At 43.4% G+C, this 63896-nt stretch overlaps 4 protein-coding genes across 7 annotated transcripts in view; 1 reads left to right on the top strand and 3 right to left on the bottom strand.

Annotated features, from left to right (window-relative positions):
- LOC306934950 (tensin-1-like) overlaps positions 1 to 6819 on the bottom strand; it is a gene marked incomplete at its 3' end in the record, with an annotated part of 183677 nt that extends 176858 nt beyond the window's left edge. Inside the window, exon 1 of the mRNA XM_079517772.1 lies at positions 6694 to 6819. Within this exon, the coding sequence (XP_079373898.1) occupies positions 6694 to 6708 (15 nt within the window). The 5' untranslated portion in view covers positions 6709 to 6819. The remainder of the gene's footprint in view (positions 1 to 6693) is intronic.
- A 17933-nt stretch (positions 6820 to 24752) lies between these two features.
- cyp27a1.1 (cytochrome P450, family 27, subfamily A, polypeptide 1.1) lies at positions 24753 to 37794 on the bottom strand. The gene is made up of 10 exons (XM_079518235.1): positions 37356 to 37794; positions 35726 to 35907; positions 33130 to 33329; positions 32714 to 32773; positions 31991 to 32128; positions 30641 to 30804; positions 29842 to 30008; positions 28651 to 28732; positions 27826 to 28026; positions 24753 to 25719 (listed from the first exon to the last, which is right to left on the bottom strand). Exons 1-10 carry the CDS (start codon positions 37620 to 37622, stop codon positions 25588 to 25590), a joined length of 1593 nt encoding a protein of 530 aa, XP_079374361.1. The 5' UTR covers positions 37623 to 37794; the 3' UTR covers positions 24753 to 25587.
- A 1363-nt stretch (positions 37795 to 39157) lies between these two features.
- Positions 39158 to 48954, bottom strand: bcs1l (BC1 (ubiquinol-cytochrome c reductase) synthesis-like). 4 transcript variants are annotated; one of them, XM_079519177.1, is made up of 8 exons: positions 48837 to 48954; positions 47302 to 47658; positions 46148 to 46287; positions 45559 to 45753; positions 44074 to 44137; positions 43031 to 43203; positions 41992 to 42109; positions 39158 to 39531 (listed from the first exon to the last, which is right to left on the bottom strand). In XM_079519177.1, the coding sequence occupies exons 2-8, from the start codon at positions 47619 to 47621 to the stop codon at positions 39279 to 39281; spliced, it is 1263 nt and encodes a 420-aa protein (XP_079375303.1). In that variant the 5' UTR covers positions 47622 to 47658; positions 48837 to 48954; the 3' UTR covers positions 39158 to 39278. The 4 variants fall into 4 exon arrangements, with proteins under 4 accessions (XP_079375303.1, XP_079375301.1, XP_079375302.1 ...); XM_079519175.1 differs by lacking the exon at positions 48837 to 48954 and adding an exon at positions 48243 to 48321; XM_079519176.1 differs by lacking the exon at positions 48837 to 48954 and adding an exon at positions 48248 to 48316.
- Positions 48326 to 59719, top strand: znf142 (zinc finger protein 142; the record flags this gene model as incomplete). The annotated part of the gene is made up of 8 exons (XM_079517773.1): positions 48326 to 48457; positions 50415 to 50651; positions 51211 to 52038; positions 52627 to 52804; positions 53150 to 56078; positions 57316 to 57421; positions 58545 to 58855; positions 59441 to 59719. Exons 2-8 carry the CDS (start codon positions 50423 to 50425, stop codon positions 59717 to 59719), a joined length of 4860 nt encoding a protein of 1619 aa, XP_079373899.1. The 5' UTR covers positions 48326 to 48457; positions 50415 to 50422.
- Between the last annotated feature and the right edge of the window lie 4177 nt (positions 59720 to 63896).

Genomic DNA, 63896 nt, shown 5'->3' on the forward strand with positions numbered 1-63896 from the left:
GGCAATCAAGTCCTGCCCCTCCCACGCCACTACTGTTCCCTGGGGGGCCATTTTTGGGATAGAGTGCTTGGCAAATGGAAGCGTGTGGCACGAGGCCACAGGGAATTAAACGAAACGCTGGTTTGGATTCATCTAACTGACGGAATCGACACTGTTCTATCTTAAATCAGCAGATGGAGGCACTGCTGCACAGACGCCAGCATCAAATCTTGGACCACTTTCAGTTTCAAGCTTGCCAGTCCAGAGCATTTTGCGGGATTAGTATAAGAATGGGTGGGGTGCTTAATGTGGCAACCTTCAAAGTAAATGTGTTTTGTTTGTTTTTTAATTTTTTAATCCGGATGCACTAAGAACAGCCAAGCTCCCTGGGCATCAGTTCCAATCCCTGTGACTGCATGCCAAGTGATATCACAATCTTTACCAATGATACTGTTCTCTACTCTGGTGAGAAATGATAAATAGCAGCACAAAATGGACACCATTCAGCTGTGAAATGTTAAAATCCAAATTGTGATATCCCGTACAGAAACAATTTAATAAATAAAAAACATTGAGACACGTATACTTAACCACTGTTTTGTAATTTGCTATACGTGTTGCGTGAAATATAAAAATGCAATTTTCGCCTAATAATGACATGTCCAACATAGGAACACCAGGTTAAAAGGTGGTTGAAAAAAACCCAAAGAGGGGCCCAGACGTTTCCGCTGAAGGGCTATACACCGTGTCGGAAGAATGAAGCCTTTCTTGGTTGCCTTTTATTCCGCTAAGTTTTGTATTGAAAGGGGTGGGGGGGGGTGGGGACATTGGCTTGGTTGCGGGGAAGAGTCTGAAACAAAGGTGGAGGAATAAGGGAAAACAAGGACAAACCCATTCTGGTAGAATAGTAGAAAATCATTCTTCTAGACTCGAGTCTAGACAACTTGACATGAGTCTATTCAGCAGACCAGAGAGCTGGTGTGTATACCTCACATGAGGTACAAAATGATGCACATTCATTCACAATTTGCATTATTTCAATTTGCAATTAAAGTAAGTGTCTACTACACGATGGCTCGCAAGGTTGTAGATCTGCATTTTTTGCGTGTGATGAAGTACGGCATTCATTTATGAAGAGGGGAAAAAATTGAAATACAGAGATACAAGGTTTCTGCCCAACGCGACGATATGTTGCTCATTAAACATGGTTAATCAGCCAGCAGCTAGATGTTGACCTCTGAAGCGAAAGGTACTCCATTCTGTAGGCCTACTATATTCTGTCTTCTTCCAACAAGGGGAGTTCCCAGAGCCTGGGTGACAGACAGGGGCCTCTGTGGGACTAATAAAGCAGCAGTCCATAAGAAGCTAAACAAATATTCTCTGAAGACTTTATCCTCCTGAACCGGGGCAGTAAATACCAAATTCCAAAGGGCAGGTCCTGCGGCGAAACCATTTAGTCCTTAATTAACATCTACAGAATGACCGGACACACGCACTGCAGATGCGTGTGCATAGTCTGCATTCACGCACGCACGCACGCACGCGCACGCACACACACACGCACACACACACACACACCAAGAGGCCAAAGTGCGCACACTGACCATTTTCACCTTCAGAGAAGCAATCATCTGTTGGCTTTAAACACCAAAGGCCTCCTCATCTGAGTAATCATCATCTCCCTCATAAAAGCTCAGACAGGCCAGTGAGAGGGCCAGTGTGGACACTCAGGTGATGAAAAGGTACCGAGTTCTAGCTCATATACAGCTAAGTCATTGCTACTGGCTTTGTAGTCTGAACAAACATTATTATTATTAATCCTAATCTCCTTCTGCACAAGCGTGTCCCAAGTTTGATGAGTTTTTCATTAAAAAAAAACTTTGTGAATTCCTAGAGTCACACAAAAGTAGCAGATCTGCAAGCTCGAAACGTGTCACGAAGTGAGGCGCTTTGAGCTTGCAGATCTGCTACTTTCGCCATTTTAGAATTTGAATCCTGTAAGGATTTTAATAGTTGACATTTAATAAGGATCATTGCAGACAGACAGACAGACAGACAGACAGACAGACAGACAGACAGACAGACAGACAGACAGACAGACAGACAGACAGACAGACAGACAGACAGACAGACATTTTATTAATCTTTTCCATTTCATGGAGGAGACTCGAGCACGTGGGCATTCTCTTAGTGAATGTTGCAGGCAGTTATCTAACAGCCATTGTTCACTAATTTGAAGATCAGTTCAGAAAATAAACAAACCCAAAGACAAGAACAAAGGGTTGCGTTCAGTTTTTTCCACAGACAGGCTGGCCTGTGTCAAAACAACAGACACCGGGGTCACCTCCGCTGATGAGTGGACAGCCCCTTGTAAAGCATCATAAAAGTTATTATGTTCTGTGCGACCCGTGAAGTCATTAGCTGTCCGGGTGTCCTCCACAGTGACAGGCAGGCAGAGGACAAAGACAGTGACAGAGACGGATCTGGACAGAGTATTGTGCAAAAGGAGAGAAAGTGAGAGGGTCCGTGATCTTTCAAGTTCATCAAACTAAATACAAGGCAGTCGACACACACACACACACACACACACACACACACACAAACACTACCCTGATTTTGAACCCAGCGGGGCTCATGCATGCGTGGGAAACCAAACATCTACTGTTCATCCAAAGGGGAATCTAAACCACATTTAAATACTACAGTGAAGTCAGTTCACGGAAGTTGTTTTAGGCTATGTGGGGATTATCTAACGAGGTACCATTTGAGTGGGAAAAACCTTACTAAATAAATTATACTAAATTGTTTATAGGGTCAATATAAGTAAAATAATATAGCCTTTCCATATGGGAGTATCATTTTATATTTTTCCAAAAAGAACACAAACAGCATATTACAAGTTATGAATCTTGAACCTAAGGTAACTATTACAATTGTAAATGTTATTTGCTGTAGTTGTACATAAGGCAAACCTGAGTACACGTTGCATTGGTCATTGCACGCAGTAACACGCCGTCTGCCCAGAGATTTTTCAGGAGCACACGCACGCACATGCATCGATTAAGAACAAACCTTAAGTTCACACCTCAACAATGTTTACAAGGCTGCCGAGTGCCGAGTGTCACACCAGTGTGCATTAACGTAGGAATGAGCCTAGGAATGGTCCTTTGTGACCTGTAGTGTGTTAAGCGACGTGTGCGTGAAGTTATCGCCCCTCCAGAGATAAATTCACCAATGCAACACTGAATATATGACAATAAGTTGGCGTGGGGTTAACTACAACAGTGACACATTCTCCTCCATTATCTAAATTTTAAAATTGGAAAAATGGGCCTGGTTAATTGGAGATCTCAGGTTAATTGGAGATCTCAGGTTAATTGGAGATCTCAGGTTAATTGGAGATCTCAGGTTATCCTACCTAAGATTGGAACACGGTTCTCTTGCACACATTCTGAACGTTTTTATCAATCTAAGGCCCTCATTTATCAATCGAGTGGAAATTCTGCCCCAAATTCGAGTGTAGGATTCGTAGTACACCCACGTCGGGTCGGCATTTACAAAGTGATCGCAGACAGCTGTTCCTTCCTAATTTCATTCCTAGCAGTGATAAATGTGACGGCTGAAATCAATCTGGCACGCCCTATAAAATCTAGCCGCGCCCTCGGTTTTGCGACATGAACAACTGCAATACGACCTGGAAACCATGGTTACAGGGGGAAAAAAGTTTCTGCTGCCCCCTCCCATACACACACACACACACACACACAGACGCACGCACGCACACGCAACTTGTTGTATCTTAAATAAATAAACCTGCATTAATTAAATAAAGCTGTAGGACTACCCTGTCTGTTTCTCCTCTCGCTTCGCATCCCTTGCTGCCCACCTCACCCCCCGCACGCACGCACGCACATATCGCAATTTGCAAGCAACTGTCACTGTGTTGTTAGTTGTATATTCAATTATTAAAGTCTTTATTCATTTAATATACAACAAGATATATTAGTGAACGAAAACCTGAACCTGTGAACCATGAATTATATAACAAATAGGCGCGCACACACGCTGCTGTTTTGCAAGGTGTATCTCCTGTCCTGTCTGTCTCTCTATCACTGTGGTCCGTCCGTGACACCGTGACCAATTGACCATGCACGTTCAGTCTATTTAAATTGCCTCGCTGTCAACTGTCAATTATATGAATATTGCAGCCAAAACCGTAGCCTTATGTGACACTGGACAGTGGTGGTGGTATGGTGGGCTGCAGGCTGGCTTAGCCTATACTATCTCCGATGCGTTCCCACTTGCGCTGGCACGACACATTTGGCATTCGAGCGACGCGTCAGGTTTATTAAACGAGGAGGAGATTGCACATATATGTAACTCCAGAAAGACATCGGCCTGCTGTAGATTAGGCTACAGTAGGCTACCCATGTTGGGACTCTCCGCGCTGCAGCACTGCACTATAGGCTGCTCTCCAACGTCCCGTCATGGAAATATTTCAGCACAGACAGCCCAAATCCTCGCATGTATGCGCTCATCATGCAAAACACTGTTTAAATGGCTTACGCATCTAACTTGCAACATTGTTTTTAAATGCGCGATTTTAATTGCTTGCTTGTAAAGTTGGAAATCTCCTACTAATTTCATATGACACAAAGACACATTGTTGATGTATTCCTTTCCTTTTCTTTTTCTTTTTTTACATTTAGCCCATATAGGCCTACATACCTATACAGTTTTATATAAACATTTTAGGAGTGAATACATATGTTTCGATGCCTGTGACAGCCTCTCAGCTGGTCAAACAATGCTGCTCCGCTGTTCTACGACAAAAAACAGGTGAGGACAAAGCGTACGACAGCTCCCGACCAGACGTGAGTTTTGTCTTGGCACAAGATCATTTTCATGCTTTGGCGCAAATCGTAAATGCCGAAAATTGCGGTAATTTCGGCGTACACCCATATTTTGGCGTACGCACGGTTGATAAATGAGGGCCTATGAGAGTAAGACTGCTTGCACAAGGGGAGAAATCGAATGTTGACCTTCAGGCAGCACCTGTCAGCCAGTAGTTGTCCTACAGTACCAGACCACGGGAGGGAGACCAGATATACAAATACTGCAGATGTCATGCTCCGATTATAATATTCACTAGTTATAGCAACACCACATCTTCCCAATGTCTTGGAAACACAATATCTATACCCGTTCCCACATGTGTTGACAACGGTCTTCCGTATATGGAACCCGACCAAGTATTTAAAATGCACATAGGAAAATCTGATGTTCTCAAAGGTTTTGTTACCTGGGGGGGGGGGGGGGGCTGTCCTGTCTGTCTCTCTATCACTGTGGTCCGTCCGTGACACCGTGACCAATTGACCATGCACGTTCAGTCTATTTAAATTGCCTCGCTGTCAACTGTCAATTATATGAATATTGCAGCCAAAACCGTAGCCTTATGTGACACTGGACAGTGGTGGTGGTATAGTGGGCTGCAGGCTGGCTTAGCCTATACTATCTCCGATGCGTTCCCACTTGCGCTGGCACGACACATTTGGCATTCGAGCGACGCGTCGGGTTTATTAAACGAGGAGGAGATTGCACATATATGTAACTCCAGAAAGACATCGGCCTGCTGTAGATTAGGCTACAGTAGGCTACCCATGGTGGGACTCTCCGCGCTGCAGCACTGCACTATAGGCTACTCTCCAACGTCCCGTCATGGAAATATTTCAGCACAGACAGCCCAAATCCTCGCATGTATGCGCTCATCATGCAAAACACTGTTTAAATGGCTTACGCATCTAACTTGCAACATTGTTTTTAAATGCGCGATTTTAATTGCTTGCTTGTAAAGTTGGAAATCTCCTACTAATTTCATATGACACAAAGACACATTGTTGATGTATTCCTTTCCTTTTCTTTTTCTTTTTTTACATTTAGCCCATATAGGCCTACATACCTATACAGTTTTATATAAACATTTTAGGAGTGAATACATATGTTTCGATGCCTGTGACAGCCTCTCAGCTGGTCAAACAATGCTGCTCCGCTGTTCTACGACAAAAAACAGGTGAGGACAAAGCGTACGACAGCTCCCGACCAGACGTGAGTTTTGTCTTGGCACAAGATCATTTTCATGCTTTGGCGCAAATCGTAAATGCCGAAAATTGCGGTAATTTCGGCGTACACCCATATTTTGGCGTACGCACGGTTGATAAATGAGGGCCTATGAGAGTAAGACTGCTTGCACAAGGGGAGAAATCGAATGTTGACCTTCAGGCAGCACCTGTCAGCCAGTAGTTGTCCTACAGTACCAGACCACGGGAGGGAGACCAGATATACAAATACTGCAGATGTCATGCTCCGATTATAATATTCACTAGTTATAGCAACACCACATCTTCCCAATGTCTTGGAAACACAATATCTATACCCGTTCCCACATGTGTTGACAACGGTCTTCCGTATATGGAACCCGACCAAGTATTTAAAATGCACATAGGAAAATCTGATGTTCTCAAAGGTTTTGTTACCTGGGGGGGGGGGGGGGGGGGCTTGAAATTAAAATGCATGAGAACCACTTCCCTACATTCACGATAAACTGACAGTTCAAAATGCATTTTGCCATTTCCTCACAGCGCACGATCACATCCGAGGCAGAACTTTAGCACTGGCCACACAATTGAAACAAGGATTTGTCACAGTCGCACTCACCATCCAGAAGGACATGGCAGAGCTGGCTTTAAGGACACCCAGGACAAGAACTCCTCACAGGATTCAGGACCGTCTGGAATATTAAACAGCCTTCGTCTGGACTTACGGACACTGTGTCATGGTCCCTGGAAGTCGGACACACTGAGCAGCCAGAGGCAAGCTGGACGGCCCTTATCCCGACACGTTTCCTGGGGAGTGTCGTTAGGCAGGGGAGAGGAAACCAGCACGCACGCACGCACACACGCACACCATTTTACACTTGCACTGTCGTACACACACAGACACACACACATACACGCTACATGTGAACACACACACACATGCGCACAATGGAAAAGGTCTGTGTCAGGGCATCACAACATGGAGAGCGGGAACACCAGAAGCTGTTCTTTGCTTGTGGTCAGTGGTCAGTGTTTTGAGCCGACATCTGACTTCCTGTTCATCCAGTGGAAGAACATCTGACTTCCTGTTCAGTGGAAGAACAGAGATACTCTTCCAGCCGGGGTGTTGTGTATTTATTTAATCTTCCAGCCGGGGGTGTTGTCTATTTATTTAATCCGGGGATTCATATTTTAAACCAGTGCTTCTCAAACTTTTTTGTGTCAAGGACTAGGGCTGCCTCGATTACAAATTGAAGTTGGCGATTAAATGTCACACAAATAATTGTGATTAACGATATAATTGCATTTTTGGCATTGAACATGCCAAAATTTAATTTCAGATTGCCTTTAAGGCTTTGTAATCAGAAATTGCACAGGGCAGATATGACAAGTAACTCAAATATACAAAGAAATTACTGACATATTTAATAATTTTATTTTTTTTAAATAGCGGAAATAGCAGATCTACATTAAAAAAAAGCAAAAATAGCTGCTGGTTGTGACTGTCCGAGTATTGTAAACATAAGTAAAACTACTAGACACAAAGTACATAGTGTTCATTCTTTCTGAAGCCAGCCCAAATCCCCCTCACCTGCATCAAAGTCTACCTTGTGTGTTCAGGTTTTAACATGGGGGGTTTTGCTTTCTGGGCGATTGTTTATCACTCGTCAAATAAGCCGTGGGCCTCCATGAGTGCTGCTGAAAAGGGAGTGCTCACTAATGTTCATGATAAAATACCACTTTTTTGTCCTACTCAGTCTGTGTCGCGATTTTGACCACCGAAACGGTGGTCAAATTATAACGTAAAACTGGAGGCCTTAAAAGAGCTTACCGGTACACATAATTAATTTAGACAGACCTTCATGCCAAGAATTTGAATCTGACTTTTGAAATGCTAGAAATGACATAGGCAAAGAATATAAAAATGCATATTCTTTGTAAATTTTTGTTTGAGGGGCGCTAGCCCCCTATATTCAGCTATTAGTGTAGATTTTCGTCTTACACAAACATTAAATTCCCATTGACAATGAATGGAGAATTTACGTCATATGTATCTGAGCAAATATACATTTTACGTTATGATGATGTACGATGATAGGATCGCCCCTCACTTCACACAGGTGTGATTGTATCAGTCAATATACTGCATTGTTTCTTCAAGCCCTGCTTGAAGCCGAGTAAAGCTCTCTCTTCGCAACACTGTTGGCTAATAGGCTGTAAACAAACCAGCATGGCCCTGCAGAGCCCCGGGGGACCCCTCCTCACGCAACAGGTCTCCAAGTCTCTCCTGCCCTGAGCCCTCTTGAGTCACAAACTCCCTCCAACACACACACACCCGCCAGGCCATGGTCAAAACACTGCATCATGTCTTGGAGGCTTTCCAAGAAACACAACAGCAGTAGAGCTAGCTTTTGGTTGTTACGACCGAAGGTCACAGTTAACTATGGAATCGAGCATTTCCCGCCAGTTAGTGTGTCGGCAGGTGCCCAGGTCTCGTGACATCATGTGACATCATCAGGGATGGAGATGTGGAGACCCTTATGTCATAGTAAATGCGACCTGCTGTCGCAGTTAAACCCATATATGGAGATCCCTGATTGTCAGCACTATTGGCCAGCAATTCTACATCTGACCTCAAACCTCAAACCCTTAGATCTCCATATATGGATATTGCAGAACCTGTTCTGACATTCCATATGTTGATCCTTCCCCATCCATCCTTCCTCTTCGATGTCTCCCTTTTGACTTATACCTGTCTATTCAAATTTCAAACTCTAGACGGGCTAGCCCCAAAGTTATTAGTGCAGCCACGCCCGGCAGCCGGCGAAAACAAGAGTTCTCAACAGGCCCACCTATCCATTCAAATTCTAGACGGGCCTGCCCCAAAGTTATTAGTGCAGCCACGCCCGAACATTAAGGCCCGGCCCTACCTGGGCCCTCATCAAACCCTGTACACGCAAGAGAATGTCCCCGCTACCACCCTTAGATCTCCATATACTGTATGGAGCTGACCTGATCTGACATTCCTTGATATGTTGATCTGACCTCATCAAACCCTGTACACTCAAGACATGCTCCTAACATGGCCAGTACAGAATTAATTCCATGTTGATCTGACCCCCCATGCCAAAACGCCAGCGGTCGCCTAGCAGTCTGCCGTCAACGAGGCGGATGCGTGCACGTGTACACAAGGAATTGGAGATACAGGTGATTAAAAGAAACAGAGTGACCGCGGGTACACGAGAAATTCAAGATGGCGCGCTCCAGTGTTATTGACAACACCAGCTAGCAACCCAATGCTAATGTGAGTAGCATTACGACGTGATCGATCAAAAGCACTATAAAAGACCAATTGCCGTAGATCTACATTATTGGCGCAAAGTGTGGTATTTATTAATTGCAGCAGATCTACGGTATTGGCAAGAAGCGTGTTAAGTGTGCTTAATTACACTGGTCACAATGAATGTTATTACATGAGTTCATCCTGTGTCCTTGGCCAGAACATAGCCGTCAAGATGCAAACAACAAAGCAAAGGACGCCATTTGTACATGATGGCAACACAATGTCACTTTTGTGCGGAAACGTGAGACTCAGTTGTGTGTGTGTGTGTGTGTGTGTGTGTGTGTGTGTGTGTGTTTGTGTGTGTGTGTGTGTGGTGGATGGTTTAACCCCGGTCTGTCAGCTTCAGACAAGACACATCCACTGACTGCAGTACCGCATTGCTTCCCCACACCGACTGTAACCCATGGCGATCACAGGCCTGTCCAATGGCTGAGCATTATGCAAATGTGAATCACGCTCGACTGGGCGCAAGACACTGCGTGTCCATCGAGCGGCCTCACATTTCACATGAACTTTATTGGTGCCAGTGGGCCTTTTGTCTACTTTAATTGAATTAACTTCTGAGAAATGGACCTTGTTGCAGAGAGAGAGAGAGAGATGGGACATTACCCACCCATCACTTAGCCACGGGAGATTTTAATTGTGTTGACATTGGAATCACTTTTAAACCTTGGTGTAGAAAAGAGAGGGGCTGTCGCCGCTTCTCCCTCACAAAACTTTTATAACTCGGAAGCACATTCCTTTTGTGAAATGTTTTGCATGGCAGCCTAACAAAGAATTAACAGCCGCAATTTATAACGCAATATAATAAACATAATTTAAAATGTAAAAACATGAAGTGCATTTAGATGCACTGCAAAGGTCAAGTGTGTCTCTAGCCTACTCTTTTTGCATTACGGGAAAACATTCCAAGACATTAATTGGAAATTGTTGAGGACTAATTAGCATCTTCGCTTTCACTGGCAGAGAGGCATATTACATGTTTCAATGTAACCGATATCAATGGCAATATCCCCATCTACTGGCTAAAAGGCACATGGGCATGAACCCTGTGAAACCATTTAAATTGTTATGTAGATATAGCAACAAACAGACAAGCACACTACTGCAAAAACAACTTTTCTTCTGTGTCCCACTACTTTGAAGTGCGTCATGTATTTCACTAAACTGTCTCTGAGAAGCCAACATATAGTCGTTGTTTTGACTACATGAGATATGGCAACTTGAAAGAGTAGGAATCTCAATTCACTGTTTTTTTCAATATCTGACTTCCATTTCTTTCATGTCTGCTGCTTGTCCTGAATCCCCTGACCTGCCTAGACATCGAGCAAACAAAAGTCACATACTTGTCCCAAGCAGATAAAAGTGATGTGGAAAATGTTTGGCCAGGCTCCGAGGGAGAGAACCAGTTTCCTTTGTCTCATCATGTTTGAGTTTAGTTGTAAATGTTCCATTGGGATAAAATATGAAAACTATTGAGACTATAACATATAGAGGTGAGTGGTAAATGTGTAAATGTTACACTGCCACAACTGAGGCAGTGTAAAAACGTCTCAGTAAATACTGTAGAAAATACAGTAATGTGACTTTCACATACCTGTGAAAGTCACATAGTAGTAACTCTATGGCATTAGACTAATGCCATAGAGTTACTACTAATACTGTAGCACATTTGCTACTATGCCATATGGCAAAGAAAAACCACATACAGAATTTCTTATCAGCTAAACCAGGAAATACTTTTGGCATTTAAAACCTAGTGCACTTCACATTGATAAATAAACACTGTTACAATATATTACAAATATTACAACCCTATCTAAGAGTGCTAAGTTAATCGAAAAACAATAAGTACATACATTTTTGGATGTCTCTCTTCTGATACTCAAGATTACGTTGTGAGTTGCTTTTAATACCACTCAGTATTCACAGTGTGCTATTGAAGTATGCTTATCAACTACTCATGTCATGCTTATCAACAATGCAGAAATATATTGGACACAGCAATCTAAAAAGACTTACCCTTTTCCATTAGCTTAATTCATGATAAGGAAAATGGACAATTGAGGCGACTTCTCGTATCTTTTAAATTGTATTTTACATAATATGATGTAGGCTGTTTAAAAGTACCACTTTAATAATCAAACATGTTACATCCCAACTTGCATCCCAATTTGAAAGCATATTACATTACTTACACACACAACACCCATATTAAAGTGACAAATTTCCCAAATTTAAGCTTATATATTATACAAAACAAGTTACAGTACAGTGCAAAGAAACATTTGTCGGAACACAGCTATGACGGGAGTCCTTGCGGAAAAAGTAGAATGATGTTGAGGTATTTAGGCTATTTCCAGACCCCAGACCATGAAGGCTTGCCAATGCAGATAGACACACAGAAGCCATACAAGTGGCAGATTAAGTTCTGTGAACCACTGTGTGTCTCTTGTGTAACAGAATAAAGGGTGATTAAAGGGGAACGCAGCTCGAATAAACAATTGAGCCCCCAACAATTGTTGGGCGCCGCGAATAATGTCATAAACTTCCAAGTGTGTGTGTGGGGGGGAGGGGCTGATCCAGAAACAGTTGGTAGCCACTGTTATGTGCACTGTATTCCTGTGGTCATGTCAACTGTTATGAACAAGAGCTATAACCATCGATATAGAACAAAGGGGAGATCCGGGCACACTAGATGCTAGCCCAGATGAAGACCGTATAGGTCGAAACATGTCGGTTCAATAAAGTTTTCCTCCTTTTAACATTAAGTGTGCCCGGATCTCCCCTTTGTTCTATATCGATGTGTTATCCCGATTGATCCCAGGAGCACCTTTTTACTATTTTTACATTTTTTATACCTGCACACCTCCTGAGCACCTGGTTGCTTCCTTGCAAGAGCTAGCCTATAACCACTTGAAGGATGATAGGGTAGCATACCTATTCTGGGGCGAACAGTCTGAGAAAATAGCCGATCTACAAGCTCACACCGTGTTGTGATGCGCCATGTTGTGAGCTTGTAGATTAGCTAGAAATGGAGGGCGCCAACTTAATACAGAGCCCTGGGGGACTCCAGTCAAGTATAGTTTAAGTGGCATCAGATCAGGTATGGCTGCAGCTTCATACACAATGTATTGGTTAATATGCAAGGTGCCAGGCCAGGGAGATAATCTATGGGGTATTCCATGAGAAAAGGTAACATGTCATAGTTAAAAACTGACAAGACAAACCCTAAACAAAGAACGTTTAAGTTGGTATGAACTTTCTCCCTGGAGAAACATTCCAATGGGGCCGCCACAAACTCACATAGACACATGCACAGTCACTGAGAAACTATGGGGGCACTAAATATCTCCTTAATCCACAATATTGTTAAGACTATAACGAATGATCATATCACATTTCAGGTTCAGGACAACAGACAAAGTCATACAGCTTTGAGGCTCATATGGGCTATCTCATGTTTCTATACAAGTATACAGTATACAGCATGTAGGCTTGTGGGAAGAATAAAAAATAAAATAAAATAACGTATACAGTAGGAACTCAATTTGTGAATTCCTACTTTTCAGCGGTGTTCCCCTTTAAAAACACAGCCTGGGGATGGGGGTGGGGGTGTTACATAAATATATCGAGCCTGTATGTACGCTATACATGTCCGGCATGCCAATGATCCATGTGTAGGATTACAGGCGTGTGCAACACATGCGCAGCATCATGTCTAAGAGTGTGACTTGATTAGGGATTCCATCGTCTGGTGCGATGGGGTACACTTGTCCTCATCAACGGGGATTAGTGTGGGAACGTGACACATGTGCCGTATTTTATGAGGGCCTATCAAGTTTCGACTGCCGTCACACTAAAAATAACGACTTGACCAGCTTTCTCCGTTGCACACTCCTTTCCTTTTGTCTTTTGAGGATGTCAGGCATGCACACAGATGCCCACAGATCACACTTGCAAAGGGGGAAAAAAGTGTATTAAAATATTATGCAGTGAATGACTCAAGCCGTTAAGGTGCCAACATTTAACTCCAACGTTCTGGGTTCGATTCCAACCTCAGGGCCTGTGTTGCTGATCATCCCATTAATCAGCCCTCATTTTCCTGCCTCTCGCCACGGTTCCGTTTCAATTAAGCAAAAGTACAAGGTGGTTCACTTCAAACCTGGTCTTTTGACACTCACAGTAAGTCCATAGTGTCCACTTCACTGTTCACTACAAAAGTTACTCGTTTTACAAGTAAACAAACTCTTTATAATATTAAGGGGCTTTGACTGAAACAATTTTATTGGACTTAACACCTTTGTGACGAAAACAAAATTCCATTACACCCTTTCCATATATCCCTCAGTCCACTGAAATGCCACATTCCAGTGCAAATACCTATGAAATTCCTCTACAATGGAATGTGTAAGTGTGCAAACCTATCCTTTCAAAAAACAGAGAGGGCGAGCTCGCTACAATGATTTGCCTCGGCTTGTTACAAGCACTGGTGCATAATAGAGAGAGAGAGAGAGAGAGAGAGAGAGAGAGAGAGAGAGAGAGAGAAAATCTGGGGTCTTTCTTCCTGTGTGTATTCAGAGTAAATGCAGCATGTCAAAGGGGGGGATTTATTACCTCCCCAAAGAAAAACATTCTCCCGATGATGAAAACATGATTGGTGGACCTGGGTAGCCCGGCCCTAACGTCTGCTCCCACTGTCACAGTAATTACCCCCGGAGCCCCGTGGCATCCGACCTTGGGTAGAAAAGTCCCCGGGAAAACAGACCACCGCCACAAATATCGACAAAAGGCACTTTTGGATTCGCGCGGGATGTGACCTGGGAGAGCCGAGCTCTCTGTCCATCACTCGGATGTGTTTTGAATGGCTACAAAGGCCCCCAGAGTGAGACTTCGTGGGATTTGGACGTTGCCAAGAGCGAATGCCGCGTTGCCTTGCCAAGTATTAGAAAGAAGACAAGAAAATCCCCCACACACAGTAGAGAAATATCAACAAACTGCAGCATAAAGGCCACATTCATGGGATTCACAAAGACATTGTAGGTTGATGGTATAGGGCTAAATGGGATGTATTATGCTGCCATTATTGGTCTTGCTATGCCACAAGGTCCGAGTAGGCGTCTGTTTTATCTTCCAAGAAAAGGGGCACACAACCATGACTTTAGGGTGAGAAATACAGTTGCCCAGGCAGGCCCTTAATCTATCATTTCCACCGTCATTCTATCCACTGTGCATTGCCAAGTGAATTAAAACCACTTTAAGAAGCTCAACGAACGCCTTTTGTATCCCATTATCTCCCAGTTCCAGAGCCTTTGTGAGCAGCTTTACGCATCACAGAATCGGCGACGTCTTGAAAGGCCATTTGTAAAAGAAATATCCGCTCATCGGATTCACAAATCCTTTGACCGTGAACCGTTCAAAGTAATGGCAGTAGCCTTCGAAATGGCTAAAGGACTCGGGCACAAGCCTATTCAACGTTTAGTTGCAGATTAACACTGAAAATATCTCCTTCACAATGTAGTACACTTTAAAACTCCTGTAGGATGACAACACTGGGAAAGTTGCAAGATAATGTAAAGACATCTTAATGTATGACAGACTGGGAACATTTCACTCCACATTCACACCTACCGATTACAGTATGCACACACTGCATTTTCCCACAAATGCAAGAGTTCATCGGGTGATTACCGTAGGCTCTTAAGCCACAAGGTTACTCAGCTAAATAAATTTAAATGGGTCTCTGAGGTCTTACAGGACTCCTACTCAAAACAGTTGCTGGATCATTTTTCAGAGTCAAAGTCATGCACGAATGGCTAAGAAAACAACCTATTTCCTGTAGAAATGGGGGATCACCTATTGACTTTTCACAAGTGAAATCTAATTCGCAGAAGTCTTTTGTGTCGTGACGTCCCGTCAAAGTGCTCAGGTGTTCCTCCATTGTTAGCTTAATCTTGCAGACATAACACTAGGCTATATTTTCTTTTTCCCTAAATTCAAAAAGAGCCAATGGCTGCTTCACCCTTGATCGTTGGTTGTACTGTATATCAAATGCCTGGCTCTAGTGCCGTGTTGCTTCAAGTCAAGTGCGTCACGCTGAAATCCATTCAAACATGGAAACATCTACAGAGGTTTAGCAAACGGTTGCACGGTTCACAGGAGTCTTGGCCGTTAATCCAGTGGCTCAGCATCAACAGGAAGAAAATGTGAGTGAGCATCGGCAGGCATTGTGATGAAGGAATTGTCGGGATCTTCTTTTCAAGGAAAACGTGAAGATTTGTTCTTGGGTTTCTGTTTTCCAGAAAGGCGTGACGCAAGTTTCACCTTACTTTTACAAGGGGTCAAGGGGTAGTTGGACTGGCAGTAGGTTGGCTGGCAGTTTGATTGGGTATTTGACATTTTCCTTTTCAGGTTATCTACAGCATTTCATAACTGTGATTCATGAGAGTTTCTATGGAAGATCATTTCATTTCACCCACAGGTTTACAACTGTACACTTGTTGTGATGTGACAAACTTGAAATTTAGGTTTAAGTATAGACTATACTGACTGTTCTGAATGAGGACAGCAATTGAAAAATAACCAACATAAGTATAATAAATGAATTAAAGGTGTTAGAGCTTTATTCATGAGGTCTGTCTCTCGATCCTTTTCTAAAGCACAAACTAAACATATACTAAAATCACAAATGCAGCAATCTCTAAACATGCAACTCAAAATAAAATGCGGAAACGTCGTCCGAGCACACAATTCCTGCATGCGTGGGTACTAAAAGGTAAAATGACTGGGGTTAACTTCGCTGAGGCATCTCAGCCCGCTCCTGGGTCAAGCACACACCGGGCACCTTTCCACAGAGGGGGGAACACACAGAGAGGGTCTTGTTCCAAGGCCCATGTGCAGGTCAGCGCTGGCAGGTAAGAGTGAAATGATAGGCCTCCCCGGAGACACAGCACAGAGGACACACTGTTTCCCCCAACAGCTAAAGCATCCACTGGAATGCAATATGTAGCGGCAGGCAGGTAACTTGCAGTTCACCGCATACCTATATACGAAGATCTTCAAATCCCCCGAGACCGACAGAACCTCGCCCCCATCCCACCCTGGCCTGCACGCCAGCCGTTCCGTCTGACACTTTCCTGGGAATTCAGTAATTCAGAGATAGCGATGTGGTAACGACAGGTTATGCTAACAATGTGTTCTTTTTATTCTTTAAGGCTTTAATTAACCACTGTCTCTATTTTGATCAAACTTTCAAAAGATTTCCAAATTTGCATGTTTTTCCTTGTCAGCGAAAATAGCAGATTGGCTATTTTCATTTTCAATTTTCAATTTTGAATCAGCCTCAGTCAGGTCTTAATGGGTTAAAATAATAATCAAAATGACAGGGGCTGAGACAGGACAGAGCATTAAATGGGGCAACGGCTGATAGTTTTAGTGTGTATCATTTAGTGTGTGTCATCTCCGTCTATGGGATTCCATATCCATATACGAGAGGGCAAGAAGCCAGCAGGTTATCGCGCTACATATTATAAACCATACAATAGCCTTTAAAGACAAAACATACAATAGTGTGCATTCTTCCTAAAGAATGCACACACACACAACCCCTCACCTGGATCAAAGTCTAGCTCATGTGTTTAGGTTTTGATTTTCTTCTTTTTTTTTTTACTTTCTGGACGATTGTTATCTCTCTTCAAAGCAATAAGCTGTGGGCCTCCTTGTGAGTGCTGTTAAGGAGTGGCTATAACCTCTCTCCTTTATCCGGTGTAGCATAGCACCAACACATGCAAGAAGCTATTATTGCAGGAAGTAATCTCCTGACACCTGGACGTACCCTTGGCATAAACATCTGCATGAACAAAAAGTACACGCACGCACGCACGCACGCACGCACGCACGCACGCATGCACACACACGGTACTATACAAGGTGAATAAAGTGTCAGAACAAAGAAATATTCAAGTGAAAAATAAAGCCCTTAATCCATGGGTCTTCAACAGGGGGTCTGACACTGGGACCCCTGGGTTAGCCTACTACAGGAACGTTTATTGTCGTTTTCTTACAGTAATAGCAAAGAAAATGTGTATACAAACAATCACTGATGATAGTGATCTATCATACAGTGAATAATGGGTCTTTAACAAGGGGTCCGTGACCCCTAAGGGTTACTACTTTTTACATTAACCACTTGAACTCAAAAGCATCCCTCTTCTGGGGAGATATTCACAGAAAATAGCCGATCTAAGCTCACAACACGCGGCACCACACTGTGACACACTGTGAGCTTCACAGTAAAATGTGATTTTCGCTCTAGACTTGAATGTAACTGTTCCACTTGCCTTTTTACACCTACAGTATTATATAGGCATAGTAGGCAAGTGTATAAATGTGTAATGGCCAATTTGTACACTCTTAGAATTAAATTAATACTGAGTATTTTACCGGGTACTGTCTGGGAGTAGATTTCACACTATCCAAAAGGCCACAAGTATAGGCCTATAAGTATGTATAATCTCATAGTTTATACTCGAGTCACACATGGCTACTTCACTTAAATCACTATTTTCAACACTTCAGTGCCAGTTCATTACTTCAACCACAGCTCTGCTGGCAGACATGGACTCTGATGACTATCCCTGTGCCCACACACCTAGAAAACATGCCTTGGTGCCAGCTGTGCCCCCAGACCCACCTACAACAACACGTGGAAACATGTTCAGAGAGGAGTCCGTGATCTTGATTTATCTGATGTTCTCTGAGACAAAAAACACACGCATCACAGTATAATATACTGTATAATATACTGTAATGATATATATATATCCCATGAATAGTGGTGGCGATAGTGAGACACACTTTATAGCCATCATAAACGTCCTGTTTGAGTTCTATGTGGTTTAAAATGGCAAGGTCACTGACAATCAATTCAAATAATGGATAATACAACAAAACATATAAACAATGTGTCTGTGGCAGTTTGCCAATTAAAGCAATTTAGACAGACAGATGTAGATTTTGAATGATCCATTATTCCAGTTTTAAAAACCTTAAATTGACATTAAATTGAGGAGCTCCCCACACTTTCTGAATGCTGGTCACTCACTGCATTCCACAGGGTCCCATGTCACAAATAACTCAACCTACAGGTATAAAGCATCATAAGCCCGTTCATGCAAATTGATTAATGGTTGCGAAATTGCTAATCCTACTTTTAAATTACTATAGGTGATCACTGATAATGATCAATGGGTTTTGTTTCCTTCATGGAAAGCAAGCATGACTGAACATGGAATTTCCACTGCTGCCTTTGGCATTGCCATAATGGCAGGTATAGATCCACACTCATTCATTCACTCACGCGCACACGCACAACACACACACACGCGCGCACGAGAGAGAGAGAGAGAGAGAGAGAGAGAAAGAGAGAGTTTGATCCTATGATGTGAGGGTTTGTAATTGTATCATAACGTTTAGTTTAGTTTGGGGGGGATAATTAGCCTATATTATCCACAGCTGGAATAACCACCACGTGTTGAGAGTCCCTAAATCTTGCAGAGAGAAGTTGTCCGTGACTGTCCACTTGACTCAAAAAGCCAACAGACTACGAAAAGTTGTTGGGGCTCATTAATTAAACATTGTGTGCAGCGGTCAGTGCGGTGAGGTGAGCACGTTTCTCAACTAACCAACGCGGCCCGGGGCGGTCAGGTTCAAACACGCATAATAACATGCATAAATGTTCAGCTGCAGCGTTCATTTCATCCCCATATATCCATATTTTCTTACCTTAATGCTCAGCGTGTCTTCCTTCTTCTCCTCATGTTGGTAAACAGGCATTTGCAGAAAATCCTCTTCGCAACAGATGAAGCTCACTGTGCATCCCATCCGAGCAAACTCACGCTGCACAGATCCAAACCCATCCAAAAGTGAACCTCACACGCCTGTCTGCACCCATCCGAACTTCACGCACTGCACAGATTTAAACAAATCCAAAAAACAAAAGCCTAAAACAAACTCGGTATTCTAAACCCAACCAAAATGAACTCAGACTGCATCTAAAATTCTGCAAAACGTAGCTGACTCATGGCCAAATATGTCCAGCCAGAAGATCACCCGCAGCCAGGTAATAATAATAATATCCCGCTGCAACACTCGTAAAGTTTTGCCAAACTGGTGCGTTTAAGCCATTGTAAAAGTTTTGTCGATGGAATCTACTGGCACTTATCTTCGGCCACCGTCCATGTGTGCGCGTGGTGGTCCCGGCTCAGAGCACAGCTGCCCTAATGTTCGTGTGTCTGTCCCGCAGCAGGATGGTGACTGCAGTCTGAGGACGGTTCCTGGTCCTGGAGGATAAACAAACAGGTAGAGGCTAGAGGGGAGCTTCTGTAAAACCGCCTCTACACCTCAGCTGTTTCTAACCATTGATGTGATGTGATGTGATGGTGGAACCTTTTGCCTTAATTTGACTGTAGGCTACAGGGCGAAATAAAGGCACTTCTTTGGCATAAACAGTCTGTCTAGTCTAGGGTTTTTTGTTAATAACAAGTTAATCAATGCATTGCAGCAGCAGCAGGTGTGTCACCGTGTGTGGATCAGTTTGTGTTGCTTAGAGGTCCCTGCTGGATACGTGGATAGAGGGGCAGCTGCAGCTCACTACTACCCCCCCCCCCCCCCCCCCCCCCCCCACACACACACACACGCACACGCACGCACCCCAGGCCCCCACACACAGATGGTGGAAAGTAACTTTTTGATTGATTGATTGAAATATGTATTAACAGTTTGCAGAATTACAGTACATTTCAAGCACAAACTCAATACAAAGACTGTTAACTGTGAGTGGACGACCAAATTAAGCATTACACTTGTTTACAAGAGGGTCCACCATGTTCAATTCATCAAAACTAAGTACATTTAAATTATTACTGTACAATTATAAGGTATTTGTACTTTAGTTGAGTAGCCTATTTTCAATTCCCTTTTATATCTACTCCACTACATCTCAGAGGCAAATATTGTGCTTTTACTCCACTACATTTATTTGAAAACTTTAGTTACTATAGTTACTTTGATTATTATTACAAAACAAGACATAGGCCTACATGTTATACATACTACAGCCCTATACATTTCAGCCATTTGCGTGTGTTTCGGCCAAAGTGTCATAATGTGCAGTGTGAGCTTGTAGATCTGCTATTTTCAAAATATTTGTATACATTTGAAAACTTCTGGGACATTCAATGAGCAGGCCTACTTTTACTGTTGGTACTTTAAGCAGCCTACATTTTGAATAGAAACACAGACTTTAACTTGTAACAGAGTAGGCTATTTCTATATTGCAGTATTGATACTTTTACTTACAGAATTTGAGTAGACCCCCCCCCCCCACACACACACACACACACACACACACACACACACAGCAGTAAATGTGTTTATGTAAGTGTGCGCAAGTGGGACATCTGTAGGCTACGCTGTCAGCTTTAAATGGATAGATTAAATTTATACTGTGCAGTCACTTAGGCTACTGTACAGCCTGTTTTTACAGTAGGCCTATAGTAACCAAGGAATGACCTTGGATTAATTGTTATCTGATCTTATCCTTAATTTAGTCTTATCTCGTTAGACTATCTCGTGTTTTATCTTACAGTAACTAATCTAATCAGTTTTAACCATTGGCACAAACAAGTATATATAGCCCAGTACATTGGTAACGCTAAAGAACAAAGCTCTCATTCAGCTCAACAGTGTGCAGCTCATTTCTGTTTGTGTAAAATAAACAAATTTGCCCCCACCCAGATGTTGCAATTCTATAGTCTATTTTAGGCAGAGCTACTGTATATCTGTATATTTTCCATGCATCTGTTGTGGGTCTGTACTACAGAAGCTCATATCAGGCTCAATGAGCTTCATTCTGGCAGAACCAACCATTACAGTTGCTCATAGTCCTGTAGCCCATTGGTTCCCAACCTACATTTTATACTGAAGTACCACCTCAGAAAATATTTGGCTCTCCAAGTAGTCCACCACCATAATAACCGATGTTAAAATACAGGAGCGTATACATGCCCTTTTTGTTACCATAACCGCAAGCAAGGGAGCAGCGCATGTCGGACCATCGCATTTTCGCATCACATTGCATGTCCCCGGCGCGCTTTGGACCTTTGGTTTGTCGGATCTGCGTGTGTGTGCACCCCTAGCCAATAATGCTGCTGCTCTGACAAAACTCTGTCTAATCACAACTGATGATATTTCTAATGTGATTAATCCATTCTCAAATCTTATATTAGCGGCTAGGTCAGAAGAACTACCTGTAGTAATATAAATATTTTATTCCACTTTTGTCTTTTTTTACTCCTTTTTTGGGCGACTCCTCTGTGTACCACCAGAGGGGGCTCAAGTAGCACCACTAGTACCAGTGGTTGGGAGCCTCTGCTCTGCTGTAGCCTATATCCATGTATACTCATCTTTTGAACACTGGTGGATTTTTTTTCAGTTTTGAGGTATAGGCTACCGTATTTGTAGGCTACTTCAATTGGATTTTTCCATGTTTTGCGATACTTGTACTCCAGAGTCCACTACATCTCAGAGGCATATATTGTATAATTTTTAGTACATGTGTGTGCGTGCGTGCCTGTATGTCTGTCTGTCTGCACGTGTGAGAACTTAGTGTTAAAGTGCCAGTTTTGACAGCATGACTTTGGCTGACGAAGGCCAAGAACATCAAGCAAGGGTGGAATACATTTGTAGCTAGCCACCATGCAGAGGCCAATGAGGCCCATAAGGCCTGGGTAATAGCTTAGCTGGCAGGCCCAGACAGGGACCTGTCCTTGAAAATAAAAAGAAAACTAACGCCAAATACAAGTATGCATTACGGTACATTAGCAAACAAGAGCAGGCCCTGAGTGCTCACAGGGCCTGACAAAGTGGCTGACAATCTGCTTAATAATGATATCACTAATTTTTGGAAAGAGGTAAAGTCCCTTAACAGGGCTAAAGCAGCGCTCCCATGTAATGTAGACAGGGGGTAACTGATCCAGTAGGCATCGCTGACCTCTGGAGGCAGCATTATGAAGCTCTGTTTAATTGTGTTAAAGGTGAGCCTTACCATGTAGGCAAAATAGAAGAAGAAAGCACTGTTTTTAACACTCACGAGGTCTCTACTGTCATAAGGACATACTTGCTGATAGAAAAGCCGGTGGCAGCGGTGGCCGAACGGTTTGCAGAGCGGTCTTGATACCGGAAAGTCGCCAGTTCGTATCCCCAGACCAGCACGTTAAAATTACCACCGCTGAAGTGCCCTCGAGCAAGGCATTGAACCACTACCATGAAATGTTCTATGAGCAGGGCCTGGCTGTAAACAAGTATCTGATGCTTAGTCCAGTTACCCTGGGTAAATATAGTAACTTTGCTTTGCTTTGCTTTGCCTGGACAATATTACTGCAGAGCATTTAAAGCTGGCTGGCCCCAGATTGGCAGTGTTGCTGTCTATCTTATCCAGTTTTGTTCCAACACTTCTGCCAAATTTGGCGCTTCTTTCATAAAATGAACGATAGGTTAGCTATGCCACCTCACTATAGGGCATTTATTTACGGGGGGAAAAAAAACACAAAAAGTTGAGGTTTCTGCCCACCAGAAACAATATAACAGAGGTCAGTAGTTGCTGTAGTTCAAGGGGAGTCTTGAGCAGCAATGGTGATGCTCAAGTGTTTTGTTCTTTAATGGAACCACACTGCCCTCTTCTGGATGATAAGGTAATCAGATTGAACATGCCAGATGGGGCGGCGGAAACCCAGACGTTTTTATTTCCAGGGCGGCAGTGGCTCAGGGGTAGAGTGGCTGGATGGCAACCACAAGGTTCCCAGTTCGAACCCGGGCTCCCCCAGAGTTAGTGTCGAAGTGTCCTTGAGCAAGACACTGAACCCCTTATTGCTCCCGATGTGCTGGTTGGTGCCTTGCATGGTTTCCGCTGCCATCGGTGTGTGAATGTAATGCACACTCTGTAAAGGGCCTTGGAGAAAGGCGCTATATAAATGCACCATTTACCCTATGAATTTCATTTTTGTAACATTCAGCAGACTATGATCAGCCACAGAACAAAAAAACAGAAGGTTGTCCATTCTGCTCATGTGGTGTAATATCACTGCTTCAAAGCAATGTAACTGACAAATATAAAAAGGCAGACTATAGGGAATCCTCTGGACTGGAGGCTCAAAACATTTGTACATGTGATGTTATCTCTTCTCTAGGCCTAGGGCTTTCGATTTTTATTTCAATTAACTACAGTATTCTTTTTTTTTCACATATAGTTAATTATTTCCTTATAGTTTCCTTTAACAACAATGACCAGATCATACACAAAGATAGAGAGACAGGCTGTACTCACAATAAATACTAAAGACTGTTTGGGCCCATAATATATTTTATGCCTGTATGTTTTAATTTTCGGTGTATATGTTTGTGTATGCTAACATGGTTCCATGGTTTACCTGGACCCCACGGATGGTAAACTCTTTAACATCCGTCGCCTCCAAACCACTAGAGATGTCCCGATACTGTATCGGTATCTGCCCTTTTTGGTCATATCGAGTCATATCGGTATCGGCAAATATGCCAGTCTAACCACCGATCCGACACAGGGGTAAGGGGTTGACAACTTTTCTTTTTTTTTATTATTAGAAATATTATTCTCTGGTATCGGTATTCGGTATCGGTATCGGCTAACACAGAAATTGTGGTATCCAGCAAATCCTGGAGCTGCAGTACACCGACGACTGTGCTCTACCTGCCCACTCTCCAGAATCCCTTCAGCTTGCACAAAAAGCGCCTCCATATACAGTGCCATTGGTCTAAAAAAAAAACACAAATACTCGTGCAGGAGTTTACTCCCCAGCCAAACACGCCTATATCTTCACCCTCGATGGGCACTCATTAGCCACCATCCTTCACTTCACCTACCTACCTACCTCAGTAGCACTCTGTCACCATCCTGCACCACAGCACAGACGATGACGTCTAGGATCGCATCTGCCTGCAGGCCTCTGCTGCCTTTGGAAGGCTAAGGTCCAGGGTCTTTTAGAACAAGAACTTCACCATCTCCACTAAAGCAGCTGTGTGTGTAAGGCAGTCTGCCTCTCGACGCAGCTCTACAGGTCGGAAACCTGGACACCCTACCAGAGGCACATAAACAGTCCAGAGGCCTTCAATATCTTCTGCCTACAAAGGATCCTGGGTCTCACCTGGGCAGACAGGGGGCCCTATATTGAAATTCATGACCGGACCAACACACCCAGCGCTTAATAATAATAAAAACAGGGGTTGTCTTCAAATGCACCACATTGCTGATTTTATTAGTGCTGCATGACTTTTCCAGCAAAGAGATAACATGAAAATGAGACATTGGAATATAATTGTGGAGAATAATATTGTAAAGCACAATGATCTGTTTGGACTCAAAAAGCAGGGCTATTTGATCACTTTTCTTTCAATGAATATCAGCCGAGGACATTTTTATATATAAATATTGTATATACAATTCTAAAACCTGTATATATTTGACCTTAAAAAGGTAATTTTACCAAGTCAAACCACAATATTGTGAAATTTGTCTGAAGATGAATTGCCCAGGCAGTCCTGACACCTAATAACTTAAAAGAATGGTATTTTTTAAAGCATAGTAGGTAACTAAGCCTCCAGTAAGTTTTGAATGATAAAATCCAAAACACTTTTACGGACTGGACACTCTACTAGTAACATTACATTTAATTTGTCGGTGTAACTTGGTGTACTGTGTAAGCAATGATATCTGGCATCTTATCAACCATGACGTTATTTTACTAATAATTAGTTTGTTCTATTGACTAAGAAATAAGTGTGTTTGTGATTTGCCTACAAATGCTGACTATAATTAGCCTGGCTCCAGCACTGAATCTCTAGCCACGCGAAAAAAAGAAAAGAAAAATGTTCTGGCGATTGTGAAACGAAATGAAAATGTAACAATCATGTTCTGGTCCAGCCAAAAATATTGGAATTTCAGGTATTGATTTTCTTTTCATTTCCAAGTATAAAAATAGATAGGCCTACATAGCATTTTTCTTTTTAGCATAAAAAAATAGGATATTCCTTCATACAAAATACACCCAATCGAATCAACCATCATAAGAAAAAACAATATCATATGGAAGTTTTCTCTCTTCTGTCCAGAAAGTGAAAGTTTACTTGTCTGTCGGCTACTAATACAATACGGTTGAGGCATTTCACCTCTCCCATTGTGAGGTCTGGCTTGATTTCAAATAGCTTGATTATCTGTAAGGGAAGAAACAGAGGTTAAGTACAAATAGTTTATATTGTGTTATAAGACAGTGAGACAGATGCTTCTATCTAGCTCCAAAGTATACTAACTGTATCCACAGAATTACCCCAGGGATGTTGCCTTATTTTTAAGTTCCTGCTACGATCAAGCCAGCCTCTCTTCTGTAGCGGGAATATAAAGAACGTTTAACCTACTCACCAATACAAAGACGGGTTGTGTAATTAGAAAGCCTACTTTCCTTAGTGGACGCACTCTGAGCCCCCCACCACACGTATAATATGTACTTTTAGTTACTCCACTGCACCCTCTATACTGATATTGCCCAGAGAAAAACCTCATAGGAAAGATCTTTTTCCGTCCGGTGAAAACAATCCCTTTCTGGCCAAAAAGTGCATTTATACGTGTGGTGGGGGGGCTCAGTGCATCCACTAAGGAAAGTAGGGTTTCTAATTACACAACCCGTCTTTGTATTGGTGAGTAGGTAAAGAAAAGAAGAGAGTGGTCTGCATTTCATGCGAGAGCTAGACGCCATCGGTTCCATAGCCTTAAGGCAGGGTATAATTAGCATTAGGGCTATGGACCAGAGCTAGGGTTTTAGGTCAGATGTAGAGTTGCTGGCCAATATTGATGACATCTCCATCCCTGATGATGTCACGTGATGTCATGAGGCATAACCATATTTGGTCATGCCTAGTGCTGTCTAACTAACTGACTGACTGACGGGAATTGCACGTTTTCATAGTAAATGCGACCTGTGGTCGCAAAAAGCTCCTGCCACACAAGATTAGAATTTTGTTGCTAGAATAGATGACCATTTACATTACCCATAAAGGAGATAATCGGAACCCATACACACTAGGGCATTCACTTCTAGTCATTTTTACTAGTTGACTAGTTGCCTAGTTTACTAGTCGACTAGTTGTTTAACCACCTATTGTGTTAAAAAAAAAAAAAAGACTGTGTACATTGGTGACTATAACTATAATCTACCTGATATTGAGGCCTACAAAATCGGGGAAAAAAATAAAAATAAACTTTTATTCTCTTTTTTTTTTCTTATCAACTAGTCAACTAGTACCAGCAAGGTCGACTAGTGGATTTACTAGTCGACTAGTAAACTAGTCGACTAGTTGCTTAATGCCCTAATACACACTGCCACGTCACCCAAACAGAGCGAAGTATCTTGAATTGTATAGCTACATTTCTATATTTAGCCACACATTTTCTGCAATTTAAGGAATTATGAGGCACCTTTGCTGGATTTCTGGATAATAAATTCTTTCAATGTATATAAGAACTTCTGGATTTATTTTATTTTATATGAATAACAGATGTACGTATGTATGTACATAATTTTATGTTTGTAGGTTATTTTTGGCATGCAACACCGTATACGGCAACATTTAAATAAGGTTTAATGGTAGGGTGTGATTACATACTGTAGTGGTCCCCAAAGTGGGGTCCGGGGACCCCTAGGGGTACTTGAGGGAGTTCCAGGGGGTACCTAGCTCAATTAGAGATAGTTAGGAACCAAATGGACCCTTATGGGTCTGTAACTCAGAGAGTGTACAAATGGAACCAAATGGACCCCAACGGGTCCATTTGGTTCCATTTGTACGCTCTCAGAGTTAAATTAACAGTGGTTTTACATTATAAATTGGGGTACCAGAGATAGAAATGCCATTAATTCGGGGGTCTGTAGCATAATGCGTGTGAAACTGGGGGTCCATGAAATTAATATGTTTCGGAATCACTGCTAGAGCCGTAAAAATCCTCCCTTATCGGGGTCACTGGCATATGTTTTCAAAGGGGGGTCCGTGGCCTAATAAATGTTGATTTGGGGGTCTTTGACACGAAAAAGTTTGGGAACCAGTGCTGTAGTGCAGTGTACCTCAAAGTGCACTCTAGGAACCACCAGGGTTCCTTAAGGGTGTTCTAAATGGACCCTTACAGATATGTAACACTGAGTGTGTACAAATGGGACCTTCGTACACTCTCAGAGTTATAGGGGTCCTTGAAATGTAAATGTTTCAGAACCACTGACATACAGTAGGGTGTATTGGTGAACGTGTCAAATGGCTTCACCAGGTGCCACTCACTCGAGACAGGGCCAGATACATCTCCAGCTCTGCGATCCGGCGGCCAACACAACCCCTGACCCCGAAGCCGAACGGGATTGAAGCGAACCCGTTTGGCCTGGGCCGACCATCTCTCAGCCACCTCTCAGGCCTGAACCGCCACGGCTCTGGGAATACCTTTTCGTCGTGGCTGATGGCATAGTGAGCCAGTGTGAAGGTAGTCTGGAGAAGACAGAATAAATAAATATGATGGTCTAATATTTCTTTTCATCTTTGCATTTGAGATCAGTTAAATCATTTTGCCAGGACAATTGCAATTAGCGGTGTGCATTGGCAATGCCCTCACGATTCAATTCGATTACGATTCACCAGGTAACTATTCAAATCGATTCTACGATGCATCACAATGCATCACACTTTTATAAGTTAATGCACACAAAAGTAATTAGTCAGATATACTGGACAACATATTGTATTTAGAATTATATATACAGTATTACAATTATTATAATTATATATTATATATATAATTACATTTAGGCTTATGTCCCAATCCTGCATCGATGCAGAATCGCGAATGGCCGAATCGCGATGCATTGCTTGAATCAATTGAATCATTTGCAGTTATTATTATTACTACTATATATGTGTGTGTGTGTGTGTGTGAGAGATGCTGCTCAACAGTGCCACTGTAGGTCACCCAGCAGAATTGCAGCTGTTTCGTGCTCAGACAGACATAGGGACATACAGACATAGTCACTCACAGGAGCGGTTGGCACCACTCCAAAAAAAGAAAAGGTTTACAGTGTTGGTGCGTCGGTGGCTACGTTTACATATCACACCCACCTTCTTTGGAAAATAATATCCACCAACGACAACATCTTTGTCTGTAATGACTCTTCCATTCATAGGAACCACAGGGTATATCCTGCAATGCAAGACAATGGTGGTATATATTATGGTATGGTTTGGTTTGAGCTGATTCAGTTCAGTTGATTTTTTTCTACCCGACATTCAGCTCAATTTGAATGTGCAAACACTGGCCTCTACTGTATGTATTGTGTACAGTATATTACTGAAATGCAGGTTTGACTTTTAGCCCCATTTCTGTATTCCAGTTGTGCATTGTTTTGCTTGCAATTTCTTTTAACTCTTCTTGTTTGTTTTTTTTAAAGATATTTTTGGGGCTTTTTCTGCCTTTATTGGATAGTGTACACAGTATGGTGACAGTAAATGGGGTGAGAGATGGGGGGAGACATGGGGCAAAGGTCGTCGGGATCGGGAGTCGAACCTGCGACACGCCGTCAGGCTGGCTTAGCAGCCTAGGTACCCGGACCGCTACACTAGCCGCCGGGCCACTCTTCTTGTTTTACTCTATATTTCCCGTTTGTTTGTAATTGACCATGTACACTTGTACAGCACTTTGAACGATCTCGGTTGTTGTAAATGTGCTTTATAAATAAAGTTTGAGTTAAGTTTACCTTATAGATAGCTGAGTTACTAGAACTTAGTTTACCTTAGATAAACTTAAATTGGCTTTGTTTATCAGCACAGATACAATACAGTACATATACAGATTATAATGACAGAAAATGCCCAGAAGGGTTAATACACTGTGAAGAATTTACAGGGAATGCAAAGACCTCCCATGGAAAGACAATAAATGTGCATACGATTAGTTCTGCTTTACTTTGACTAGGAGAAGAACATAAGGATAGACAAGCATCACAGGTCCTTGAGACAGAACAAAATCCAGACTGTTGCGATTATGTGTTTGATTAATTATCTTGTTGAGCCACCACTGGGAAGCCCAAATACTGCAAATGCATACATGTTTAGTAGCCATATTGGGGGTCAAACCACAGTAAATAGACATTTTCTACTCACTCAGTCAAACATGATTTATACTTTGTCATACGACGGTGTTGTGTTGCGTGCTGAAAACAGCAGGTCTATAATCTCACATGTTAGTGACGCACTGTGAGCCTGTCACTCTATTTTCGCCATGCAACACCGTCACAGCAAGTTGGCTCTCACCTCAGTACTTCCTTGATAACAGCCTTTAGATAGGGCATTTGGGTAACGTCCTGAGCAGAGGGGATCTGGTCACCTGGGACACGTTTGGACACTTCCTCATAAAGGGTGGCCTGTACTTCAGGGTATGTGGACAACAGGTACAATGTCCACATCATGGTGTTGGATGTCTGCAGCGAATGACAATAAAGGCAAGGCCATGGAATAAACAGATGCATGCTGTGGATGTAGTGGATGTAGATTTTGAATATTATTACAAAACATACATTGACAACTTCATTTCGGCCATTTGAAAATAGCCAACCTAAAAGCTCACAATGTGTCGCCATGCGACACATTGTGAGTTTGTAGATCTGCTATTTTCAAAAGTTTTTATATACATTTGAAATCTTAAAATGGGACATTCTGCATAATGAGTACTTTTGGTACTTTTTGATGCCAATACTTTTGTACTTTGTGACAGCTGTTTAAAGTTGGGGTACCATTAATATATAAGGCAAAATTTCCGAAATGTCATTATGCTTTAAGTAGCATGTGACGTGTCAAACTAGGGGGTTTTCATGATTCTGAATCCATTGCAAGCATTATGCATGAAAAACACTCCTTGGGCAAATTCGGCCATAGCCACTTGTGCAGACCTCATCACATTTGTGATGACGGCTATGGCCATTTCTTTTTTCGTGCAAAATGAATGCTTGCAATGGATTCAGAATAATGAAAACACTCTAGTTTGACCTAACTAATGGGGATTCCATCAGCATTTACAGTGGTAAAATGTTTATAAAATGAAGAATTCACTCACCGTGTCCACGCCAGCCAACAGCAGCTCAGTGACACTGCTGTGCACCTCTTTGTGGCTCAGCTGTGTGTTTGACAGCAGGTATGTGAGGTATTCCCCCTCCACTTCCTGGTTCTTCATCATGCGCTGCTCAATGGCCTCTATCTTCTTATCAACCAAATGCCCCGCTACAAGAAGTCCAGAAAGGGAAGATGTTTATTTGTCACGTTATTTCATCTATCCACAGTTTGTTACCGTAAAGCACCGTGCAACTTGTTTTGAGAGGTGCTACAGTACATACTTAAAGTAGTGCCAAATCCAAAATGAGATGAAAAATCACACCCGTGTGAACTGAGTGGTGCAACTCCCCCCCTTACACCCCCCCCCCCTCTCTCTCTCATTAGCAGGCAACAGTGCAACACTATCTCTCTCTCTCTGTTTCTGGCACGACAGCGCCCCTACTGGTACTCATGAGTCACACATGAGTCACATAGGTGGGTGAACACAGACATTGCTGTTCAAAGAAGACCTTTAGGGCTATATCTTGTATCTTATATCTCTCTTTTTTTTTTTTTAAATCTAAAGCGTCAGGGATAGAATAATCAATCAAATAAATATTAAAAGTACGTGAAAAAAGTAATTAAAAAAACACGGGCACCTCACGTATTAGGACGGCAGTATGAGTGACCCGAAAAGAGATGAATCTATCATGGTTAAAATGGAGGTTGAAGTTACAATGGGTTTGTATAAGAAGAAGGGGGCAGCTAAAATGAATATCAAATATCTAAATACTGAATCAAGCAACTTAAAAACTGTGCATGGTGTTCACATCGGTTTGTGTAGTGGGATGTAGTAACTTAGTTCAGTCAGGACAACTCATGAATGAATGAGCAATATATTTGTTATGGTTTGGCGATGAATTGGATCTGCTTTTTAGGTACTCAGATCAAGGGCATCAGTCCCAACCATAGGGACTCCGAATCCCCCGTACGTAAACAGCAGATACAAAACGACAGGTGATAGCTGGGGTGGATCGAGGAGGGTGAGCAGCAAAGGTTTAAGCAGACAGCAGCGCAGCAGTATCAGTGTGTGCAGCAGCAAACAAGCAAGCAGATTGAGCAGTGCAAACTTCCAGTTTACATATCTGGTATGGAGATGGAATGATGAGTGTGTGATTGGATGAAGTGAATCATGTGAATGAGAACGTGATGCTGAGGCGACCCAATTAATGGTCGGCAGCAAGAGTTGCACTGAGTTTCCTGACTGAACTTGCTCTGCGCATGTCTGTGACAGGCACGATGCTCATAACTATTCCTGTGGCATGTAGTAACTTGGAACTATTCCTGCCTGTCACAAGTGCCTGTGGAAACGTACCAAATTTGAAGATGCCCTCCCAGGCGGCGAGGTAGCGGCCCCAGAAGGGAAGGAGGCTGCGCGTCCACTTGGGCGACACCATGACAGCCGTGGAGTTGATGAACATCTGAGCTATGGAGTCAATGAAGTCCTGTGTACCTGCAGGGTTGATTTGGACAGCAAATTCTGATTTAGTTTTAGCCACAGTCTTTTGAATAGAATAGTTTGTCGTATTTTAGTCATCTGAAAATTTTGAGGGGCGCTGGCCCCTCCTATGTGCGGCTTTGAGGGTTTGTGTGAACACAAACATGTGTACGTACCAACACAAACATTGAATACAAAGTGAAGACGCAAATTGGGATTGGTCAGAATGAGATGATGTATGACGACGTGTGATAAGAGCGCCCCTCACTTCACACGGGCGTGATTTTTGAGGGGCGCACACTGCAACACATTTCAGTGTGATGAATTGTGGGCTTGTAGATCTGCTATATTCAGAGTGCAACACCCAAGCACAACCAAACATAAAATGACTTGTCTTTTAGTTCTACTGGATCACTTCTCCACTATACTAGTCCCTCCCTGACATTTTAATCTAGTTTTTGTTTTTGTTGATGAAATTGACAATATATTTAGTCTTAGTTTTAATCATTATAGCTTAGTTTTTATTTAGTTCTCATCAGTGAAAAAAGGTAGCCCACAAATTTTTCGTCAGTTTTAGTCAACAAAATCAACACTGTGTACCTGCAGGGATCTCCTGCTCCAGACAGCCGAGTCGTGACTCAAACAGGATGGAAGAGATACCTGAGGGAAAGAGGCAAACATCTTTACATAAGGCTGCAACTGTCACTTATTTTCACAATGCGTTGCATCGCGACACATTGTGAGCTTGTAGATCGGCTATTTTCAAATATCCAAAATGTATAGGGCTGAAGTGGGTAATGTATGTTTTCTAATAATGTTCCAAATCTACAAAGTAACTAAAGTTTTCAAATAAATGTAGTGGAGTAAAAGTACAATATTTGCCTCTGAAATGTAGTGGAATAGAAGTTAACACTAGAAATTAGAAAAGTACAGCACAAATACCTCATTGTACTTAAATGAGTAAATGTTCTTAGTTACTTTCCACCACTGCTGAGTTGGGAGGTTTTCCCACCTACCCTCCAGGGAGAATCGGTAGAGCTCATTGGACAGGTTGGTTACCAGGTCTCCGGTGGGGCTGCCCTGGCGCAGGTGGCAGATCCTCTTGATCAGATCGGTGACCACCTCGTTGATCACCTCTCCATACTGGAGCGAGTCTTTGGGATGCAGCATGCGCTTGTTGAGCATCGTTCTCAGGTTGTACCACTTCTCACCCTCCCTGGCCCACACAGGAAGGTTCGAAAAATAAATCACAATTTCAAACTTAAGGTTTTCATTTTTCATTTTAATGCTGGTGTAGGGGTTCATTCATAATGCATACAAGTGTGTATAAAACATTTATACTCCTCAAACATTTCATATGCTTTCAGTACGCTTCAGCGTATCCGATGCAGCCTTTTCAAGGTTGGATGTGAGAGCAACGGTAAGTGCCAGCCGCCAGGTGATAATTTGTTTATCACCTACCCGCCTATTTAATTACAAATACAATGGAAATGCCATTTCAAAATACTGTCAAGAAGGACCTCCCACACTGAACAAAAATGTATAGTACGGCTGGTGTTCTCATTTGTCAGACAGTGTGGGGTGGGACTTGGCTCAGAACACAGAAGTATATCCACGTCTAAGTGGAACATCAGAGACACTCACCACCACCCCAGGGACAACTAAACTTGTTCACGGCACGCTGCTATCAGGTAGACAGGTGACACCGCAGTATCATATGCCAAACAAAGAGACAGTTTCCACAGTCAGGCGGCCATCGTCATACATGCTCCCAACAATGTCACTATCACTTTGTATACCGGTATGTGTAGAATAATAGATACACTCGCATTCCTATACCTGTTATGCATATTTGCATTTTGCTGCTATTTGATACATTATGTATTTTATTTGCACAAGAGACTGCAGAACTCTGTCTATTACCCATCCATCTTCAACTGCTTATCCGGGTCGGGTCGGGTCGTGGGGGCAACAGTTCCAGCAGAGAGCTCCAGACTTTTATTTCCCTTTCCCGGGCAACATTAGCCATGTCAGCCTGGGGGATGCCGAAGCGTTCCAAGGCCAGTGGGGAGATATAATCCCCCCCGTCTGGTCAGGACTCAGGAGGCAACTGTACCAGATGCCCGAACCACCATAGCTGGCTCCATTTTAAGTAAAGGAGCAGTGGCTCTACTTAAGAAGAGTCTCTCACAGTCACAGATGACTGAACTTCTCACCCTATCTTAGAGGGAGGCCAGCCAGCGTTCTGAGAAATCTCGTCTCGGCTGCTTATATCCACAAACGTATTCATTCGGTCATGACCCATACTTCATGACCATTATAGCCGGTGAGAGTAGGAACGAAGGTCGCCCCGGCTGGACAGGGGGAGGTAGTTTAGAGACCAGTTTTTTGTGAGGGTACCTACCCTCAGGGGACACGGGGAGAACATGCAAACTCCACACAGAAAGGCCCTTTTGTCAACCCCGACTCGGGTATGGGCACAGATGACACCCCCCCTCTATTTGTTATTCTTATTATGAAATGTTCCTCAATACGTGGGTAGTTTGCAGAAAAATAATTTCCAATGAGGAGGGAAAACACACGTCCAAAAACCCAACTTAGCAGAAAGCACCATGACTGACAGAAGCAGGAAGAAAACGGCATGCAGTACATGCTACTCTTCATCAGAAACACGCAGACACTTGTGGGTGCAATCAATCAATAAATCACATTTCAACTGACGCCTAATTGTGAGAGCTGCACTCACAACTGAAGTTCAGTTGCCTTTATACAGGTTCAGTCAGTGTCCTCGTAAAAGACACGTACTAGGGGGTAGACTGTCACGCTGTGAGACTGCACCTGTCCAGTCTCACAAAGACACGTACTAGGGGGTAGACTGTCACGCTGTGAGACTGCACCTGTCCAGTCTCACAAAGACACGTACTAGGGGGTAGACTGTCACGCTGTGAGACTGCACCTGTCCAGTCTCACAAAGACACGTACTAGGAGGTAGACTGTCACGCTGTGAGACTGCACCTGTCCAGTCTCACAAAGTTCCCAGCAAACACCTTTAACTCTACATTAACCATTGACTCACATGACTGGACTTTGCCCTCAAAGGCTACTGAAGATACAGTAGCACAGAATTAGAGGTGCAACAGTTAATTGAACTAACTGATTATACACAATTATTGAGAATTGATCATTTGTTTTAGGCGATTTTGGGGCGTGCAAGTTAATTTGAAAATAGCCAATCTACAAGCTCACAACGTGTTGCAGTGTGATCTGGTAGATCTGCAATTCTCTGATTATTATTTTTTTGCAACACTGTTAGTCTGGAGGAATTAGGGTTTAAGTGGTTTTAGTCAATAAAGTTCTTTGAGACATAAAAACGAAAACAAATTATCAAAGAAAACACGCTTCTCGGTTATTTGGAAAAGTAATCGACATAAATCGAATAGTCACTGGGAAAATAATGGCTAGTGGTAGTAGCCCTGCACAAGTATTGGAAACGTACAGTAGCAGGACCTCGGAGCCAATCGCAGTCATCCTCAACTGCTCATATTTTGCCCAGGTTTTTAGTAGTTTGCAAAGAAACAGAATACTAGCTCCTCAGATGTGTGAAGTTCTTACTCTGTGAAGGGTCCATAGCCGAGTCCATTCATATCACGGAACTCCGTCCATAGAGACATGTCTCCTCGGCTGGGGAACTTGCCCTCCTGCCTCAGGACTTCCTCCACTAGCTCTGCGCTGCACAGTTGAATTGATTTAAGTCCACCTCTGTATATAGGCCCATAGATCTGCTTCTCGTATACCTGTGGATGTTGAGGAAAGTGTGAGACAGATGGGCCCACAGAGAAACTTGGCATTTATGGATATTAGCAGCCGTCCAGTGGCCTACAAGCCTGAATTATACTCTGCCTGGTTTAGCGGATCTACAAGTTCACATAGCAATGTATGTGACATGGTGTGAGCTCGTAGATCTGCTATTTGTGACACGCGACACCGGTGTGCAACTAAGGATAAAACAAGCATTACAATCCCAGGCTAGCATTTGCCCGGATAAAGTGCTTGTCTTGATAAAATCATTAACAATGTGTTATTGTGAGTGCTAATGCCTGTTAAGTATTTCCTGTGCCAGAGCCGTTTAAATTTGAACAACAACACTCCTTTCCTGTGGGTCAGCTGGGACTGGTTGTCATCAGGGGTGTTGCTGTAGCAACAAAGGTAATCCAAGCCCGGCCAAACCGGTCCATTTCCATTTATTCATGGTTGCCGTTCCACTAAATGGGATTCTCTAAAAGGGACACCCTTTATCTTACAATAGCACAGCAATGAAATGTTGAATATCTCTTGATTAAACGGATAAAACCAGGGATTTCTAAAGCACAGTACAAAAAACATACCCAGATTTTGAATAACGCAAGAGGAAATCTTGATTTTAGAGAATAAATCTTTAGTGTGGAACCCAATATCATCCGAGGATCATACAGCACACTGTGGCCATTAAATGAATCAATCCAAAAAAAGAAAAGGTTATGACTTTGTTTTCATTTCCATTTAAAGACATGACCTAAGCTGGGTGAGCTGTCTATGGGTGCAATTTATCATCCACTCAGGAAAAACAAAACAACTACAAGGGTAGAGGCCGTGGGACCTTCTGGGGACACTGGCTGGTCGGAGAGCTGCTCTAGATGGCCCCTCCTGCTCCACCATACATTGCTTCCGTCTGTGTAGGGAGGAGGCAGCGACAGAATCTGGCCTTTGCTTGCTACTCTTGGGGCCCCAGCAGGCAGCAGCACAACCCCAATTCCATTATGTAATACCTGCACTCAGGACTCATACAAAGCACACAGATTGAATTACATGCACACACAGTACTACAAGTTACACATAATCCTCTTACTTACAGACACATAATTGTGTAACTTGTCTATATTGTAGAAACAGCCATGTAGTACTTTTAATTAGAGTGTAGAAGAGAGACGGGTCAGAGATGGAAAACATGCAAGACATGACCGGAGTCGGGTTGACCGGAGTCGGGTTCAAACTTGGGTCCTTGCCACTCACAATGACCATGTACACTGTACAGTAAGTAGTCCATGTACTGGCTGAGTCTTTTCAATGTCTTAGTTGCCTTTTGGTACAGTTTGTTACATCTTGTCTAATTTCTTCTCCATTAATAATAATAAAGTAGCCTAATAACAATAATAATTTATTTGAGGTACACAAATAAATGCAACGCCAAGTTAACATACGGTACCTGTAGCTCATGCATTCGGTTGAGGTAGCCCCGAAACACCAAGTTATACAACATCTTCCAGGGGGTGACGCGTGGGAGGTCCTCCAGCGTCCGAAGCTTGGGCCGGGAGCCAGAGAGTGCCGCCACTGAAGACGAAGTGGAGCCGGTAGAGGTGGTGGTGCCTCCAGCCCCCCGGGAGCAGACCAAAGCAGAGGCAGCAGCAGGGCATATGGGCAGTAACCAGTGACTGCTCCGCTGCACTGCGCGCTGGGCCATCTGTGCAGCCATGACGGAGGCAGCAGGAGGAATGGCAAACACACACAACAGCACCGCCACAGAGTCCCAGAGCTATGCACGGTGGGGAGGAGCCTTGTCTGGAGGGAAAGTTTAACCCTAACCAACCCCTCCAGCCTAGCAGTGGGACAAAAACAAAGCCCTGACTCCATAAAGCAGCTGTGCTTTTTCCACATTTGGATCCCTATTTAATCCATCGCTGTCAGAACAGAGAGGATTAAAATAAAGCCAAAGCCAATTATTAAACTGCAGTTAAGGGGGTGCATACTTAGTTTAGACTAGACTAGTCATTGGTTAGCTCCTTTCGGAACCCTACGTTAAAGTTTCTGACATTTTGATGACTTTACGTAGGGTTCCTTATCATCGACTTCAAGCGACATGGGATGCAATCTGACTTCCCCTTCTCCGACGGATCTCTGCGCTGTGGGTGTCACGCTGACATATTCCAAAAGAAGCATATGAACGCTATAGGAGACAACGAACCCTCTGACCCCCCCCGCGTACGACCGTTTTGGCAGCTCTCTTCCTTCCTTCCTTCCTTGACTTCCTTATTGACATCCTATTGTACCGCCTCCATCACCGTGGCTGGCTACCTGCGACAGAGCGCCGGAACTGGCTATCTGCGCGTTCCTGCCTCTGTCGCAGGTAGCCAGCCACGGTGATGGAGGCGGTACAATAGGACGTCAATAAGGAAGTCAAGGAAGGAAGGAAGAGAGCTGCCAAAACGGTCGTACAAACATTAAAAATACTTAACGGCTTCTGAGCCGTTCGCGGGGGGGGTCAGAGGGTTCGTTGTCTCCTATAGCGTTCATATGCTTCTTTTGGAATATGTCAGCGTGACACCCACAGCGCAGAGATCCGTCGGAGAAGGGGAAGTCAGATTGCATCCCATGTCGCTTGAAGCCGGTGATACCGGACCCTACGGGGTAGGGGTCCAAAGGAGCTCAACCCGGGGGGTCCGGAGACGGGCTAGTCATTGGTTAGACATGGGTTAAGGTTAGGTTTATGTGTGCTGCCCCGTAAGACGACTTACTTTCATGTTATCAGCATATCTCTTGCTGTGTTTGCTATTTGGAACATTTGCATTGTGTGACCTTACAGAGGGAGGGTATTGGTGTACTTCATGAAACAACCATGAACAAACATTTAGTTTTTCTTATTCTTCTATTTAATAAGGAATTATGGAATATACCCATAATATATATCACAGAAATATGAATGTAATAAAATTAGATTCTATCTACACCCATTTCCAGATCAATCGGTTAGGAATTGTGACATTGCAATGTGTACAATCTTAAGTTGTAATTATTCAAAGACCTTACACTGTGAAACATTAAGCATTAACAAGTAAGCAATGAATGAATGTTAAAGCTTTAAGTGTTAAGGGCCTTCAAATGACACTGGTGGTCCATTCCAAATTCCTTTTTTATAGAAACTTACCATGTTTAGCTTTTAATAACACCCAACTCTGGGTTCACCACTTTGTGAAGTTCTGTTAAGAAAAAAAAGCACTTGGTAAACTTGCCTCAAGAAAAAGGTGCATACCTTTATTCACAAGTGCATTTTTGCTTCATGAATAGCACAACTGTGACTGGAAAATTGCAAAACAGAGTTCTTTTTAACTGTCACCAAGTTTCCTCCGAGTGCTCATTCCTTGATTGTGTGCACATTGTCTATAGATCCCGCAGGGTCCATTTTGTACAACATAAAGTATCCCTGGACTTGGGCCGGGCTGAGCTCACAGTTGGCGGCCATCGAGCACTTAGCGAAACGTTCCGCCTCTGATGGAGGCTGGTCGGGGTAGAACCTCCGGAACATCTGGGTGAGCTGCCAGTGGCTGCAGTGGCCCACATACTGCTTCAGATCCACACGGCCGGGTCGGATCAGAGCCGCATCCAGCCTACGTAGACAAGCAGTGAATAAAGTATTGTAAGGCAAAAAAGGCCATTTTCTCTGTAAATGAGTTCATTTGGATGAGGGCTAGGTGAACAGAAATGAGATTTAGAAAATGTAGTTTTATTCTTCTTTTGCAAGCTGTTCAAAAATAATTCACAAGAAAGGTAGTTCACGAAAAAGGAAACAAAACTTACAGACCTCTAATCAAGCCTAAGTTTAAAGCTGAACCTTTCACTGAGGGTGTGTTGTGTGTTTAAAACAACACGACAGTCTAGCTATAGTCTGTGCTACTGACTGTTCACTATAAGGGCAGAGCTATCCAGCATTGCTATTCAGCTATTCCCTCTACGACCTGAAACTGGAATCCCTTCCCCACCCACAATCTGGGCCTTTCAATTGTTGGGTCAAACCAACCGTCTTGAGCTCTGGTTTAAGACTATAGATTCACCAACCTCTCTAGCCAAAATAAACACAGAAAACATTTCACAAACCTTACAGACATCATAATCCACAAGGTAACTAATCATGTTTTTAGCAAACAACTCTTCATTCATAATATAAAGTTACATACCGGTATACAAATACACACACACACACCCCCATAAGTGGTAAATCCCAATTAGGTTCCTCCACCAGCCTATAAAAGGATCCCCGGAATCAGCTGTGACTGTTTTGGATGATCAAACCAAAAACAGGAAGTAAGTTTGGTTGAGCTTTTTCTTTAAATCAATAAATGTATATTTCAACTGAGTTTGTCCATCATTTGTAATGCATAAGGTCTGTCTTTACCACATCTCTCGACTACACAAATAGGAAATTTTGCGTAGAAGCAGGCAGGCAGACTGCTATGAGGAACAACAGAGTTGTGGGGTCAAGAGACAGGGACTCATGGGGGGGGGGGGGGGGGGGGGGGGGGTTCAAACATGAGAAGGGCACACACCAGTGTTCGTGAGGTGCTGCTGGCCTTGGTAAATAAATATAGTTCAGGTAAAGTAAGCACACTTGTAGCACACTCGTAGCGTGTAGTGTGTAACGTTTTGACCTAGCAAGGTCTTCTCCAGGGAATGAACTCATGGAGGTTTTTCCCTGCATGTCAAACCCTGGATAGCCATACATGGAGAAGACTGGATCATCACCTAGATCTGCCTGTATGGAGCTGGCCAGCAACTCTACATCTGACCTCAAACCCTTAGATCTCCATATATGGAGCTGACCTGTTCGAACATTCCATATGTTGATCCATCCCACCCGTCCTTCCTCTTCGATGTCTCCCTTTTGACTGATGCATGTCCATTCAAACTCTAGATGGGCCCACCCCAAAGTTATTAGTGCAGCCACGCCCGGCAGCCGCACCCGGCGGAAACTAGAGTTCTCAACAGGCCCGATTACGGACCGGCCCTACCTGGTAGCCTGGAGAAACCACTCCCCCTGCTGGACAACATTTGCATTCTACCAGCAGGGAGAGTCTGGGAACTCTCAGGCAGAGATGATGTACTCCGGTCCAATTCTGGCCGGAGCGATATGCGGCTGTATGAGGCCGCTAGAGGCGGGATCAACCTGAGACTTATTGAAGCGCTGCCACAGCGCAAATGTAAACACAACCTAACAAGACTACAACTCGAAATTATTATGGAGATATCAAATGTTTGTCCCGCTGCTTCCGGGTTCATCGTTTCCGCTTGAGAGATCCCAGATGCAGGCAGGAGGAGGGAACTGGTGAACTTAATACTGCCACAATCTGGCGAAGTCAGGTTACCTACCTGGGCCCTCATCAAACACTGTACACTCAAGCCGCTGCCACACTTAGATCTCCATATATGGAGCTGACCTGTTCTGACATTCCATATGTTGACCTGACCTCATCAAACTCTGTACACTCAAGACACGCTCCATATTTGGCCAGACCTCATCAAACCCTGTATAGTCAAGACACTGCCCCCGCTGCCACCCTTAGAACTCCATTTATGGAGCTGACCTGTTCTAACATTCAATATGTTGACCTGACCTCATCAAACTCTGTACACTCAAGACACGCTCCATATTTGGCCAGACCTCATCAAACCCTGTACACTCAGGACATTGCCCCCGCTGCCACCCTTAGATACCCTGAACAGTCCCGTGTACAAGCACGTGTTAAAGGGCAATTTCACTGCTGGAAGAAACTGTAATCACTAAATGTTACTAGTATTTGTAGTACAGTAGCTCAATTTGAAATTTGCACTCTACTGCCAGACAAATAATGAAGTCTGTGTGTTTGACTAGGGCTTGACTGGATTGTTGAATTCCTACAATGACCATAATGATTTGGTGCACTTGTGGTTGGGAGACACCCCATGTGGGCTGCCTTACTGATACAACATGTAGTCCAGGAAGGAAGTGAGACCACATTCTCATGACAATGGTAATGCACACAGTGTCATGACTAAAATATCTACACATGGATAACAACGGTAACAACGGTTACCTGTCAATGAAGTTGGTGGTCATGAAGACTATTCTGGCCTCAGCTGAAGCCACTCCATCCAGTGCGTTGAGCAGACCACTAAAGGTGAGCCGTGCCATTCCCTGGTAGGCCACAGGGTCTGAGGGAAACACAAAAATGCAATTCTACCTATTCTGGTATAAATGTATTGCAATTTGCAGACAAATAATAAGTGGATTGGATTGTGAATCATATGATGAGTAAATATTTTAAATGTTATACACATTCTACTATAATGCTACTTTGACTTTTAAGCCCATTTTTATGGCAAAATGTGTCATTTTGGGGACTAAAGGCAGACTTCACATGGGGTGGTTCTGCTTTATTTTGATAGTGGCAGTACAAGTATAAACTCCGGATGTGAAATGTCATCAGGGCACTTGACCAATACCATTAGTGCCGCACAATTAATCGTAAAAAGATCGCAATCTAGATTCAGATACCTGCAATCTCATTTCTAAATTTGAACAAGAATGGCTCCAGGTGCCACATTTTGAATGTAGTAATTACTACAGACTCATCAAAAGACAAATATATATTGTAATGAAAAAAATTAGAAACGTGAAAATCGTGATCTCAAGTCTTGTGGAGGGAAATCGCGATTCACATTTGAGCAAGAATCGTGCAGCACAAATCAGTAATTACCGTTACCTTGATTTAGTAACCAATTTAGTAACTCTAACCAATTGTACACTCTGAGTTACAGACCATAAGAGTCCATTTGGTTCATAACTATTAATCATTTAGCTTGGGACCTCGTGCAACATCCTGATGTCCAGACCCCACGCTGAGAACCAGTGAGCTAGACATGGCAGACCGACAGTAATGTTTGAGAAATTAACATGGGTCTATATTTTTTTTATACGTGATGTATTGGTAGAAACGATATTAATTTATGAAAGATTCAGTCTGCTGCACTCTGTTTCTTCAATTTAATTAATCTTTATCTTTAGTTTTGACGCCATCAAACTTTCAATGCCTATAAAAATGTAAATAACCATGTCCGTGCTTTGTGACCTACTCTCTGTGGGGGTAAGGTCTCGGCTTGCGAAGGCGGCGTCCACGTCTTCCAGCAGTATGATGCTCTGCTGAGGCGCCACGCTCAACAGGTGGTTGAGGCGGTCGTCTGACAGCGACCGGTCACTCAGAGTCATTAGGCATATGCTGTAGCCTAACTCACCCGCCAGTGCCGTTCTGAAGTACGCAGACATGGGGACAGAGAAATAGGCAAACTATTACATATTCAGTTATTTTTATTTCTATCTCAGGTTTGTGTAAATATGTCGTTTTTTTTGTTTTGTTTTTTACAATCAGCTATATCTTGCGCCACCCCTTACCCCTTATCCCTAAACTTATGCCATTTTTTTACTATTTTAAAACAAAAAGTTCAAATAGCTGATCTACAAGCCCACAACGTGTATGATGTAGATTGGCTAGTTGAACTATTTTAATTTTAACTGAACAAAAACGAATTTCACCCACTTTTTTATTTTGTAAATCTGTGATTCCGATTCTATTTAGTTTTGACTTCATGTTTTCAATTTCATTTTTTTTTTGTCAGGTGAAACCTGACTAATGAAAGCTCATGAAATGTCGACGACAAGATCGACACCCTAGTCATACTGACGGCCTAGCCTGATTGGCTGCCACACACGCTGCCTAAGCCAATGGGAGTGTAGTATGATTGCCTGCCTCCTAAGCTATGCCCCCTATGCCACACGCACCGCGAAAGGGCTGATTTCCGCACTCAGACCTGCTGCTGTACGACCGCAGCGGCAGCCTCGAAGCGACTGTACTAATGTTATGAGCTGGACAGCAGGAAAGCAACAACAAAAGACACATTTCACTTGACCCTGACACATCTAGTATTGTTTATGCCCTGCCTTTCTTTTCTTTTTTGTGTAAAGCACTTTGAGCTGCATTTCATGTCATGAAAGGTGCTATACAAATAAAGTTTTATTATTATTATTATTATTAGTTGTCTACAGTGTTCTTGTTCCCTAGCCTTCACAAATTGCATGTAAAGGAAGAGCTGAGAACTCCAAAAATAAATAAATAACTCACATAAAGCTGCTCTTTCCACAACCTGGAGGTCCATAAAGCAGATATCCTCTTCTGTAGGGGATCCCTGTGTACACAATCACAGCTGTAGTCAATCATAGCCTCGCGTTGCGATACTAATATACCACTGAGCTGCACTGAGGGGCATATGCATATGCAATGCATTTAGGGGCGGATGAAGTCAATCACACACTAACCTAAATAATAGTAGTAATAATAATAATACATTTATATTGTGAGATATATATGTGAGATATATTTGTGAGATAGAATATACATTTCACAAAGAGTTGTAATGTTTTACAGACAATAAATCTACAATGAAATCAAACCACGATCATCGAAAGGTTTGGAAGAATAACAGCCAAATAAAATATCTTGCCAGCAGAAGGCGCACATTGGGAGTGGACTTCATTCTTAAATGTCACAATGTGACAGTAACATTTGCAAGCACATGAGGGCTCTATATTGCAGACTTTATGCACTTTCTGTATGTCCGCATTGCTATAGAGTGTAGACTTTCCTTGAGGCCTTCCCTTAACCCACAATTCACAGGCGTGTGGTGTTAAAAAAACCAGGTTATGATGACAGGGGGAAGCCTGGCAGCATCCAAAATAAATAGCATCACAGGATTCTGAGCTTTCAAGAATAGTATAAAAGTATAAAAGCGTAAAGTATAAACATCTAGATCACTGGTGATTCATAGCCAGCACTGTATGCATGCAGCTGTTAGTCCTATGATGGCATGATGACGATTTTCTAATTAAATGACATGTGAAATAATATGTACCTCACTTTTATTGCTATGGCCGATAGACATGACTGGTAACGTGATGTCACATAAGTGCTGTCCTATTCCGTCCCGGTTTGGTAGTCCGTCTTACTAACTATAGAAGGTCTAAGTGGTTAAAGGACCACTTCACCACTTTTCAACTTCTCTTCCTATAATTGGTCCTAACTATCGTTCATGATAAAATACCACCATTTTTTTCTACTCAGTCTGTGTCTCATAGGAAGGCTGTGGTCAGTTCAGAAACCCGTCCACCAGTGACATCATCGATGGTGAATCCAAGCTAATAGAAACGGCAGGCTTTCTTTTCCTGAAAAGTTGCAATGCAAAAGTTGAAGCCATCGTTCTCACGATAATAAAAATCTAAATATATTTTAAAACAAATCTTGTTTAAAGAAAAATCTGCCTAATGATGATGTCACTGGTGGACGGGTGTCCGAACTGCCCAAAGCCCTCCTATGAGACACAGACTGAGTAGGAAAAAATGGTGGTGTTTTATCATGAACATTAGTGAGGACCTATTATATGAAGAGATGTTGAAAAGTGGTGAAGTGGTCCTTTAAACTGAAGTGATAAATTCCAAATATTATCCAAGTATTCTGTGGTTCTGAAAGTGGGTGTCGATGTCGACACCCACTTTGAGAACCACTGGCATAGGGGTAGTAGACGGACACCGACACGGGCCCATGTGACAGTACCTCGATCTGTGTACCACTTGGGGTTCTCGATGAACTCCTTCACGTCATCTACGAGCTTCTCGGTCACGCCCCCCTCCAGCACCACGGAGCTGAGTGGCCGGCGGCGCCGGGGAAAGCCGAAGGGCCTCCACTCGCCAGCCATGGCCGTGTACATAACCGTACGGCCCTCCTCCTGTTTCAGGGCCAGCTCCCGCGCTGCGAAAACATGACAAGATCTTCAACAGTGTTGGCAGTAGTGCTGCACGATTCTTGCTCAAATGTGAATCTCGATTTTCCTCACAGAGAAATAAATATGAACGAGGTCACAACGTGGCTAGGCTTGTCACAATCTGCCCTGTGCAATACTGTAAAAATGAAATTTGTATTTAATATCTTCCAATGTGGAATGTGGAGGGATGTCATGATTGTCATGACAGTCCTAAGCGTGGCTGGCAGATGACTGGGATCTTAAAGACAGCTGGCATGTAAAAACGGCCATGTGATAGAAAATATCTCAGTTCAAATTCAAATGTATGCAAAGCTCAGATCAAAGAAAGCTGCTAGTATTACTGCCTCCGGCTGTACTAGTGTTCGGTGGCTAGAAAAGTACCTTCTTGCAGGATGTTAAAGAATATCTGTCTGTCCCTTCCCAGAGTAGTGAACGTGACAGACTCCCATGGCATTCCTGTGTTTAGATTCACCATCTGCTTCTCTCTGGTCCTCTCCACTCGGATCCACTTGCTCCCATACCTGTGGATAACATGAAGCTGTTTCACATTGGAAGGTAGGAGTGTCATGTACAATGCAAAATACACTAAGTTTGTAGAGACAGTAGTGTCAAGGTTATGTGTAGGAGAGGGCTGTGCTTTAACTGATAAGACAGCAGCACAGCACATTGTGTGGCATATTGTACATTCAAATAGTTGATCTTGGGGCAGAGCTAGCTCCTTTCGGAACCCTACGTTAAAGTTTCTGACATTTTGATGACTTTACGTAGGGTTCCTTATCATCGACTTCAAGCGACATGGGATGCAATCTGACTTCCCCTTCTCCGACGGATCTCTGCGCTGTGGGTGTCACGCTGACATATTCCAAAAGAAGCATATGAACGCTATAGGAGACAACGAAAAAATACTTAACGGCTTCTGAGCCGTTCGCGGGGGGGGGGGTCAGAGGGTTCGTTGTCTCCTATAGCGTTCATATGCTTCTTTTGGAATATGTCAGCGTGACACCCACAGCGCAGAGATCCGTCGGAGAAGGGGAAGTCAGATTGCATCCCATGTCGCTTGAAGCCGGTGATACCGGACCCTACGGGGTAGGGGTCCAAAGGAGCTCAACCCGGGGGGTCCGGAGACGGGCTAGGGCAGAGCCAAACCTGTGTGTGACTGTGATGTGAAACTAACCCAATGGCGAGGTCATTTCCCATTTAGGGTAGTGTAATGTTGATTCCTAAGAAATATTAGCCGATAGGTGCAAATGTAAGCTACACTTAGTCAGTGCATGACAATCACTTAGGAATATGGAAGGTTGTAGGCCTATACTTTATGGGTTTAAGTTTAAATCATGCGACTGCACTAATCCTCAGCACTATTGCAGAGGAACCTTATTATAAATTTATAATATGGACCCTTAACAGATTTGTAACTCTGAGTGTACTACAAATGCAACCACGGGTCAATTTGGTTCAATTTGTACACTCTCAGAGTTGAGAGTGTACAACTTACATGTACACATTTACATGGAGGAGGAGTCCACGGCCCCTACCAGATGATGTGGTTTCCAGGACTGGGGTGGAAGTCGAACTGGGTGTGAACCCGGCCGCTCTCGTGCTGCAGGTAGGATGTCTCCACGCTGAGGTGCTGGGTGTGACGAGCGTGCTTGGTGATCCAGCTCAGCAGCCAGTGGTAGCTCTTGTCCCTGCTGGGCACCTCCAGGGTGATCATATAGTTCCGTCTGAAGAAAATCATCCCCACCTGGGCTGATTTCCTCGCCACAGCCAGCGCTGTGCCGACACCAACCAGTCCAAACCCGGCCCCGAAGTAAGGGTTGTCCTTCAGTGAATCCACAATATCCCACAGGCCCATTGTTTGTGTGGAATGGGATCAGATCCAGAAGGCTATCCTATGTACAGTAGAATGATGTCCTATTAATATAACAAGAAGCTATGTACATATAGTTTCCCTACAGATATAGTTCTTTTTTAAAGTGTCCTACATCATATCCATATCCGATTCCTAACCCTAGCCCACACGGTCTTACAAGACACCTACAAATGCAAACAGAGGCTATGTAGATGCCCTACATGCAACCAGAATGTAGATGCCCTACAAATGCAAACAGAAGCTGTAGATGTCCTACCAATGGCTATGTGGATGTCACATACAGTAAGAGCGTGAAAACAGGAGGTACTCTCATACGAAGGCGTGTGGGTGATGAAGATTAAAGAATGAATGCTCAATCCTTCAGGTTTAGGAAGAGGCTTGTCTAATACATCTGCAATCTAAACACAGCCCATGAAAACATGATGTTTTTATCTAGTCAGTCTTCTTCACGCCATGTTTCCCAAACAAAATTGAAACATTTACCGTTTTATGCCTCCCAAATATCTCACGCTATTAAAGCCATTTTGCGGCACATATTGACTGTTGTTTTTCTAATAAACATGAATGAATTTCATCCAGCGACCTCTGCTCAAAAATACATGCCTTGCCTCTATTATACTTCCGGTGTTCGGGTAAAATACTCCCCGACCGTTCTTTTTGCTACTACTGTGTTCTGTTCCTAGTTCCTTCCTCCTGGGATAATTCTAAACATTATTTATTATCTCGCTGGGTGGCTGGTTTTACGAATACTATAAGGAGCAGATATGGGCGTTATATCAGCATAAACAGTGTGGCTTTAGCCGCTCATCGCAGAGACGGTAAGAGACTAAAGCTAAATTAACTTAAAAGAGAAACGATTTTGCATTAACAAATTTAACACTGACACAACGAGAAGCTATCAAGCTAATGGCGACGCAGTAGAAGTGAATCGTTAATAATACAACTAAATAAACAAAACGTTGCCGATATAAATCTGATTCTATAGTTAACAATGTAAAGTGGTAGTTTAACCAGCTAGTAAGTAATGCAATAAGAGGTGGGTGTGCCAGCTGTGCAATAAATAAGTGACATCTCTTGATATCTTGATGTGCTGTTTATCTGGTAGAAAGAACCTAGGAAGCTCGTGTAGTAGGTCGAGATTTAGTTTGTAATGCGCGATGGGCCTAATTTACAACTTATAACGATATCTATACCTACTGTAAAATAGCTCGAACCAGTGCTGGTTATGTAGTTAGGACCCACGACAGTGGTGTTCGATACGAACTTAACCGAGATGTGGAAACCTCCAATGAAAAGCTCTATAATTTGCTTGGCCAGATATTCCGTCCTATCCAACTGACTCAGGCCAAAGATATTAGAAGATATTCTGCCCCCTTAAGTCTCTGACTGTAATCCTTTTATACCTTTTAGTTACATGTGTGTCATAATGACAATGCTATCCAATCGCATATGACAATGACACACGTGTACATCCCTATATGGGGTTCCCACATCAATCCGATGTCAGCATTGGATATTTCCATTATCTCCACATATGGGCCATAAATCATCATCATATGTGGAGATCCAAGTGACAGCCTTTTATCCCCATATATGGAGATCCATTTGAGAGCCTTCGCAACACCTACTGTACAGTATTACTATAACACAGTAATAAACACATGTTTTGATTGATTGATTGAAGAATTTATTAACAGTTTGCAGAATTACAGTACATTTCAAGCACAAACTCAATACAAAGGCTGTTAACTGTGAGTGGACGACCCAATTAAGCATTACACTTGTTTCCAATAGGGTCCACCATGTTCAAATCATCAAAACATTTAGAGACGTACAAATAGACACTTCTATAGACAGAACAGGAATTCATAAAGGAGGTAAAATAGCCTGGCCCTACTGTATGTGGGTTGATTACTAGCCTGAGATTTAGACTTAGGCTAGTTTATTACCTACCTACATCCATCTAAATCTATATTCTAGAACAGGCTGTGGCCCCTCCAAAATAATCCTATTTTAACTGGGGACCCCCCCCCCCCCACCCCCACCGGCACCCTGACAAGCATGGGATTGTAGGAGTTGACAGTTGAGGCATTACGTTTAGTTTCTTTATCACAGTCACAGAGATAAATATTGTGAAAATAGATCTACAACCTCACAACACCTCGTGCTATAAGAGATGTTGTGAGCTTGTAGATAGATCCAGATCTGCTATTTTCAAAAATGTTGCCTCTTTCTTTAATTTGGCCAATGTTTGACCAGTTCTTATAGTTTAGTTTGTCCAGTTAAACCAGTTAAGTACAGTACTATATAGCCTTAAGCCGTTTCTCCTAATTCTAATTTACAAATGGCTATAAGGTTTCTGAGATGGAAGAACCCGGATTTTGTTACCATGTTGTGAAATTTAAAAGCACATCTGAATCAGAAATTTAACTTAATCTTTTGCCTGGAAAAACTATTAAGACACATTAAATCAAATCAAATCAAACTTTATTTCTAGAGCACATTTACAAATACCAGAAGGTCAACCAAAGTGCTGTACACGATCATAAAACAAGCATACAATCAACACAAATAGCATAGTAAAACAACATCAAAGCAACACAAGTATTACACAGGTTAATTAGGTCAAACATCATTGAAAGCCAGGGAGAAGAGATGGGTTTTAAGTAAAGACACACACACACAACCATATTCATACATCCACAACCATACTATTACGATGCCTTTAATCAAGATATTTTACGTCTTTTAATGCAACCATTATTTTATTCTCAGGTAAAGAGATGCCTTCCACACCAGCAGGCCTTGATGGAAGCAGCCATCCTGTAATCTCTGGGAGACCCAAAAGAAAACGGAAACCTAACCCACTTTACGCGACATCATTATTACAAGACGAGTACTTGGGGGAGGCCGAGAACCATGGCCACAGTACGAAAAGGAGGCGAAAGAAGGTCGTGGAAAAAAATGAACTCTCTGCAGTTACCAATGAAGCCGACGTGCCACCCTCCAAGGGTAGGTACAGTGATGTGGCTGGTAGCAGTCAACAGTGATAAGAGTGTTAATGGTTGCCTCAGGGGCTGCAACTGTCGATTATCTTCTTAGCAATTATTATATCGATTCATTGAATAGTCAACAAGAGCAACGCGATGCGTTGTGAGCTTGTAGATCCGTTATCTTCACTATGTTTGAAAATGCTTGAAGCTTTTCGCTTACATTGACATGAGGCACCTCTGAACAGTGTGACCAGTTAATCAGTTCATTCATGTCCTTATGATAAATCTTTTTTCAAAGTATTGTGGTTATGTTACGTGTGTTTTTGTGACCCATAAACTGTCCGTGCCCTCTTGACCAGTCAGTGTGAAAGGTTATAATAATATGTTCATATTCATAATATGTCCTTCTAAACGACAGACAAACAAACAGAAGTGGGCAAAAAATGTAGCTCCTAATAAAAGTGACTGACAACACAGTCCACAGATTTCATCCAATTTAATTTAGACATTGTAATAACAATTTGCACTGACCTATATTCATAATCAGGTGGGTGTGTTCTTCTTATTTGTCTATATAGATTTCCTTGCAGAGGGGTCCGAGCACGTCTATCGCACCCACACCTGCCCCAAGTGTCGCCGCTGCTTCAAGATGCGGTCCCACCTGCGGGAGCACCTCCACCTGCATTATCCGGACCCCAGCCTCCAGTGCTCCACCTGCCAGCGATACTTCACCAGCAAGAGCAAGCTACGCATACACATGCTCCGTGAGGCGGGCGAAAAGATCCACCGCTGTCATTTATGCGAGTATTCGGCCGTGGAACTGAACTCGGTCCGCCGCCATCTCGCCAGCATACACGCCGACGAGGCGGGGGGCGACGTGGTAGGTTCTCCCGTCTACCCGTGTCCGACGTGCAGTCAGAGCTTTCGCCAAAGCGGATCCCTCAAGGCCCACATGAAGTCACACAATCTCTTACAGGATCAGAAGCCTATGGCCTGTTTCCAGGAAGGCTGCGCCTTCCAGAGTTCTTCGCGAAAGGTGCTATTGACACACGCCACCAAAATCCACAGGATCAAAGCGGTAGGGTGCCGCCATCACGCCTGCAACGCCGTCTTCCGAGACGAGAAGGACATGGAGGATCATCGCCGGACGCACCTGGCCTACCACTGCCCGCGCTGTGATTTCTCCTGCTCCAACAAGACGGCCTTCCTCCAGCACCAACGGCGAGGCCACCCGGGGAGCAAGGAGCATCGCTGTGACTTCTGCCCCTTCGCCACGTTTAATCCTGTGGCGTTTGAGCAGCACGTTGGACATCTGCACGCGAACGAGAAAACCCACCACTGTCCACAGTGCAACTATGTGACTGCACACAAGCGTGGTTTGAGACGGCACATGATAATGCACAGTGGTAAGCATGGTACAGCAAAGTTATTTAGATAGGATAGTGTAGATAGGATAGTGTAGAGCAGGGGGCTGCATTTGGCCCGCCAGTTGAATACCCTTGACCCTTAGTGTAGAGCAGTGGTTCCCAAACTGTGGTGCGTGCACCCCTTGTGGTGCGCGAGCACCTTCTAGGGGGTGCGCGACATGAAAAGGCTAATGGTGGTTTTATTTTAAATATATTAACATATTATGCCAATATATGGCAAGTATATGCAGAATATAGCCTATGCTGCATATATATACCATATTCAGGTTCATGTGCATATACAGTATGTGGATAAATAGGAAGTATATGTCTCTATATAGCTTATACAATTTATATTTCCATGTGGGGGGGTGCGTCAGCTAGGTCGGGAGGTAACATGGGGTGCATGGCCAAAAAGGTTTGGGAACCGCTGGTGTAGAGAAACAGGATATCAAGAGCAGAGAGAGGGGATGATTATTCACAGTATTTATCCAAAATAAATTAATAAAACAGAGAATGTTGTGATCACATGGCACTGTATTCTTGAGACCAACGAATCTATAACATCTTTTTTTTATCCTTAAAAAGGTGAGAAACCCCACAAGTGTAGCCAGTGTGACTTCAGGTGCAGAGATGAGTCGTACCTCTCCAAGCACATGCTGACCCACTCGGACGACAAGAACTTCATGTGCTCCGAGTGTGGCTACGTCACCAAATGGAAACACTACTTGAACGTGCACATGCGGAAACATGCTGGGGATCTCAGGCAGGTGACATTAAGTATTACACAACACTTCATATACAGTCGTGTGTTTGTAGGACTGCAGTTAACAATTATTTGCATAATTGAGGAATCTGCTGATGTAAATGAAAAAAGGAGTCAAATAGAGTAACCATAAGTACAACATTATGGACGGTTAATGCTCAATTATTGATTGATCAAACCTGCTAAAATTTGTATGCCTGACAGCAACGATATTTTAGTTGATGGACAGGTTAATTATTAGTTACGGAAGCTTATACACATTTTAATCCAAACAATTCATATTTATGGCACATCTGTATGCTCTAGCATTGTTTCTGATATTACACCTCCCGTTCCGTCCTCAAGGTATCCGTGTGACCAGTGCTCCTATCGTTGTCACCGAATGGACCAGCTGAACAGCCACAAACTGCGACATCAGAAAAAAACGCTCATGTGTGAAATCTGCGCCTATGCCTGCAAGCGCAAATATGAGCTTCGCAATCACATGTTGGCCAAGCATTCCGGGCAGCGACAGCAGCCAGTGACCCACCAGTGCAAGTACTGTTCATATTCCACATGCTACCGCCAAGCGCTGCAGAACCATGAGAACTGCAAACACACTAAGCTACGGGAGTTCCGCTGTGCCCTCTGCAACTACTCCTCGTTCAGTAGCATCAGCCTCTTTCTGCACAAAAGGAAGGCTCACGGGTACGTGCCCGGGGACACGGCGTGGCAGGAAACCTACGCTGCAAAGGAGAAAGAAAGAAATTCCATTGAATTCACACAAGATTTCTACCAAAAGCCCCCGGCATCTGAGCAGTGTGAACAAAGCATTGAAGCGGCTCCTGTTACTGAAAACCAAGTGAAGCATCTTGTTTGCTCAGCAGACCAACACACCGACCAAGAGACTAGTGTCTCTAGTTCAGAAGGCTTGGCTAGGGTAGATGTCTATGGTGCATTTATTCCTCAGGAGGCAGCGGATGGCGTTTCGGTTGCTGCACCGTCTGTGAACAGTCCCGAAGAGTACTGTACTTTGGTTTTGACCACTTTATCGAACACTGAATATGAAACCGCCGATGTGCACTCTGAGGTAGAAAACAGCGCAGACCATGTTCACAGCACAAACACTCTCAATGATGTGCGGCCGGACACACCACAACAGAGGAAAGGCCTTACTATGGCCATAACTACTGTACAGGAAGATGGTGTTGCTATTGATGGTGCCGATGGTAACCAAAGTGATTCCTATGAAAATGATATTTGTCTGAATGGTATAAATGGACCAGAGAACGACACTCGGACATCTGCAGTGGACGAGACCCAAAACAGATGTTTAGAGTCTGAGGGTCAGTTGAAAGCTATGAGGAAGAAAGACAGTGATCAAGTAGATGCCATGGTCTTGGACGGACGGGTGCAAATGCTTGTGGTGCAGAACGAAGATGTGTATCACTGTGATAAGTGCTCGTATGTCACTCGTAAGGAGACTGCTCTGAAGAATCACTGCCAATCAACGTGCCGTAGGAGGTTAGTGCTGCACAAATGCGGAGCCTGCGGGGCTCAGTTCAAACAGAGGAGAGGCCTTGATACCCACATCGTAAAGAAGTGCCCAGCTCGTCCAAGAAAGGCCAGGGCATTTTTAGGAGAATCATCTGTGTGCCAGGCTGTAGAAAAGGAATGTCTTTTGAGTCTGGAAGGATCCAAACAATCTGATGAAAGAACGCCTGCAGGATCAACTGAGCCACCACGTGTAGACAACCCAGTTGGTGGAGTTTCAGAAGATCAGAAATCAACTCAACAGGGAGAGGAAGCCTGTACATCTCAGTTAACAAACTGCGGAAGTGCTGTTGAGAAAGCAACCGTCTCTGGTCAACCGGCAAGTTCACAACAGACAACTGCCCAGATGAAACGCTTGAAAGTCACGTTTAGGAAACAACAAAAGGTCTCTGAAAAACATAAAAGTTATATGTTGAAGAATAGGACCGTTTATTCAAAAAATTATGGGAAATTCATATGTAAGCGCTGCAGTTTTTCATCAGTAAATCTTGCAACTGTTAAACGCCATTGCTCATCCTGCAGAAAACTATCTGGGAGAAAGCGTAATCAGCAGAATAATGCGCCTCTCCTTGTAGGTAAGGACTCAGCGGTGGACAAGGGAAGTGCAATGAAAGTTCCCACGAGGAGTAAAGTATTTTCTTGCTCCCACTGCCCATTCAGGTGTAATCAGAAAAGGGCATTGGACAGCCATGAGAAGCGAGGGTGCCTGAAACCAGATGAGATCCAGTGCCAGTTGTGTGCATTTGTGGCTAAGTCTAAACAAGCACTGACCAATCATGTTAAGTTAGTTCACAGGAAGAACAATTTGGGTGTTATCAAACCTAACCGTTTGCACTGCGAGCACTGCGACTTTACATGTAAACAAGAACGGTGCATGAAACAGCATGTTGCTCTGAGTCACAATGGTGTGAAGCCCCACAGCTGCCGCTACTGCCCTTTCAGCACTACGCGGCGATATCGCTTGGAAGAGCACGAGTCTCTCCACACTGGCATCGGCCGCCACAGCTGCGATAAGTGCAACAAGAGCTTCGGAACAGTGACCAAGCTACATCAACACAAGACACGGGTCCACGACAGGCAGCCTTCCCACTTCTGCTCGATCTGTGACTTCAGCGGCTACACACTGGACGACGTGCGGCGCCACAATCTCAGGTGCCACACGGGGGAGTTGCCGCACGCCTGTACCGACTGCGAGGCTCGCTTCAGCTCAGACGCCGCGTTGAGGAACCACTGCAAACGTGCGCACCAGCAGCTCCGGGGGCGCTTCTCCTGCCTGCAGTGTGGCTACACGTGTAGCAACGAGGCGACGCTGAAGGCCCACGGGCAAAGCGAGCACCAGCCTCTTATGTGCACCACCTGCGAGACGACCTTTGACACGAAGGAAAGCCTTGAGGTGCACCGGAGAACCCACCTGGCACACCGGTGCCAGTCGTGTCCGTTCGCCACTAAAAGGAAGCAGATGTTGGTGCAGCACCTTCTGGACGAACACGAGGAGGAGGGCCCGGCGGCAGGGGACAAGCCACTGAAGTGCAGCAACTGTGAGTTTGCCTGTCGCCACCAGCTGGTCCTTGAGCAGCACCTCCGCTCGCACGGGGGAAAGCGCCTGTACAAATGCACGGACTGTAAGTATTCGACGCGGAACAAGCAGAAGATCACGTGGCACATTCGCACGCACACTGGAGAGAAGCCGTACAGCTGCCAGCAGTGCAGTTACAAATGCAGCGATCCGTCCAGGTTGAAGGTGAGCTATACCAGTGATTCCCAAACTTTTCCGGTCGAGACCCAAAAAAGAGATTAGACCCGCGGGACCCGAACCAGTGAAAATAGCAGATCTAAAAGCTCGCAATGCGGCGCGAGACCACTACATTACGTTTTCTAATTTATGGGATTTCGTAGACTTTTATTGTACAGTATTTCTTATTTGTTTTGAATTCATGAAAATGTATGCTTTTTTGAGGAATGTTTTCTGAAAATGTTTTGAAATAATATTAATTAAAAACAAAATGTGGGGACCAAAAAATAAAGGGACCCATACAAATGTGTCCGCGACCCACAAATGGGTCCCGACCCACTGTTTGGGAAACAGTGAGCTATACTGTACCTTTATGGGGGACGTCTTACATAACACTAGCCTGTGACCATTTAACTTCTAAAACAGACGAGAATAAATCAAATCGTGCAATGGAGGTATCCAGTAGGAACTACAATTCCATGCTCTTTCGTAACAGCGATGTCTGTAAAACACTGGATGAATTTTATGTAGCCAAAGGCTTGCTCAGCAGCCACATCTAGCTATAATAGTAAGACACTGATAGAGAAAGATCCCTATAGCGCGTTGCAGTCCCACCCCCTACCAGGGCCCAGGAAATGATTCCCTGTTCATTTTCCTCATAGACTTTTCTGAAAGTATTTATTTAAAGACGTTTACGCCGCGGACAAAGCCAACTCTTGTCGTGACAAATCATGACAATAAACACAATGTTTTGGGCCAAACAAAGAATTAGAAAGTAGAAAAAACAGCAGGTTACAACACTTTTTTGTTGTTTTTCTTCTTTGTAATTATTTTTTTGTTTGGTCCAAAATATTGTGTTTGTTGTCATGATTTGTCACGACTCGAGTTGGCTTCGTCTTTAAATAAATACGTTTTGAAATGTCTATGGGAAAAATGTATTGGGAATTATTTCCTGGGCCTGGCGTCGTCATGAAAGGGGGCGGGACTGCGGCGCTCTATAGATAGCACATAGCAACGGTAGGACGGGCCTCTCCAGGCAAATACAGTCAGTAATCTGCATTCAAAATAACAGCGGTCTCATCCATTATCAAGTTGATTATGATAATTAAAATAGCACCGTCTAGTATATATAAATGTTGTTCTATTGCTCACGGAATGAACATACAGTTTTATGAATGTTTTTGTTATGAATGTTTCAACATTTTCTTCCATAACGGCATATCATATGTGGCCCCTGCCCCTACAGTTTCACATGAGAGTTCACCAAGAGGAGAAGAGGTACCTTTGTCCAGAGTGTGGCTACAAGTGCAAGTGGACTAACCAGCTAAAGTACCACATGACCAAGCATACAGGTACAGTATCAACATACTATTATTAGTATTTGAAGTCCACATTACTACCACAAAGCCGCCCTTGAGCACTTAAAGATGGAGTGCAGTGATTGTTGATTGTGATTTTTTGCACGTGGCTATGGAGTTAACAGTACTCTAATAGGCCCCCAGGTATGGTTAGAATATTGAAATATGTCTTCCCTGTGTATTTTTGGTTTCTTCCTGAAAGCTGAAAGCCTTTGAGTCAAAAGGCCTCATTGAAATACACATTGAAATACAGCTGTGGGTGCGACATCAATTCAGGTGGACCACCATGCACCCACCTGAAAACCAGGCTGAACTGGTGTATGTGGCCACATAAAAACATCATTTTAACACTTTCTGTACACTTCTTTGAAAGAAAATCTTTCTCCTAGTCCTAGTATAATCATAGTACCTGATTATCATGTTTTAGGGTGGAAGAAAATCACGGCGTTCCATCTTTAAAGGAATAGTTCACCCAAAACAGAAAATTCAGTCACTACTAGCCTGTCTACATTCATGCCAGTTGAAATACAAGTGGAGTTTCAATAATACACAGGGAGGTTGCCAGAACGACTTTGTAGCAGGTTCTCCAAAACAAATGAAATCAATGGTGACCAGTTTTGAGCAGCTTATGCAGCATAATACAAGATATGATTTCTGAAGACATAATCTATAGTATATACAATACTGTACAGACGTACAGTATATATGATGAATTGCTTGCTATGGTCTGCTAATGTATTACATGACAAAAAGAATAATAATAATTTTACCTCATGCTCCAGTCATGATATAATAGCACCTGTTTAACCACATTAACTCCTGTTAAAAATGTGTCCCTGGTCTGTTTTGGACACATTTTCAAAATGTTCAGATTTTTATTTTATTTTCTGATTTGTGTGCGTTGTTTGCGATCAGCTATTTTTGCAGTTTGTATGTAGGGCATAAGTGGTTGACCATTGCCAGAAGGGAAAACAGGTGCTATTGCATCATAATTAGGGTGTGTCCAGTGCAACATTTAGTTTAGCGCACTGTGACTTCCGATGAAATTACTCTTCAGCATCCACCTGAAATACAAAAAAACCAAACAAATCATGTTGATGTTACCCTCATTCTACAGGGGAGAAGCCGTACGCCTGTGAGGAGTGCGACTACCGCACCAACAGAGCGGACGCCCTCCGCGTGCACCGGACCACGCAGCACTGCGACGTGCGCTCCTACGTGTGCGAGAAATGTGGCAAGGCCTTCAAGACCAGCTTCATCCTGAAGACCCACCAGCGGCAGCACAGTGAGGAGCGGCGGTATGCGTGCGGCCTTTGCAGCAAGGCCTTCCGGTGGCCCGCGGGCCTGAGGCACCACTACCTCTCGCACACCAAGCAGAAGCCCTTCCGCTGTCGCCACTGCTCCTACACGGCCAAGCAGAAGTTCCAGGTACGCACCTTGTGCAATGTTGCACCTTGAATAACGTAGCACCTTGAATAACGTCCTGCACATTGAAAAAATCCCCTGCACCCCTTGGTTGTACCACTGTACAGCCTGTAAATAGGATAAGAGAGACCGTATGGTTGTGCCGTTTGTAAAACAAGCTTGTAAATATCTGGAAACCCCTTATTTGTATTGTAAATTGCCATGAATTAGCTAAGAGAGACACTACGAGTGTCGTGTGTGTGTGTGTGTGTGTGTGTGTGTGTGTGTGTGTGTGTGTGTGTGTGTGTGTGTGTGTGTGTGTGTGTGTGTGTGTGTGTGTGTGTGTGTGTGTGTGTGTGTGTGTGTGTGTGTGTGTGTGTGTGTGTGTGTGTGTGTGTGTGTGTGTGTGTGTGTGTGTGTGTGTGTGTGTGTGTGTGGAACGAGCTTCAAATATTTAATTCTTGCCTTGATCACCTACCCCCCCCTCTTCTTGCCTCTCTTTGTTTTCTTGGAAAATATAACACAATGGAAACTATGCACAAAAACGAATTACACCCACCTTTTTGCTTATAAAACTGTGACGTGACAGTAAAGATGATTCTGATTCAGGTGGTCAAGCATCTGCAGAGGCGTCACCCGGAGGAGTCGGCGGAGCTGGGGGTGCTCAGAGACTCCCAGGCGGCCACGTTGACCTTGAAGGAGGCAATGCGAGGAGCACAGGATGATGAGAGGGGAGCGGAGGAGGAGGAGGAGGAGGAGGAGGAGGAGGAGGAGGAGGACCGGGACAGAGAGCACAGAAAGGCACCGGCCACGGAAGTACTGGGGGAGGAGGAGGAAACCCAGAGAGGGGGAGAACAGGACAGTGAGGCCCCAACAGAGGGGAAATGAACAGTGCTGTTAGCTTTTGTTATTACTTTAACCAGAATAGTAGCTGAGCACAAGTACTCATTTTCATCAACGCCATGCACATAGACACGCACGCACAGACGCATGCACGCATGGGTGATTCAAGGCCTTCACATAAAATCATTGATGATTTTAAGGTCATCTTTTTATCTTTATGACAAAATAAGCCTTTGTCACAATCTATACAAGTGAATGGTTTTACACCAGTATGTATCATCATGTGCCTCTTCAGATCAAACCTCTTTCACAAATCTTTCAAGTAAAGCGTTTTTGACCTGTATGAATCCTCAAGTGTCTATTCAGACTATCCACATGACCAAAGACTTTGTCACACTCTGTACAAGTAAAGCGTTTTTCACCTGTATGGTTCCTCACGTGTTGTTTCATTTGACTCCTGTGACCAAACGCTTTGCCACACTCAGTACAACTAACTTTTCTTCCCTTTGTTGTCTCCACCAGGCCGAAGGCATGGGGAGAGAGTATGTTTTGCACTCCGTCCGTGTGTGTGTGTGTGTGTGTCCGTCCGTCCGTCCTTCCTTCCGTCCGTCTGTGTACAGCTAATCTCCGGCACCGTTAACCCGGTCGATGCCAAACTTTGCACACACACTCCCTGGATGCCAACGATGAACCTCTGCCCCACATTTTCCACAACGGCCTGTTATAGCGCCACCATGAGGCAGCTTTTCACCTTTTTTACCTAAAACTGCACCGATCTGTGTGAAACGTTGCATGCACACTCCCTAGAGGCCAAGGACAAACCTTTGACCTGCATTTTCCGCATCTGCCTTTTATAGCGCCACCAGGAGGCCGACTTTTGTAAAACACATTTTTTGATATTACTCCTCCAGATTCTGTCCAAAAATCTCACAAATCGTTACACAGTATCTCTATGGTCATGTGCTCAAGTTGGATCTGTCCGATATTTCATATTCCATCCTAATTGGCTATAATTGGCTTTCACAGTTTGCAAGATTGCCCCGTTTTGAACAAAAGCCTCAAATCATGACCGCAGCATGCAATTTACGTGAAATCTTTCACACATTTTCTTACTAGGCTGAGGAATATATCCCACCCTTTTCACATTGGCCTGTTATAGCGCCACCAACAGGTGGATTTTTGCAAAACACATTTTTGGAACAAAATGCCTCAAATCATCCAATTGCCATCAAAGGCAAACATGTTTATATTACTCCTAAACATTTTGCCAAACATCTCACACAGTCTTATCCTCCTGGTGGAGACCTGTGCCCAGAAGGGCACTTTTTCTAGTTGAGTCTGTTTTGATAATTTGAATGAGGAGTGACCAGGATTTGGAGACGGGACATTTGGAGAGGCCGGCAGCTGGGTTAGCTGCGACGCAGACGACTACTGGTTGGGGGGTTGTATCCAGCATGGGGAGGGCGCCATTCTGAGTTGGAGACGAACGCGCAGTGAGGCCCAAAGACTGAAGTCGTACGGCCGCCTGTAGCATTCGTTTCCCAATGTTTGTTTTTTTACCTGAGTCCGACCATTTTGATCTCACTGAGGGGGGCAGGGAAGCCAGTGAGTCATCGGACGGCCCCGGGTTTGCTGGCGGGACATCGTGAACGGACAGTGGGGGGAGATCGTCTATGCTACTCAGTCAGTAGGAGGAAGTTACTCCTGGTGATGAGAGACGGGCCATGGCATAGAGGTAAGGGGACTGTGTCATCCAGCTTTCCCGCTTTGGAGGTGCTATCCACTGCGACGGCGGGGACCACTGGATCGATAGGTCCGTCCTCGAGGACAGGGAGCGTGTCATCGTCTGGACAGAGAGGATCAGGAAAGCCTCATCATCCTTGATCTGATGGAGCCGAGACACCCTGATCTTTAACTCGGACACCTCCAGGGACAGCCGATGACATCTGCAACAGTCGGGCAACACGGTAGGTGGAGCCACGACCCGTGGGCATGGTGGCTAAGGGTAAAAAAGTAGCTATGGCAAGTAAATTGTGTCTTGTGGCCTTTCTGCACTGCATAATGTGACAGGGACAGTCAGCACTTGTTTCACCAGTCTTGTGGTCTCTGGTAAAGTAGCTCTGGCGGTCTCCCCCTTCTCACTCTTTAAGAACTCCACGACATCATGAAAAGTAGACAGTGCAAGTCCTTTTCGCTAGTCTACCTGGCAGCAGTGAAACCAAAGCCACCATTATTATTTGAATAGCCTACCTGTTCTGTGAACAGGGAACAGGCAACGCCCACCCCCCATGTGACTGGTCCTTCTACTTGAGAAGGACCAGTCACATTAGCCCCACTGGGCTAGTCACATATCATTGCTGTCTGGAAAAAACCACCTAACTCAGTTTTGCATAAATCAAATAATCAATGCTATTGAACATCCTTTATGTCTGTGTGTTGGTTAAAACAATGTTGAACCAATGGAATGTATTAAAAATTGCTTCAGCGGAAACATCTTACATACAACTGTGGATGCAGCTTCAGTTCAGGTGGATCACCACCCACCAGGCATATTAATGAACTGGTGGGCGTGTCCACATAAAAACGACATTTTAACAAATACTGTACACTTTTTAGAAACATTTCTTCCTCCTTATATAATAATACCTGATGATCATGTTTTAGGGTGGGAAAAAATCGTGGCACTCCATCTTTAAATATATAACAATGTAGAATGTAGTTCACATTACGCACATGATGGTACATTGTACATTGTACAAGGAATAAACTTCATAGAGACGATGTACAAAAGAAAAACAAAATAAACATACCTCGCTAGCAATGCAATGTAAAATAATAACAGTATGGCATTGAACTATATATGGTAGTTAAGGTTACGCAGATGTATGCAAACCGAAGTAAAACCCTATATCCTACCTCAAGGGACTTCTAAAATAGTTTTACTGTACACAACAGCTGTGTTGTAATACACTGTGACTAGGCCCTATAGTAACTATGGTGGGATTCCAGTGGTTCTCAAACCTTTTTTTTATTTGGCTGCAGAAGCCCATCTGAGAGGATTTTGAGAGCATACATTATAACATAAGAGAGGATTCATGCTAAAAAGAAATAAATGTAAAGTCATTTGAACAACTCAGAAACGAGTTTAATCTGCCCAGAACTGATTTTTATAGATACCTCCAACTAAGACACTATTTACAAAGACACGATGACTGGGACAAAATTCGAACCCCTTCGAGTTTGGAATCTCTTTTTATGGACATACAAAAGCATGGTTCATTCACCAAAGTCATTTCTATCTTATATCGTACTCTGCTAGAAATGGTTCCCAATAATTCTCTTTATATAAAAGCCAAGTGGGAGGCAGAAATACAACAAGAGATTTCACAAGAAGAATGGCTAGACGCCTGCACTGAAGTGCATAAAGTAACAAACTCTAATTCTTGGAGAGAATATCAATGGAAAATTGTAAGCAGATTTTTTAAGACTCCATTATTGACTGGTAGAGCGGGCACTACTCCTACAACTGAGTGCTGGCGGGAATGTGGTGAACAGATCGGTAATCATACGCATATCTTTTGGACGTGTCCTAAATTACAGCAATTCTGGAATAATGTTTTTAATGACATTAACAGAGTGTTTGACACTCAGATACCACAAGATTTCAAGACAGCTATTCTAGGAGTAGTGCCGACTGGGTTTGAAGGTAGGAAAAAGGTGTACCTCCTCCAGATATTGTTAGCAGCGGCCAAAAAGACTATCACAATAAATTGGCTAGGAAAACACCCTCCAACCCACGAACAATGGCTAAATAAAGTAAAAGAAATTAGAGACATGGAAGAAATTACTTATTTGGTGAGGCTACAAAATGAGCAATTTGTTAAGAAATGGACGCCCTTCGCGCGCATCGAGATTTAACATTACAAAGATTGATGGATCCCCTTCCCCCTCTTTCCTTTTATTTACTTTATTATTTTTATTCTATTTTATTTTATTTCATGTCTGTTGAATTACTCGATCAAGATGTTGTCTTTCATGTTTACATTTCCTCATTATTATTGTTGTTAGTATTATTTATGATTATTATTTTTCAAATGTGTTATGTATGTTGCTGCTGTCTCCTTGGGGAGACAATTTTGTATTGAAGAACTGAATGATGATATATGATGCAAATGTATAAAATGTATTGTCTACCCCAGCAATGACAATAAAAAACAATAAG

This window comes from Electrona antarctica, assembly GCF_951216825.1.
Source record: "Electrona antarctica genome assembly, chromosome: 13".
NCBI lineage: Eukaryota > Metazoa > Chordata > Actinopteri > Myctophiformes > Myctophidae > Electrona > Electrona antarctica.

What these genes read in the sequence shown, in the direction of transcription:
- bcs1l (XM_079519177.1), bottom strand. Translation starts at nt 47,621, where the DNA reads ATGGGCCTGTGGGATATTGTGGATTCACTGAAGGACAACCCTTACTTC. An exon ending in TGTGGAAAGAGCAGCTTTAT is followed by an intron (nt 43,204 to 44,073) that starts GTGAGTTATTTA and finishes TGCGTACTTCAG; the next exon opens with AACGGCACTGGCGGGTGAGT. An exon ending in AGACCTTACCCCCACAGAGA is followed by an intron (nt 42,110 to 43,030) that starts GTAGGTCACAAA and finishes TGTTTCCCTCAG; the next exon opens with ACCCTGTGGCCTACCAGGGA.
- cyp27a1.1 (XM_079518235.1), bottom strand. Translation starts at nt 37,622, where the DNA reads ATGGCTGCACAGATGGCCCAGCGCGCAGTGCAGCGGAGCAGTCACTGG. An exon ending in GGAGCAGGAGATCCCTGCAG is followed by an intron (nt 32,129 to 32,713) that starts GTACACAGTGTT and finishes TCAACCCTGCAG; the next exon opens with GTACACAGGACTTCATTGAC. An exon ending in GATATTATTTTCCAAAGAAG is followed by an intron (nt 28,027 to 28,650) that starts GTGGGTGTGATA and finishes TGTCTTCTCCAG; the next exon opens with ACTACCTTCACACTGGCTCA.